General features: G+C 46.6%; 2 protein-coding genes across 2 annotated transcripts; one reads left to right on the top strand and one right to left on the bottom strand.

The window, feature by feature from the left end:
• Positions 1–4,956: 4,956 nt before the first annotated feature.
• On the top strand, positions 4,957–19,867 carry fkbp5 (FKBP prolyl isomerase 5). Its single transcript, XM_084464842.1, has 11 exons — positions 4,957–5,223; positions 10,400–10,530; positions 11,913–12,057; positions 12,144–12,286; positions 13,603–13,717; positions 13,815–13,971; positions 15,200–15,290; positions 15,485–15,568; positions 15,650–15,835; positions 17,186–17,425; positions 18,027–19,867. The coding sequence occupies exons 1-11, from the start codon at positions 5,211–5,213 to the stop codon at positions 18,117–18,119; spliced, it is 1,398 nt and encodes a 465-aa protein (XP_084320968.1). The 5' UTR covers positions 4,957–5,210; the 3' UTR covers positions 18,120–19,867.
• A 1,184-nt stretch (positions 19,868–21,051) lies between these two features.
• Positions 21,052–53,077, bottom strand: LOC311338437 (sodium- and chloride-dependent GABA transporter 2-like). Its single transcript, XM_084463710.1, has 15 exons — positions 52,955–53,077; positions 48,149–48,336; positions 47,133–47,267; positions 46,572–46,712; positions 41,313–41,400; positions 40,600–40,732; positions 38,127–38,261; positions 35,789–35,892; positions 34,513–34,637; positions 33,731–33,843; positions 33,477–33,614; positions 33,209–33,311; positions 31,876–31,976; positions 31,558–31,728; positions 21,052–23,288 (listed from the first exon to the last, which is right to left on the bottom strand). Exons 2-15 carry the CDS (start codon positions 48,333–48,335, stop codon positions 23,121–23,123), a joined length of 1,842 nt encoding a protein of 613 aa, XP_084319836.1. The 5' UTR covers position 48,336; positions 52,955–53,077; the 3' UTR covers positions 21,052–23,120.
• Between the last annotated feature and the right edge of the window lie 12,515 nt (positions 53,078–65,592).

Raw genomic sequence — 65,592 nt, 5'->3', positions numbered from 1 at the left:
TAAAAAAAGGCTTGAGGTGGCGTTTTAAAAATAATAATAAAACTTTCATTTTATTACTACACAGTCTAAAGATAATTACGAGCCTTTGATTGATTGTATTGGAGTGAACCGAGACATCCACTTCTGGGGCCCCACGAGGGTCGCGTCCACAGCCCGCTAAAATAACTGCAATACCAGGCGTGGCCACTGAGCACTGCTGGATTGCGGAAGAATGCTCTGCTCCTGGTGCCTGCTTAACACGGAGGGGCCAGCAGCGCCGCCTGCCGGACAAGTGGTGCCACTGCAGTCCTAAAGGATAGTACTGCTTGGGGCGGTTAGTGAATGGATTCGGATGGATGGATTCGGCCGACCGCAGGGTAATTGTTGACATTGTCTGTTTCGGGATGTAAATCACACAACAGCAATCCTCTCTTGTGTAACGTTTTGTCACGCATTGAGTGTGATGAAAACGCATCCTTCAGCCATACCGGATACAGTAGATTTAGAAATGCCGAATGCTGAAATTACCACTCGAATGTAGTAATGTGAAGATTAATTACGGAGTAGCTGTGCCGCTCACAGCTTCGGGTAGGTCTCTGGGCGGTTGCTAACTAGTGTCTTGGGAAATGTTTCATTTAGTTGAGTCACTAGGGGGCATTGTTGCGCTGTGTCACGTGACCCCTCCCCTTGCTCTCTCGCCAAAGCGGGAGATGACGCGTATCGGTCAGCAGACCGTCCGGGGCTGTCTGCACACCTGCGGTGTCCGGACAAAATATAAGTACTTTATTTTTAGGTCTGCATATGCATAGTGATGCGAATCAGAATGTGGAAAATTACTGAAAAAAATCCAATATGATACCAACAGCAAACCGCAATACATTTACTCAAAGACATGCCTCAGGGAAATGAACGGCGTATTTAGCCTCATGAACAAACTGATAGGAGCGGGGGAGTTTATAGAGAAAGAAGACTATAAGGTAGATGTGTATAATAATGAGGAGCAGTATAATAACGAGGAGCCGTGTGATAATGAGGAGCAGAATGAGGAGCAGTATAATAACTACAAAATGTAATCCCACGCATAAGGGATAACTGTGCATAGAAATGCTATCTTTATGATCTTTTTGCATGTCGTTTTGGATAAAGGCATCTACTAAGAACATAACCATATTTCAGTTCAATTCAGCTGAGGGTTGTATGCAGAGATTGATAGTGGAGTGTGGATGAGTTGAGTTATGGATGGACAGAAATCAGACACTGAACATAGAAACCATCAACTTCAGTCTCTTGTGTTCTCTTAATTGCACAACCTTTGAACAATTATCTGTTTTCTGTGGGTCAGATGAGGTAGTTAGATATGCTTCTTAAAATGTAAATCATATCATCAGTCAATACTAATCATCAGTCAATACTAGAATATGCATTTCCTGCAGAAAATACAGTGAGTGCTGTAGTGCAAAGTGAGGTTGAAAACATGTTTTAATAAAGACACATAGATTAAGACTTAAAGAAACGTTAAATGGCTTAAATCAAGTGAAGGGATTTGAACAAAAGTTCAAAAGTCTAAATGGATTAAACAATGTAAACATGCAGACCATTTAAAAATAATTAAATGGTTGAAAACAAATAAAGTGACAGCTGAAGGAAAAGCGCAAAGCATTGCTAAAAATGTAGAAATGTAAAATTAATTAAACTGAAGAATCTGAAAGGTCAAATGTATTGCAGTGCACAGTGCACCTGTAAGCTGAAATCAAAAACTGACTGACGCTGAATTACATTACCTGAAGAAGCAAAGTGCTGAAATACATTGTTACAAAAGCTGTTAGCTACTAGCTGTAGTAGTAGGCCTAGTAGAAGTAGCAGTAGCCGAATTAGTAAAGTAATTAGTAGCTGTAATGGTGGTAGCCTACTAGCTGCACAAACGATATACCATAAACCTCTGAAGAATAAGTCCCGCCTCCGAGGCTCCGGTTCCCTCTGTCAAATGTCTACGGGGAACAACACGGGGTTTATGAACGATCGTACATAACAAACTCTGTAGGTGGCGGAGAAGTAAAAGCTGCGTCACGTTTTGAACTACACACTTTTACCATCTAGTTTCCACTGGCTTTTTGGATTGTCGGGGCCGTTAAAGTAGTAAACGATTATAAATGCTATTTTAACGGCACAGACAATCCAAAAAGCCAGTCGAAACTATATGGTAATCGAAATTCTGTTTTCAGAGTATTGAAGATACAAGTGTCTTGATTTGTTAAACCTTTGAAAGAAGGCTAACGATAAAAAATTGACCAAGTTGCCCTGTAGATCGTTCCAAGTAGATGGAGCAGCAAACATGAAAGCTCTTTTAAACAACTCTGTCCTGGCTTGCGGGACGTTCAACAAAACAACATTCTGAGACCTCAAGGCCGTATGAACTAACCTGCCCATGATGGCTTTGTAGATGAAGATATAAAGGTGACTAAGCCGGCGTGTTGATAGAGATGGCAAGTTCACCTTTGAGTAGAATGCACAGTGATGAGTGAGGGGCTTGCAGTTTAAGATGAATCTTAAGGCACCATGATTTACATAATCCAGCATTTGAAGACTCTGAGATGGGCCATTCATGTACAAAATATCACCATAGTCCATTATGGGGAGAAATGTGGCATCAACAACTTTTCTTCTAGAAGAAAGAGAGACTTGTTCCTAAAATAAAACCCTAGCTTCAGTTTCTTTACCAGGTTATGTATGTGAGGCTTAGAGAGAGAGCTGGTCATCCATTAAAAAAACAAGATATTTGCTTCAGTTGGTGAAGCTGAGCTTGCACTTTGTTAAAAGCAGTTTGCAAATATTCAACGTGGATGCGCAGCAATAAATAACTATCATCTGCATAAAAATGAAACGATGCATCCTGTACATTCACTCCCACACCATTGCCTTTAGATGATGATAACCTTCACACATTTGGTTATAAACAAGATTATTACCAATGGTTCAACATTGTTCATGGTCGACCCTCATATGACCCTACATTGTTTTATTACCTTAAGGCATCTAAAATCCTACTTCAAAGTTGTAATAGCGCAGCCTATACTAGAACTATTTGAAAAGAGCCATCCCTTTATGTTATCACTGAACAAAACATATCACTAACTATTTGTATGAATGGATTTCAAAAGATCAAGATCTTACCTTAATTCCTTGAAAATATTTATATATATTAAGAATTATATATACATGGTGCAAAATATATACCATGCCCCATACTATAAAACAAACAAGGGACAATCGTCAATAATGTCTCAGAATGTTGCACTGAACTATCAGATGAATGTCACATTTCATGAATGCAAGCCATGATATCTCTTACTGCGATTACAAGTTTAGAGGCCCTACAATCTGTAAATACTGAATTTGTCGTCTTATTGTTATCAAAGAGGCTACTCAAATGTGCACGGTGCCCACATGAAACAGAACTCTGAAACACGGCCAAAGGTCCAAAGTGTCTGAATAAACGTGATCGAGGAGGAGATTACTCTAATGTACCTAAAAGCAACCGCGTTCTGCTGCCCAGCTTTAGTTCACTGGTTTACTTTCTGTTTTGTCCAGATGATGTTGTTGTATATGTGTACATTCAACATGTCTTCCTTGGCACAGCACAATGGGCTGCGTTGTCCAATCAGATTACAGGCCCACAGCACACTGTGTTCTGCTTTACTTCCTGATGAATGTGCTGACTGTATCCCTGAATGAACTCTCCTCGTGGTCGCTGCTCAGCGAGTCCTACTGCTGGATATTCAGAGAACTTACATGATGTGGTAGTAGGAACAGCAAGCTGCTGATTGGTGGATGTGATAGAGGATATGTGTGTGTGTGTGTGTGTGTGTGTGCGTGCGTGCGTGCGTGTGTGCGTGTGTGTGTTGGACAACTTTTTTTTTTTTTTAAAGATAAGAAAATATAAGAAAAACCAACCAGCCATAATTTTCACATAATGTAAAGTAAAGGGTAGCTCTGGACCAGTTGTTGTAGGCCTACCTTTATGGAAGGAACACGTTTTGTAGTCCTGTAAACAACATAGGTTGCAGTATGGATAGTGTGTGTACTCCATAAACACAAGCTTAATGTAAATGTGTATCACTTTGTATCATATGTAAACAGCTCGTCACCCACGGTGAACATGATCTCAATCATGTTTACATTAGAAGACACATGCAAATAAAAAGGTGCTTAGCAACTAATCCAAGCACACACACAAACACAAGGTCTAAATATTTGATCACATTAAACCATGGCTGTTCTTTGACGTAATGTTGAATGGTCAATGAATACAGGAGTCTCATAAGTTGATCATATTGTTACTAATGATTTACAATACATAGGCCTGCTGCTTCAGAGGATATAACTTACCGTTTTAGTACATATTACGCCATCAATGATGAAACACATGTATATGAGTGTTCTTGCCACTGCTGGCAGCCTCGGTTGGTTAGAGAGAGAGTACAGTGAGTTCCATATTTAGATGGTTTCCCAACCTGTTTTCAAGAAGAAGTGGGAGAGAACATTTAGCCACGACGGTTTAACGGTTGAAGTGTACATAGTGTTCAGAACAAACACTAGAAGTGCACATGTAAATCACAAGAAACCTTTGTGAATTTGAAATATGATAGAACATCGTAGTAGCAGGCCACTCACAGTCGACACAATTCCGGTTACACCGCACTTACTCCAGATGGCGCACTTTACACGTAGCACACACCCACACGCGTGCACACACACACACACACACACACACACACACACACACACACACACACACACACACACGCACGCGCGCACACGCACACACGCACACGCACACACAGACACACACAACAATGTTGAGGAAGTGTTCATCCGGGCTCGTACGGCAGCCCGCCCCCTCTGCTGCAGTACAGTCTGTTCTCCGTGGCAGCGTGTCGGCACACAACGGGTTACAGGTCAGTCTGCTGGAACACTGTGTTCTCATCAGCTACAGTACAGCCGGAACATTGTGTTACTTAGTGGCTACTTTCCAAGACCTGCCCTTAATATCACACCGAACGCCCTCCAGCCCCGCTCTCCCCGCCTCTTCCTCGGCGTCATTTCCATTCTCCGCTCTTCGTGTGGCGAGATGTGGAAGCGAGGTTTACTGAAGTAAAGAGGAGCGCGTTAGTGGACATGAGAGGGGATACAAGTTGATCATCAGGCATCAGACGGAGGACCAGGCGTGTTTTATGGAGCTCAACAGTAAGTCGGGTTCATACATTTTGTACAGCCTATGTGTGTTTACTTCATCTTTTTAAATATGGGCTAATCGGTTGTACACGAAACTAAGATTTGTCCATTTGTGCTGAACTCTCGGTGGAGAGGGACCGCGATGACACCAGACACCGGGCGGGAGGTCTCCGTCTCCCGGTGCCTTAAGAGGTGGACCTCGTGGCTTTGGGGGATTTTTTTGGATGTTTATTTTGCGTTACGGGAAGGCTGTTAGTATGGCTCCAACCCGGCATCTCTCTCTCTCTCTCTCTCTCTCTCTCTCTCTCTCTCTCTCTCTCTCTCTCTCTCTCTCTCTCTCTCTCTCTCTCTCTCTCTCTCTCTCTCTCTCTCTCTCTCTCTCTCTCTCTCTCTCTCTCTCTCTCTCTCTCTCTCTCTCTCTCTCTCTCTCTCTCTCTCACACACACGGAAATGTAAAAAATGTATAAATATAACGGCAGGCAGAGTCAGGGAGGTTTCTGAAATGAGTGAGAACAGGGAGTGTGGGACACGTTAAAGAAAACATGTTGTGGTGTATTTTATTTATTATATATAGGCCTACTTACAATGTAATTATATATATACTTATAATATACAATGTAATTATTTACAATATACAATGTAATCATATATATATACTTACAATATACAATGTAATTATACATGTATACTTACAATGTAATTATACATATATATATATATATATATATATATATATATATATATATATATATACTTACAATATACAATGTAATTATACATGTATACTTACAATGTAATTATACATACATATATATATATATATATACTTACAATATACAATGTAATTATACATGTATACTTACAATGTAATTATACATTATACATACATATCATGTATGTATAATACATATATATATATATATATATATATATACTTACAATATACAATGTAATTATATAGTAAGTATGACTTGAAGCTTTCGGTCGATCTCTCTGTTAGTTTCGTTTCCAAGCTGGTAATGGCAGGTTGCATTTGGCCTAACCGTAAGATATCTTCTACGATGGAGGCGACTCACTAATGCTCTGTCGTGTGCCGGGAGCTGCTGGGCAGACAGTGGTTAGATGATACAGCTCAAGGAAATAAGTCCCATTAACTCTATTACCTGCTTTATGAGTCCCTCTCAAAGTCTGCTGTCTCGCCGAAAGTGCAACAGTGGCTTTTTGGGTTTAGAATTGACATTTTGAAAAAGGAAATGTCTGTTTAAAAAGTAGATCTACATCACAATAGTGTTATGATGTATTATGATTTATACACTTCAGAGCAGATTGAAACGCTTTTGTTACTTTCACGATGATGTCATTGATTGTAAAAATAAATGCCGTGTTGAGACTGACTTGACTTCAGATTGGTTAACACCATCTGACCATCTGATTGGTTAACACCATCTGACCATCTGATTGGTTAACAACATCCGACTGTGCAGGGACGCTCTGAATAGAAGGGACACAGTGTTCTGACAGGCACACGCACACACACACACACACACACACACACACACACACACACACGCACGCACAGGCACATGAGCTGAACTGTACCTTTGATACTGTAATATTATTCCTTCCTAATTTCCTCCTGTAGAGGATATCAGTCATTGAACAGACATTTCAATGAGTAAAATACAAAAAAACAACTCTCTCTTAATGATCTTGTATTAATCTGTAGGCATATCAATCTCAGGTTTATTACCAATTCAATTAAAAAAAAAAGGATAGCCAGTTCCTAAAGTGCCCCCTTATCTGCGTCCTTAAAGATTAAGTTATTGATCTGTAAACAGGCTGAGTCTAGATCTCCCCATTTGATAAACAGTTCATATCCAGATTGTAACATCTCTCCATGTGATTGATAATGTATTTATTTGTTCAGCTCCCTAACAGGAGATTAAAAACTAAATATTTGTATGTAAATGTATTCCTTAAATCGTTTTGTCTCTAAAACACAGGAATATGTCCCCAGTGGCCAAGAAACCAGTAAATTGTCCTGAAAAACAATTGAAAATGTTTTTGTGTGTTTTTTGTTGAAATTTGTGGAGCCAAAGTGTTAAAATGAACCAAGTCATCTCTGTCCACAAAGTGAAACAACAGCTCTGCCAAACGCACAATCTCTCATCTGATCAACGGCCTTTCAACAACGCCGTCTCTCTGTCTGTCCATGCTGCTTTTAACTTAGAGCTAAGCGTTTCCGCCAGCAACAAACATTTTCTATCGCGTTTTTTCTCATTATTTGTCAGTTAAAACTTTCCAAAACATGAACTTTAAACTCTGAACTACTATGAACTATGTTCATTAAAATAGATAGATGGTTGAATTTTGTTGCATGAATAATAATTGATGTGAACTGAAGCCCTAAATAAGTGAATGTAGAAAAGAAGGGGCTGTTGGACCGTGGAGCCCGCTAGGCTAACACCTGAAGAATCCCAACGCTTTGAACTTGCATCACATCGATTTTATTTTTGAAGAAACTTAACAGCTTCTTGTTAAATAGAAAGTGTGTCCTATTTTATGTATCCAGTAGAGTCTGATATGGGAGTATATATAATTGTGAATTTAATAAAAACTAAAACAATATCCAATAGAAACGGCTTACAACGTATGCGATGAGTGGACAGTGTGCTGGGGCTGTTTTGAGGTCAGCAGGTGACTGCAGCCCGGCCCCTGGACGCATCAGGAGATTTATCTCAGAACTGAACCGGAGGATAAACCGCTTGAGATGCAGCATCTTGTTTTCAAGTTATCAGACATTTACACAACATGAAACAATCAACGTACTAACGGCAACAAGAACACGCACACTAGGGCTCCCCACCGCCGCCCGCAGCAGACCTACTGCTCCTGTCACACGTGACGTCTGTAACCAGACGAAGAAGCAACACAATAAATGAACAGACCAACTAGAATGTAGAAGTACTGAGTCTACCCTTGAACTAAAAGTAAAAGTATGTACAATGAAAATCAAGAACAAGTAGATTTAAGGACAGAAGACTTAAAGGCACGAAACAAAGTAATCGATCTGAATGAAATACTGCAAATCATTCCAGTCTGAGGTTGCTTTAGACTTGAAAGCACGTCTCCCAATTTCTTTAAAGATTCTAGGGACCATAAAGAAGGTTGTTGAGTGTGTCTAAGTGAATATGATGATTGTGTAAGGGAGTGTAATGGATAGTGAAAGTAAATGTGTTTGAAAACAAAGTGCAACCTTTGAAACTGTCACCTCGACTGAAGTGATGATGCGTGGAAAATGATGTGTGCACACAGAGCACCGCAGGACAAACCTGTTATTGTTTATTGTTATTGTCAACTATAGTTAAAGGATAACAAACTTACACATGTTATTGTCAACTATAGTTAAAGGATAACAAACTTACACATGTTATTGTCAACTATAGTTAAAGGATGAACATGTGTTTCAGAGGTGCTCTGCTACACATCACCATAATCTATCATTTGAAATAAAAGTTGTTGGCAAAACTATAAAACAATGAAATGGCCGATATAGTATTCTGAGACTGACTGTTGTTGTTTCTAGAGAGTATGGTTTGATTGACAGGTTTAGACTTGTTTTCAGTATTAATTTGTGTTGTGGTGTCGGGTTGTGTTCAGGAAGCTAGGGGACTCAGGATGGATAAATACGTGCAAATAGTTAACTTCGGATTTCAGGATCTGTGACCATTTATGTTTGTTAAAAAATATGTTTTAAAAATATGTGTTATGTTATAACATTTCTTTATTTTTGACATTTTGTTAACAATTTGTTATGTTTCTGCGTACAATGGTTGTATTTCTGCATCATATTTGGACTAATTAAGTCTGTACTTAATTGTTATTTTACCGTAATAATATGTATTTAGTATTATAAATATTTGTATTGTAGTTCTATCTGTGTCATGTTTGATTAGGGTACAGTACAGGGCGGGGTGACACATTGTTCTCAGAAGAGGACATTGTTTTAATAATCCTTCTGGTTTGTTTTTGGAGGGCACTTTGTGTGGAACATTTCTAATGGATTATCAACACAATCCAACGCAATTAATATCGTACTACAATTAATTAAGTTCAGAAGAAGTCGTGCTATGATCAATCCAAATCAACCTCATCATTAATCAACACTTTTATTTGTGTGTAATTGATGTGACTCAGTAAGTGTTCTTGGTTGATGTCTGGTTGAAGCAGCCTCGGGCTCTGGGCTGCTCCAGGCCTTCACTCATCAGGGAACGCCACAGCCTTTTCTCAATCCCTGTTGAAAACTCACAAAAGTTACTTAAAATACTGAGAAATGTCCACGCTTTATTGTCTGATTTTCTAATGTCTGATGCAGGATTTTGTCATTCATTCACCCACGTCCACAACATTTACATTTGGCAGACACTTTTATCAAAAGCAACAGAAACAATATAAGGCTGTCGGTACAGTAAGGATGTTCATAGAACGGAGGTAGCTCGGATAAGATGCTATACAACGTTAAGTACTATTTTTAAGTGCAAGGACAACATCAAACGCTAAGTGTGTAAGAGGGATGTGTGTGGGGGAGGGGGGGGCAGAGTCAGAGGGAACTCTGAACAACAACAACCTTCGACAACCGCTGTCCCACCATTTTTAATATAAATATTTCCATATTTCCAAACAATCAACATGGTTTGGCAGATGAGTGTTAAGGTCACCGCCGTGTCAGCGGGGCACAACGGCTCTGCTGACAAACTTTACAATTTTGTGTTGACTCAAGAGTTGTAGTAATGTGCTAAATAAACGTAAATATACCGTAGCGTAGGCTAATCAAAATGTAACGACCAATCATTTCAACATTAATTACTGAAGAATAATCAAAAATACATAGTTACCAACAACAGTCTTCTGCCTCTATACTCCCGAAACGGAGACGCGTATTGCCATGTGTCATCATGTTGGAAGTGCTCCATAACGCCAGAGGGGGCATGGGCTGTATATACATTTATCTTTGCTACTAACAGCGTGATTTATCTTTGTGATGATCCCTAACCACCATTTGTATTTGGGTTACTCAATGGTAACCTTGTGATTTGTATTGGGTGTATTTGGGTTGCTCAACTGTAACGGTCTAATGTGACTTTGTGTTGGTCATTCACTGAGGCCCCTCTTGTGTTACTCTTGCCAGTATGCGTGGGACGTCCAGAGAACAAGATGACCACTGATCAGGACTTGAATGTTGACGGCCAATCATCCGTGGCCTTGTTTGCTGTAAAGGGTGTTGACGTGACGTCTAGCCAGGATAAAGGAGTTCTGAAGGTACGTTCACTTTAGAACACACTGGTGTGCTAACTGACTAAACTATAAATAACTATATGGCTCTTATATTTGATCTGGGGCCGTATTCACAAAGAATCTTAGGGCTAAAAGTAGCTCTGAAGTGGCGAATTTAGGAGAAACTCATTAAAATAATGGGCGTGTCAGTCTTACATTTAGGACTCCTAATTTTATTTTATTTTTTTTGTATTTTAGGCCTCAAAGTAGCACCTAAGTCTAGGAGAGCTTAAAAGTCCTGGAGAGGACTCCTAACTCACTAAGACCTATTCACAGAGAATCAGGAAATGGCTGCAGCGAGTCGAAATGTTTGAGACAATGGAGGACTGCGAATTAATAAAGAGATTAATAAAGAGATAGGTTAAATTGTGAGGGTATCAAACTTGTGGTTGAATTAGTGAATAACAATTTGATATTTAGCAACAGGGAAAATGCAACTTTGCAATGTCGACAATTTAGGAATATCATAACCATCAGTGATGGTTAAAACACACGGGGGAAATGTTACAAATGTACCTTTCATCATCCTTAATTATTTAATTTATAAATATAAATCACTTAAACCATCAATATTTGTCATTTTGTCTCATGTATTAATAGTAATACAACACTTTAATCATTATTTATTTCAAATAGTAATAGTAATAAATGGTTTGAAGTAAAACATAATAGAACTAGGCCTACTCTTACTTATGATTGCTATCTAATCATTTATTGTAAGATGATTTATTGTATTGAGTTTATAATCAGATCAGTAGCTACTGGTCCTGGGACCAGTTGGGCTTAGGACTGAACATGGACTGATATTTAAAGTGTGTAAGTGATAGAAATAATAATATGCTCATTAGATAATAGTTAGCAGGGTGCTTTTAATGACCTCCTTGATATAATGCAATTCATGTATTTTTATTGTTTTCTCTCTTTTTAACGTGCATACAACGTCATTATGGTGGTCTGACCAAACGTCTCGTGATGCGTGTATTCTGCTGACTGCACTGTCCAGAACTGTTTGATAGGACTTCATTTGTAGCCTGTGTTGTGGGGACGTTGGGGATGAGTTTCACGGAGACCGCCGGCACTCAACAGCCAATCACCGTACTGACCGCTTCTGAACTCGTGCACGAGAATCGACGTCAGGGGGGCGTGACTCTCAGTTCACTCTGATCTATTCTTAGTATGAGTAGGTCTCAGCGGCGTTGTGAATTACTTTTAAGAAAAAACTCCTACGCAAAAACCTAGCGGTAAGATGAAAAGCTTTGTGAATACGGCCCCAGATTCTATATAGTAAACACACACACACACACACACACACACACACACACACACTTGTGTCCGTGGGGAAGGGAATGAATGTTTTCCTCCTGCAGATAGTGAAGGTGCGGGGCGTGGCCGGGGACCGCCCCATGCTGGGGGACAGGGTGACGCTGCGCTACACCGGGCGACTGCTCAGCGGCCAGAAGGTGGACTCCAGTCTGGACCACAAGGAGCCCTTCTCCTTCAGCTTAGGAAAGAGTAAGTGACCCATGATGATGATGATAATAGTAGTGTCTCTGCAGTAGCTCAGGCTCTAGACGTCCTCCTCACTGAGCGTCCCACAGGCCAGGGGATCAAGGTGTGGGACAGCAGTGTGATGAGCATGCTGAGAGGAGAGGTCTGCTCCCTGCTCTGTCGTCAGGACTACGCCTACGGAGCCCAAGGGAACCCCCCAAAGGTTCCCCCCAACGCAACCCTACTGTTTGAGGTTAGTAGAGTAACCTTACTGTAGTATTATTACAGTAACCTTACTGTAGTATTATTACAGTAACCTTACTGTAGTATTATTACAGTAACCTTACTGTAGTATTAGTAGAGTAACCTTACTGTAGTATTAGTAGAGTAACCTTACTGTAGTATTATTATAGTAACCTTACTGTAGTATTATTATAGTAACCTTACCGTAGTATTATTATAGTAACCTTACTGTAGTATTAGTATAGTAAACTTACTATAGTATTATTATAGTAACCTTACTATAGTATTATTATAGTAACCTTACTGTAGTATTAGTAGAGTAACCTTACTGTAGTATTATTATAGTAACCTTACTGTAGTATTAGTATAGTAACCTTACTGTAGTATTATTATAGTAACCTTACTGTAGTATTATTATAGTAACCTTACTGTAGTATTATTATAGTAACCTTACCGTAGTATTATTATAGTAACCTTACTGTAGTATTAGTATAGTAAACTTACTATAGTATTATTATAGTAACCTTACTATAGTATTATTATAGTAACCTTACTGTAGTATTAGTAGAGTAACCTTACTGTAGTATTATTATAGTAACCTTACTGTAGTATTAGTATAGTAACCTTACTGTAGTATTATTATAGTAACCTTACTATAGTATTAGTATAGTAACCTTACTATAGTATTATTATAGTAACCTTACCGTAGTATTATTATAGTAACCTTACTGTAGTATTAGTATAGTAAACTTACTATAGTATTATTATAGTAACCTTACTATAGTATTATTATAGTAACCTTACTGTAGTATTATTAGAGTAACCTTACTGTAGTATTATTATAGTAACCTTACTGTAGTATTATTACAGTAACCTTACTGTAGTATTATTATAGTAACCTTACTGTAGTATTAGTATAGTAACCTTACTGTAGTATTAGTATAGTAACCTTACTGTAGTATTAGTATAGTAACCTTACTGTAGTATTAGTATAGTAACCTTACTGTAGTATTATTATAGTAACCTTACTGTAGTATTATTATAGTAACCTTACTATAGTATTATTATAGTAACCTTACTGTAGTATTATTATAGTAACCTTACTATAGTATTATTATAGTAACCTTAGTATAGTATTAGTATAGTAACCTTACTGTAGTATTAGTATAGTAACCTTAGTATAGTATTATTATAGTAACATTAGTATAGTATGGCTGCCTTGACGTCACTCCAACCATACCTGACTCTCAGAGGGTGTGTGGCGGTGTGTATGGTAGAGGGAGGGATCCCCTGACCGTGGAGCTCTTCTTGATGGTGTGTCGGCAGGTGGAGCTGCTGGACTTCCAGGGGGAGAAGCTCACTGAAGACGGAGGAGTAACGCGGAGGATCAAGACCAAGGGAGAAGGCTTCACCAACCCCAACGACGGGGCCACCGTCGACGGTAAACCTCTCCCGGCGTTTAAGCCACTGTCAGAAATACACGCATGCACGCTTCAGTGACTGAGCAGGAGGAGGGCTGAACGGCGGTGCCTTCACAGTGCACCTGGAGGGACGCTGCGACGGCCAGCTGTTCGACTCCCGGGACGTCCGCTTCATCGTGGGCGAGGCGCAGGACCAGCAGGTGCCTCTGGGAGTGGACCGGGCCATGGAGAAGATGCAGAAAGGAGAGTGCTGTCTACTCCAGCTTCAATCCAAGTAACGACGTGGCCCTCCTCCAGCTCTGCTGCAGTGTTCACTTCACGTTAACTAACGGCCTCCTGGCCGTGTCCCAGAGAGAAGGACGCTCAGCAGTCGCCCTTTAAAGCCGCGTTCTCACCCAAAGCGACGGGGCGCCGCGACTCCACACAGAGTCAGCGTATAGACGCCTTCCAGGCGCCGCGCGCCGTCGCTACGTCGTCGTAGAACGCCGACGAGCACCGTTCCAACGACGGCGCTTCAGAGCGTCTGCATTTGAGCGCACGCAGCGCGAGACTTGAGGAGATCCCCCGGAACGAGTCAGAAACACGTCGCGTTCCGCCGCGTCCGGTCGGACACGGCGCACGGCCGTAGTTTGAACGAGCATCGCTTGGCCACGCCCCTTTGAAAGGACTCGTGTCATTTCCCTCGTGGTGATTCCAACCCAGGTTAGATATGCTGAGGGGCGGGTCTTATGAGGCCGTGTGCACAGATAAGCAGACGGAGGGCGTCGCCCCGGTGCTCCCGAGTTTTTAAAGTCATGTGACATATGGCGCATATGGAAGTTGTCACCAGCACTGCTGATGTTTTTATCCCAGAATGCATTATGTTATGCGAGGCAACGCAACGCATGCTTGATTCGAAACACGTCTAATGTTGAGAACACTCGAACATTCGCGCCCTTCACGCGTCCTTTGATTTTGAGAATTCCGGGATTTTTCAAGGATGCATCGCTGGATCCTCAATAAGCCAAAATACCCACAATCCTTTGCGTTCACACGCTGCGCAGGGTATTTAAAAATTGCGGATGGAAAGCGATACACATGGCTTTAAGTTATTTGAACGTTTTCAGAAATATTTTGTGCCGTATTGCTTTTTATAGATTAATCCTGTAAATGTGAAAAATGATGCTTAAAGACCTGTGTGATTTTTTTTAATCCTTTTTGCAGCGTAATGATATAGGGTTAGGCTGTATTTTGCATGGATTGATTTGTTTTAATATGTACGGAGCTGGTATTTAAACAAACTACGGTCGCCAATAACAATTTCAACAATTAAAACATTTACCACTGGAGCAGTACTAAAAAGTGGACGCGCTCCAAAACTAAAATAGGCGGCGACTCGCAAGGAAGCGTTCTAGCAAGACTGCAGCCTTCACTTTGGGACACTGCCCTTGACTCCATGCCATAAGAAACACTTGAAGTGTGAAAGCAAAGCTTGTCAGATTGAGTGATTGTTGTGCTGCTAGGTACGGCTTTGGGAGAGAAGGAAAGCCGGAGTTCAAGGTTGGACCAAACAAAGACGTGCTCTATGAAGTCACCCTCAGAGACTTCAAAAAGGTGAACCCGCTCTAGAGACGCACAGAGATGTTTTCAACAGCCATTAGAAATATTTTCAATTTCGATGTTAATAAGTAAATGAAGTGAATAAATGCATACCAGTGAACATATTGCATCATGCTGTGGTACATTTTGCGGCAACAATCCGTTTCCATCAGAGTGTAACGTGATGCTAACCTGTGTGTCTCCTCAAGGCCAAAGAATCGTGGGAAATGGACTTGAAAGAGAAACTTGAACTGTCTCCTAAAGTGAAGCACAAAGGGAACCAGTACTTCAAGGTAAAGTCCTCGACGTTTCTCATACCTGTCGTACGTAACGACGAGGCGCTGACGAGCTGACGGTCCTCTGTGCGTGGCCAGGCGGGCTTCCTCCAGCAGGCCGTCCTCCAGTACCAGCGCATCGTGGCCTGGCTGGAGATGGAGTGCGGCGCGGGGGAGGAGCAGCAGAAGACCATCCAGGAGTTCCTGCTGCAGTCCCAGCTCAACCTGGCGCTGTGCTACCTGCGCCTGCGCGAGTTCTCCCACGTGGTGGACAACTGCAACAAGGTGGGCACCGGCCGTCTGCCGCCGGCCGTCTGCCACCGGCCGTCTGCCACCGGCCGTCTGCCGCTGGTGGTCTCACTGCACAGCGGGGGTCTCACTGCACATGGAACAGTTCATCTACCGAACATCTGCAGTGTCCTAACGGAGGAGGCCCCTCGTCAGACACAAGTTCCAGCTGAGCAAACGAACAAAAGCACATAATCCATCATTTATTCAGAAAGGCGACCGATTGCTGTGGTAGGATCACAGGGTCGCTAGGACCCGTTCTTCTTCTGAACACCAGCTTTAACTACTCTATGCCGTGCACATCAACAGACGGCAGTAGGCCAACGGCCAAAGCAAACAAAGAAAAGGAAACGTTCTCTCTGTGCTCTGAGGATTCCCTCTGATGCTGCTTTACGTTTGGTATGCATGTAACGGTCTCCCCTCCGCCGTCTTCCTACTGGTTGCTCCAGTTTCCCCGCTGCCCTTAGGCGTGTGTGTGTGTGTCTGGGTGAGTGTGTGTGTGTGTGTGTGTGTGTCTGGGTGAGTGTGTGTCTGGGTGAGTGTGTGTGTGTGTGTGTGTGTGTCTGGGTGAGTGTGTGTGTGTGTCTGGGTGAGTGTGTGTGTGTGTGTGTCTGGGTGAGTGTGTGTGTGTGTCTGGGTGAGTGTGTGTCTGGGTGAGTGTGTGTGTGTGTGTGTCTGGGTGAGTGTGTGTGTGTGTGTCTGGGTGAGTGTGTGTGTGTGTGTCTGGGTGAGTGTGTGTGTGTGTCTGGGTGAGTGTGTGTGTGTGTGTGTGTGTGTGTGTCTGGGTGAGTGTGTGTGTGTGTGTGTGTGTGTGTGTGTGTGTCTGTGTGTCTGGGTGAGTGTGTGTGTGTGTGTGTGTGTGTGTGTGTGTGTCTGGGTGAGTGGGTGTGTGTGTGTCTGGGTGAGTGTGTGTGTGTGTGTGTGTCTGGGTGAGTGTGTGTGTGTGTTTGTCTGGGTGTGTGTGTGTGTGTGTGTGTGTGTGTGTGTGTGTGTGTGTGTGTGTGTGTGTCTGGGTGAGTGTGTGTGTGTGTGTGTGTGTGTGTGTGTGTGTGTGTGTCAGCTGGGAACCCCCCCCTAGCAGAGACATAATTAAGATGGACGACCTCTGGGAATTCAACCTAACGGATCGGGCCCTCACAGCACATTTCTAGACATCTGAACGTTCCACGTAGTCTTCCTCCACGGAAGATTCCGTAGAACGTTCCAGCCTCCAGGTCCAGAGATGTGCTGCGGGCTCCGTGAGGGCCCGAGCGGCGCCCGGGGGTCGTGTGCACTGAACGAGAACGTGAGTGAGAAGTTGTTGACGTGGTCCTTCCTGTGCGGCGGCGGCGGCTGCGGCTGCTGCAGGTGATTGAGCTCGACGCGAGGAACGAGAAGGCGCTGTACCGCCGCGGCGAGGCGCGCCTCTGCCGGAACGAGTTCGGCCTGGCCATGGCCGACTTTCGCCAGGTGCTGCAGGTCAACGCGCTGAACCGGGCGGCGCGGGCTCAGATTACCACCTGCCAGCGCAAGGTGAGGGAGCACAAAGAGCGGGACAGGAAGATCTACGCCAACATGTTCCAGAAATTCGCGGAACACGATAAAAAGGTCAGTGAATGCCACGGGATGAATGGGCAGCGTGAAGAATCGTTTTACACCGTCTTCTCTTTTCATAGCAAATGTTAATGTTAAAACAACAGCTGTTAAGGAACGCGTCGCCTTCCTACTAAGATTGATACCAATGTAATGTCCAACAAGATTAAATGACCACATCTCTGTCCGTTCAAAACTGAGTAAATCGAAGGAAAGACGGACATGCACAGACTCCACTAATTGTAGTTAATGACTTTGTGATTTTACGTAAAATAAAAAGGGCGATGCAATTTCAGATTTATATTCAACGTTGGCATTATAATTGTATGTATATTTGGGGCTTATTAATTTAGAGAAATTAAACTTGAATTGCATCTGCAAAAAGATTAGTCTAATTCACTTTTACAAGTTTCTGTGGTAGTATACTGCCACCTAGAGTCCATTCAGTGGGAATTCACAGTTGGGACAGTGATTTATGTAAGAACCCACAATCATATTCAGCATGTCACCTCATAATTTACATTTCATACAAATGTTGTATTTCAGCAACTCTCCTTAAACAGCGACTGAAGCGAGGTGCGTTGAGGTTAAAGTGCTGTTCCATGTTCCTGCGCAGGTTGGGAAGCAGAAGCGAAGGAAGGATGAAAGTGTAAGAAGCAGCGGGGAGGTGGGCAGTAAACGCAGACGCAGGAGTCAGGAGAACTCCTGATGACGGAGACCGAGAGGGAAGGCCGGCCTTCCCTCTCCCATCAGAACACTCGTCTCTCCGGAGGTTTATATATACGGGATCTCTGGAACGTTTTGGTTCAGAAGATCTGATGGAATCAGGAGAGCAGAGCGAGGACATTGTTTTTGACCTTCTCGTCGTCATATCTCCCATATGCCTTTGGCATTCAATCTTTTTTGGCCATCTGTCTGTCGGTATTTGCAATGTCTGTCTTTGGGAACAGAATTGTTTGTGTCATTTTGTTCAAAACAGAATAGTAACTTTTTTTTGTGCCGTACCGATTGTTAATAAATGGTAGGCCTACCCTGGAAACCCAGAGTTCTGGCGAGAGCACAATTTGAATTTGCTCGGCGAGTCACTCTGGGAACGAGCAACATACTCACTCCCTGATGCCCCTGACCCAGAACATTAACCAATCACATCGGTGTATCTGATATAGGCGGGCCAAAAGCGTTGCTGTTTTACCGACCGGATACGGCGAGAGTCTTATCTATTGGTTAGCTCCGCTGGTCTGGATACGTCACACGCAGCCCCTGGAGTCGGGCCGTTTTCATCACTCGTTGCCAGACCCTAAAGCTTTCTAGATGTTGCGCTGGATTTCCAGGCTAAATAAAAGGCCCGATAATTTTATACTCCTTAGAAAACATGATATAGTCAATAAAACATATTCACAACATGCACATAAAAAAATCTATCAGAATCATGGCATTTAAAGTTAACCGTTTTCATTCTAGAAAACTGCAAAACGAAACATTCGGTGGTATAGTTGAACATGGTTATCAATGAATGCTGCCTTTGTACCTTTCTAATACGAAAGTTCAGTACACAACTACTGGTACATACTGTTGCATGCTATTGCCATCTTTGTAAGCTTTAAATATGAATTGTTGAAACCACAAAGCTTTCCCAATGCATCTTAACTTTCTTTTGTTATGCCCTCTTCGTCAGTCTCCAGACTTTGTTTATGAATTCTGAATTCTGCTCTTAAATGTGCGACGCTTTGGACGTTGATTGTAATTCCACCGCTGTTCTCTCGCCAAAAACGGGCATCGGATATTGGCGCCCTGAATTTGCTTTATATATATATTAATCTGACGCAAAACAATCTAAATTGGTGTCTTAAGTAGTGACAATGTGTACAAGGAAAGGAACTATGTGTTATTACTTTTTTTTTTTTTTTTAATTTGCAAGGGAAGTGCTGCTGGTAAACAAACCGTTTTGTTAGCAATGTCACTTTAAGATATGATGGTGTTGGTGTGTCTGATGCGCTCAAGAGCACAGCAGGCATTTTGAAATGATGTGGGATGCGAGCTGCGACCACATGCAGGCAGTGGGTGTTGGGGATACGAACCCGGCTCTCGCACCATGGGGCCTTGATTACATAGGATATTGGATTCTGATGAATATTTGTGATATACTTTTGTTTTCTTTGCCTGTCTATCAAATTTTACTTGCAAGCCTTTTTATTTTGTGTGCTCATTTTGACCTGGCCGTTTATTTAAGTATTTGTAGTTTAGTATGGTCTATACTGTTGTGTAACAAACTTTATTAAGGGCTTTTTTTTTTTTTTTAACCATTTTGATAATTGAATCGCATTTGAGTGAAATTATTTTCTTCTTTTAATCAGTGTCAAGCTGATGCACTTTCCAGATATTAAAACATTTCCCCGCAAATGAATGACATGAAACAATAAATCAGACATAAGTTTCAAATTACTCCATTATAAGAAATTGACAACACGTCTGATCTCCCTGCTCTTAATATAACACGTGAGTGTCGTGGCAATTTCCTTTAACAGATATTGCGTCTAGGACAGATGAGACTTCTAAATGCAAAAAGCACACAATACTTGTAGACAATTAACCTAGCTTTAATGCGTGCATACATGAGACTCCTCTCTAGCAGAGTGAGTCCAGAATACAGTTTGACAAGAGTTATTTATACCGTTTCAGATCCTCCCCACATTGCAGATGTCAATAATCAACTCAAGTAATGTTTACCCAAGACACAGAGCTGCCTGTGTTCTCATCCAGCAGAAGAGTGCCTGAGAGGATGTCTTCTCCCTCATGACCGGTTAACCCAAGTACGAAGGTTAACACTATTGGTTGACTCTAAGGAAGGTGGGCCGGGTACCCATAGAGAAGGGTTTACATTTATTATTATTAATCCTTAGTTTGACATTGGGTATTCACATTGAGACAGTAGTCTCTATTACAAATGAGCCCTGGCCAAGAAAGACAGCACCTAGTTAAAAGACACATGAAAACAGAGAAACAGATTTAGACGAGGAAGGTGGGGCAGCTGACCAGAGCACAAGGGTCATCATACTGATGGACTCTGAGGAGGAAGATGGGCAGCTGACCAGAGCACAAGGGTCATCATACTGATGGACTCTGAGGAGGAAGGTGGGGCAGCTGACCAGAGCACAAGGGTCATCATACTGATGGACTATGAGGAGGAAGGTGGGGCAGCTGACCAGAGCACAAGGGTCATCATATGATGGACTCTGAGGAGGAAGATGGGCAGCTGACCAGAGCACAAGGGTCATCATACTGATGGACTCTGAGGAGGAAGGTGGGCAGCTGACCACAGCTGTGATGTGAGGTGGCTGAACCAGAGCTCAAAGGTCAGTATGTAGACAGCAGGGTGGCCAGACCATACACAGAACGGAAAACAAAGCCTATATGACTCAAATGTCGCAACATATGAATTTTTCCATCACATGAGTCAGCGTTACTTAAAAAACCCCACTAATTTTAAGGTACCATGTAACAAAGCTATAGAAGTGCTTCAATATTAAATGCATTGATACGATTTCAGTCCAATTTCAAAGCGGTTATAGATGTTTAAACGTCCAAAAAGGACAATAACTATTTCAAAAATCATTAGTGCCTTTATTGCTGTGAAAAAAGAATTTGACATTGTTTTTTAAATGATTACAATAAAGTACAACCACCATAAACACCAAAATACTGACACAAAATAAGACCATCATTAAGACAAACACTTCAGTATTTTTGTACCAACTATTCAACTCTTGTGGAATATTTCTACTTTCATATACCCATGACTTAATATGAGAACTTAATATTAGAGGGACCAGTGCTATGCAACACGTTTGCATTGTCCTGGAGACTTAAGGTGCCTACTTAGCTAGTATTTAGTAAGTACTAAATAAGTACTTAGTAAGTATTTAAGTACTTACTAAGTACTTAATAAGATGAGATCCGTTTATCTACTGATCGCCCTGTAGTCCATCAAGGAGTGTTATTATCACAATATTTTTTTATAATTATGCACATTCACATTTTCACACACATCTTCTGTAGGTAATATTGAAAGGTCGAAAAGAGTTTAAATTAAACAGCACAAATAAGCACCATCGCCCTCAGCCGAGGTTGAAGAGCAAGACGGATTCCCTGAATCGATCAGGGAACCAATGCCCTGATTGGCTGAGCCAGAAGCTTGTTGAAGAGGGCGTGTTCTGGAAAGGGCTCTTCCACTTGTTACACATGTCGATCATGACCTCAGTAGAGGGAAATCTTGAAAGCTCCCCTGTTTTTTGAGTCTCATTCTGAAGTTTTGTTGTAATAATTAGTTTATAAATGTAATTTACCACTAAGGATGCAATAAGAGTACTTAGTGTTGAGAATCTTCAATAGGCTGTTACCTCCGCCGTGCGCTGCCATACATTACCATGCATTACCATACATTACCAAACATTGGCAATGGGACTATATCAAAGCTCCTGAGTAGCGTTGGTTCAACTCATTTATTTTTTAGCTATATCTTTAGCTAGCTATAAATTTGACCACGATGGGAATAAAAATGAATGTCACTTTTTCGCCAAATGAATAATGGCGATGCACGCGATGGCCCCTCACTGTGGGTTCTGCAGCGGTGGTCATGTTTATATAGTTATAGTTAACTATACAGTTAACTACGGCGTCAAGCTTGTTTACGCTGTGCTCCGCCTCCACCTCGTTAAATCTTGAACTGAGGCGTCCAATCAGAGCAGTGCTCATTAGCATAATCCCACGCCCTTCAAAAACGTCCGGTTTTTAGAATGTAGGAAACGAGAGACAAACAAAAGCTGGATTTTCAACATTTCATGTGCAGACTTCACTTCATGTGAAGAGTCTAGACCACAGGGCACCATTTAAAATTCACCATTAGAGTGAAATGCGCTCTGAAAACACGCTTATCTCATTCATACACCATAAGGCACGCTAGGGCAAGGGTCAGGGCAAGGTAACGACACAAGGTCGGTTTACTCCTAGTATTATGGGGTGGCTTCCGGTCAGCCTTGGTCCCTCTTACCACCAAAGTACGATTGCTGATCTCTCTTCCGGTCTCTGAGCTGTGGGGCAGTGAACAGTCCTCGGTGAAACACCAAGGAAGAAGTGCATGGGGAGACATCACCCTCTCCCCCTCTCTATGGCAGAGCGGGAGAGGGCCAGGAGATATATATATATATATATATATATATCAAGATAAAAATACTTTACTATATCAAATAGACCTGTTTATCCAAACATAATGTTTAGCATTTTATCTTGTAACTCTTTGGCCCCGGTATGTTTGACTTTCAGAGGGTTCACATGTCCTCACATGTGTACACTACTGTACGTATACTACTATACTGTACGTATACTACTATACTGTATGTATACTACTATACTGTATGTATACTACTATACTGTATGTATACTGCTATACTATATGTTGGCACTTGACTTGGTTTAAAACCCCCCCGTGGCCCTGGAGCCGAGACAGTTCTTTGGTCACGACAAAACGCCCTCACCCGTCGCTGTGACGTCTGTAAACTGGACAATCGATTCCTTCCTTTTGCGCATTATTCCCAGCAGCGCGGTTACTGGTTAATATGATCGTTAAGGCACATTGTGATGACAACGACGCTAGTGCTAACCGCGTGTTAAAACAGTAGCTGTGTTTGGTTAGTGAATCACCAAACGCCTGCTCCTAAAACGGCTGCAGTGCAGAGACCCCGGGCTGGTGGCAGTCCGCCTGAAGCCTCGCCGCCTCGTCCGACAGTTCTGTCGACTGGTACTTTGACTCCACGCTCGCCGTAGCTTTAGCTCGTCGCGCCAGCGGCAGGTCATCTGAGGGGGCGCACAGCGCAGAGATCCGCTGCAAAGGAACAGAAGAGGAGAAGAACCCGCAGGTCCCGGTGAATGAGTGACGCTCTTCCCTGTCGACACACGCAGCGCTGACGGACGGCTGGGCTGAGGGCGGTGGACAGGGCGCTAGTCAGGGCGCTAGTCAGGGGGCGCTAGTCAGGGGGCGCTAGTCACAGGGCGCTAGTCAGGGGGCGCTAGAGACGCTAGTCAGGGGGCGCTAGTCACAGGGCGCTAGTCACAGGGCGCTAGAGGCGCTAGTCAGGGGGCGCTAGTCACAGGGCGCTAGTCACAGGGCGCTAGAGGCGCTAGTCACAGGACGCTAGTCAGGGGGCACTAGAGACGCTAGTCAGGGGGCGCTAGTCAGGGGGCGCTAGAGACGCTAGTCAGGGGGCGCTAGTCAGGGGGCGCTAGTCAGGGGGCGCTAGAGACGCTAGTCAGGGGGCGCTAGAGGCGCTAGTCAGGGGGCGCTAGAGACGCTAGTCAGGGGGCGCTAGTCAGGGGGCACTAGAGACGCTAGTCAGGGGGCGCTAGTCAGGGGGCGCTAGTCAGGGGGCGCTAGAGACGCTAGTCAGGGGGCGCTAGAGGCGCTAGTCAGGGGGCGCTAGAGGCGCTAGTCAGGGGGCGCTAGTCAGGGGGCGCTAGAGACGCTAGTCAGGGGGCGCTAGAGACGCTAGTCAGGGGGCGCTAGTCAGGGGGCGCTAGAGACGCTAGTCAGGGGGCGCTAGTCACAGGGCGCTAGAGACGCTAGTCAGGGGGCGCTAGAGGCGCTAGTCAGGGGGCGCTAGAGGCGCTAGTCAGGGGGCGCTAGAAACGCTAGTCACAGGGCGCTAGTCAGGGGGCGCTAGTCAGGGGGCGCTAGTCACAGGGCGCTAGTCAGGGGGCGCTAGAGACGCTAGTCACAGGGCGCTAGTCAGGGGGCGCTAGAGACGCTAGTCACAGGGCGCTAGTCACAGGGCGCTAGAGGCGCTAGTCACAGGACGCTAGTCAGGGGGCGCTAGAGACGCTAGTCACAGGGCGCTAGTCAGGGGGCGCTAGTCAGGGGGTGCTAGTCAGGGGGCGCTAGAGACGCTAGTCAGGGGGCGCTAGAGACGCTAGTCAGGGGGTGCTAGTCAGGGGGCGCTAGAGACGCTAGTCAGGGGGCGCTAGTCACAGGGCGCTAGAGACGCTAGTCAGGGGGCGCTAGAGGCGCTAGTCAGGGGGCGCTAGAGGCGCTAGTCAGGGCGCTAGTCAGGGGGCGCTAGTCAGGGGGCGCTAGAGGCGCTAGTCAGGGGGCGCTAGAGACGCTAGTCACAGGGCGCTAGTCAGGGGGCGCTAGAGACGCTAGTCAGGGGGTGCTAGTCAGGGGGCGCTAGAGACGCTAGTCAGGGGGCGCTAGTCAGGGGGCGCTAGAGGCGCTAGTCAGGGGGCGCTAGAGACGCTAGTCACAGGGCGCTAGTCAGGGGGCGCTAGAGACGCTAGTCAGGGGGTGCTAGTCAGGGGGCGCTAGAGACGCTAGTCAGGGGGCGCTAGAGACGCTAGTCAGGGGGCGCTAGAGGCGCTAGTCAGGGGGCGCTAGAGGCGCTAGTCAGGGCGCTAGTCAGGGGGCGCTAGTCAGGGGGCGCTAGAGACGCTAGTCACAGGGCGCTAGTCAGGGGGCGCTAGAGACGCTAGTCAGGGGGCGCTAGAGGCGCTAGTCAGGGGGCGCTAGAAACGCTAGTCACAGGGCGCTAGTCAGGGGGCGCTAGTCACAGGGCGCTAGTCAGGGGGCGCTAGAGACGCTAGTCACAGGGCGCTAGTCAGGGGGCGCTAGAGACGCTAGTCAGGGGGCGCTAGTCACAGGGCGCTAGTCACAGGGCGCTAGAGGCACTAGTCACAGGACGCTAGTCAGGGGGCGCTAGAGACGCTAGTCAGGGGGCGCTAGTCAGGGGGCGCTAGTCAGGGGGCGCTAGAGACGCTAGTCAGGGGGCGCTAGTCATGGGGCGCTAGTCACAGGGCGCTAGAGACGCTAGTCACAGGGCGCTAGTCAGGGGGCGCTAGAGACGCTAGTCAGGGGGCGCTAGTCATGGGGCGCTAGTCAGGGGGCGCTAGTCAGGGGGCGCTAGTCAGGGGGCGCTAGTCACAGGGCGCTAGTCAGGGGGCGCTAGAGACGCTAGTCAGGGGGCGCTAGTCACAGGGCGCTAGTCACAGGGCGCTAGTCAGGGGGCGCTAGAGACGCTAGTCAGGGGGCGCTAGTCAGGGGGCGCTAGAGACGCTAGTCAGGGGGCGCTAGTCATGGGGCGCTAGTCAGGGGGCGCTAGAGACGCTAGTCACAGGGCGCTAGTCAGGGGGCGCTAGAGACGCTAGTCACAGGACGCTAGTCAGGGGGCGCTAGAGACGCTAGTCAGGGGGCGCTAGTCAGGGGGCGCTAGAGACGCTAGTCAGGGGGCGCTAGTCATGGGGCGCTAGTCAGGGGGCGCTAGAGACGCTAGTCACAGGGCGCTAGTCAGGGGGCGCTAGTCACAGGGCGCTAGTCAGGGGGCGCTAGTCACAGGGCACTAGAGACGCTAGTCAGGGGGCGCTAGTCACAGGGCACTAGAGACGCTAGTCAGGGGGCGCTAGTCAGGGGGCGCTAGAGACGCTAGTCAGGGGGCGCTAGAGACGCTAGTCAGGGGGCGCTAGTCAGGGGGCGCTAGTCATGGGGCGCTAGTCAGGGGGCGCTAGAGACGCTAGTCACAGGGCGCTAGTCAGGGGGCGCTAGAGACGCTAGTCAGGGGGCGCTAGAGGCGCTAGTCAGGGGGCGCTAGAGGCGCTAGTCAGGGGGCGCTAGAGGCGCTAGTCAGGGGGCGCTAGTCAGGGGGCGCTAGAGGCGCTAGTCAGGGGGCGCTAGTCACAGGGCACTAGAGACGCTAGTCAGGGGGCGCTAGTCATGGGGCGCTAGTCAGGGGGCGCTAGAGACGCTAGTCACAGGGCGCTAGTCAGGGGGCGCTAGAGACGCTAGTCAGGGGGCGCTAGAGGCGCTAGTCAGGGGGCGCTAGAGGCGCTAGTCAGGGCGCTAGTCAGGGGGCGCTAGTCAGGGGGCGCTAGAAACGCTAGTCACAGGGCGCTAGTCAGGGGGCGCTAGAAACGCTAGTCAGGGGGCGCTAGAGGCGCTAGTCAGGGGGCGCTAGAGGCGCTAGTCAGGGGGCGCTAGAGACGCTAGTCAGGGGGCGCTAGTCAGGGGGCGCTAGAGGCGCTAGTCAGGGGGCGCTAGAGGCGCTAGTCAGGGGGCGCTAGTCAGGGGGCGCTAGAGACGCTAGTCAGGGGGCGCTAGAGACGCTAGTCAGGGGGCGCTAGTCAGGGGGCGCTAGAGACGCTAGTCAGGGGGCGCTAGTCACAGGGCGCTAGAGACGCTAGTCAGGGGGCGCTAGAGGCGCTAGTCAGGGGGCGCTAGAAACGCTAGTCACAGGGCGCTAGTCAGGGGGCGCTAGTCAGGGGGCGCTAGTCACAGGGCGCTAGTCAGGGGGCGCTAGAGACGCTAGTCACAGGGCGCTAGTCAGGGGGCGCTAGAGACGCTAGTCACAGGGCGCTAGTCACAGGGCGCTAGAGGCGCTAGTCACAGGACGCTAGTCAGGGGGCGCTAGAGACGCTAGTCACAGGGCGCTAGTCAGGGGGCGCTAGTCAGGGGGTGCTAGTCAGGGGGCGCTAGAGACGCTAGTCAGGGGGCGCTAGAGACGCTAGTCAGGGGGTGCTAGTCAGGGGGCGCTAGAGACGCTAGTCAGGGGGCGCTAGTCACAGGGCGCTAGAGACGCTAGTCAGGGGGCGCTAGAGGCGCTAGTCAGGGGGCGCTAGAGGCGCTAGTCAGGGCGCTAGTCAGGGGGCGCTAGAGGCGCTAGTCAGGGGGCGCTAGAGACGCTAGTCACAGGGCGCTAGTCAGGGGGCGCTAGAGACGCTAGTCAGGGGGTGCTAGTCAGGGGGCGCTAGAGACGCTAGTCAGGGGGCGCTAGTCAGGGGGCGCTAGAGGCGCTAGTCAGGGGGCGCTAGAGACGCTAGTCACAGGGCGCTAGTCAGGGGGCGCTAGAGACGCTAGTCAGGGGGTGCTAGTCAGGGGGCGCTAGAGACGCTAGTCAGGGGGCGCTAGAGACGCTAGTCAGGGGGCGCTAGAGGCGCTAGTCAGGGGGCGCTAGAGGCGCTAGTCAGGGCGCTAGTCAGGGGGCGCTAGTCAGGGGGCGCTAGAGACGCTAGTCACAGGGCGCTAGTCAGGGGGCGCTAGAGACGCTAGTCAGGGGGCGCTAGAGGCGCTAGTCAGGGGGCGCTAGAAACGCTAGTCACAGGGCGCTAGTCAGGGGGCGCTAGTCACAGGGCGCTAGTCAGGGGGCGCTAGAGACGCTAGTCACAGGGCGCTAGTCAGGGGGCGCTAGAGACGCTAGTCAGGGGGCGCTAGTCACAGGGCGCTAGTCACAGGGCGCTAGAGGCACTAGTCACAGGACGCTAGTCAGGGGGCGCTAGAGACGCTAGTCAGGGGGCGCTAGTCAGGGGGCGCTAGTCAGGGGGCGCTAGAGACGCTAGTCAGGGGGCGCTAGTCATGGGGCGCTAGTCACAGGGCGCTAGAGACGCTAGTCACAGGGCGCTAGTCAGGGGGCGCTAGAGACGCTAGTCAGGGGGCGCTAGTCATGGGGCGCTAGTCAGGGGGCGCTAGTCAGGGGGCGCTAGTCAGGGGGCGCTAGTCACAGGGCGCTAGTCAGGGGGCGCTAGAGACGCTAGTCAGGGGGCGCTAGTCACAGGGCGCTAGTCACAGGGCGCTAGTCAGGGGGCGCTAGAGACGCTAGTCAGGGGGCGCTAGTCAGGGGGCGCTAGAGACGCTAGTCAGGGGGCGCTAGTCATGGGGCGCTAGTCAGGGGGCGCTAGAGACGCTAGTCACAGGGCGCTAGTCAGGGGGCGCTAGAGACGCTAGTCACAGGACGCTAGTCAGGGGGCGCTAGAGACGCTAGTCAGGGGGCGCTAGTCAGGGGGCGCTAGAGACGCTAGTCAGGGGGCGCTAGTCATGGGGCGCTAGTCAGGGGGCGCTAGAGACGCTAGTCACAGGGCGCTAGTCAGGGGGCGCTAGTCACAGGGCGCTAGTCAGGGGGCGCTAGTCACAGGGCACTAGAGACGCTAGTCAGGGGGCGCTAGTCACAGGGCACTAGAGACGCTAGTCAGGGGGCGCTAGTCAGGGGGCGCTAGAGACGCTAGTCAGGGGGCGCTAGAGACGCTAGTCAGGGGGCGCTAGTCAGGGGGCGCTAGTCATGGGGCGCTAGTCAGGGGGCGCTAGAGACGCTAGTCACAGGGCGCTAGTCAGGGGGCGCTAGAGACGCTAGTCAGGGGGCGCTAGAGGCGCTAGTCAGGGGGCGCTAGAGGCGCTAGTCAGGGGGCGCTAGAGGCGCTAGTCAGGGGGCGCTAGTCAGGGGGCGCTAGAGGCGCTAGTCAGGGGGCGCTAGTCACAGGGCACTAGAGACGCTAGTCAGGGGGCGCTAGTCATGGGGCGCTAGTCAGGGGGCGCTAGAGACGCTAGTCACAGGGCGCTAGTCAGGGGGCGCTAGAGACGCTAGTCAGGGGGCGCTAGAGGCGCTAGTCAGGGGGCGCTAGAGGCGCTAGTCAGGGCGCTAGTCAGGGGGCGCTAGTCAGGGGGCGCTAGAAACGCTAGTCACAGGGCGCTAGTCAGGGGGCGCTAGAAACGCTAGTCAGGGGGCGCTAGAGGCGCTAGTCAGGGGGCGCTAGAGGCGCTAGTCAGGGGGCGCTAGAGACGCTAGTCAGGGGGCGCTAGTCAGGGGGCGCTAGAGGCGCTAGTCAGGGGGCGCTAGTCACAGGGCACTAGAGACGCTAGTCAGGGGGCGCTAGTCAGGGGGCGCTAGAGACGCTAGTCAGGGGGCGCTAGAGACGCTAGTCAGGGGGCGCTAGTCATGGGGCGCTAGTCAGGGGGCGCTAGAGACGCTAGTCACAGGGCGCTAGTCAGGGGGCGCTAGAGACGCTAGTCAGGGGGCGCTAGAGGCGCTAGTCAGGGGGCGCTAGAGGCGCTAGTCAGGGCGCTAGTCAGGGGGCGCTAGTCAGGGGGCGCTAGAAACGCTAGTCACAGGGCGCTAGTCAGGGGGCGCTAGAAACGCTAGTCAGGGGGCGCTAGTCAGGGGGCGCTAGAGGCGCTAGTCAGGGGGCGCTAGAGACGCTAGTCACAGGGCGCTAGTCACAGGGCGCTAGTCAGGGGGCGCTAGTCACAGGGCGCTAGAGACGCTAGTCAGGGGGCGCTAGTCAGGGGGCGCTAGTCAGGGGGCGCTAGTCACAGGGCGCTAGTCAGGGGGTGCTAGTCAGGGGGCGCTAGTCACAGGGCGCTAGTCAGGGGGCGCTAGTCAGGGGGCGCTAGTCAGGGGGCGCTAGTCAGGGGGCGCTAGTCAGGGGGCGCTAGTCAGGGGGCGCTAGTCAGGGGGCGCTAGTCAGGGGGCGCTAGTCACAGGGCGCTAGTCAGGGGGTGCTAGTCAGGGGGCGCTAGTCAGGGGGCGCTAGTCACAGGGTGCTAGTCAGGGGGCGCTAGTCACAGGGCGCTAGTCAGGGGGCGCTAGTCAGGGGGCGCTAGTCAGGGGGCGCTAGTCACAGGGCGCTAGTCACAGGGCGCTAGTCAGGGGGCGCTAGAAACGCTAGTCACAGGGCGCTAGTCAGGGGGCGCTAGTCAGGGGGCGCTAGTCACAGGGCGCTAGTCAGGGGGCGCTAGAGGCACTAGTCACAGGGCGCTAGTCAGGGGGCGCTAGAGACGCTAGTCACAGGGCGCTAGTCAGGGGGCGCTAGAGACGCTAGTCAGGGGTTGTAGTCAGGGGGCGCTAGTCAGGGGGCGCTAGTCACAGGGCGCTAGTCAGGGGGTGCTAGTCAGGGGGTGCTAGTCAGGGGGCGCTAGTCAGGGGGCGCTAGTCAGGGGGCGCTAGTCACAGGGCGCTATTCAGGGGGTGCTAGTCAGGGGGCGCTAGAGGCGCTAGTCAGGGGGCACTAGTCAGGGGGCGCTAGTCAGGGGGCGCTAGTCACAGGACGCTAGTCAGGGGGCGCTAGAGGCGCTAGTCAGGGGGCGCTAGTCAGGGGGCGTAGTGCAACACCTGTGGATTCATACACCAAAATACCTGCCGACTTATTGTGGAATCTGTCCAGTTTTCAGCCATTCTTGAATAAAGGAGATAGTTTGCAAACAAAATAAGCTGTATTGATATTATTATGAAATCCCCCGAGAAGCATAGACCTCTGAAGAATAAGTCCCGCCTCCGAGGCTCCGGTTCCCTCGGTCAAACGTCTACGGGGAACAACACGGGGTTTATGAACGATCGTACATAACAAACTCTGTGGGGGGCGGAGAAGTAAAAGCTGCGTCACGTTTTGAACTACACACTTTTCCCTCTAGTTTCCACTGGGGTTTGGATTGTCGGTGCAGTCAAAGTAGTAAACTATTATGATGAAGAATTATGCTAACCCGGATCTGCACAGACTTAGAACACATGACTCTCCCAGTCAAGGTTGCATAGCAACGGCAACGGCAATGTTTCATAGTTTGTCTTCACCGAAATGGAGTTCAGTGGCACCAGAGCCCGCCTACGGAGGTGGCGCCAACGCTGCTCGTTCATGTGTGAAACCGATCAAATCGATCTAAATCTCAATAACAGCCAACAAACTCTTATCACGGGAAAAGAGGCTGAACCTCGCCAGTGAATAAGTTTTATACACCACTGAAATCACGCGTGAAGTGACCATCACGGTAGGTTGTGACTGGTGGCAGCCCTCCCTCCTCCCCAACAAGCAGGACGTATGAAGTCTGCGCAGATTGGAACTAGCTCCCGGTTAGCATTAACAATCGTTTACTACTTTAACGGCACCAACAATCCAAACCCCAGTGGAAACTAGATGGAAAAAGTGTTTAGTTCAAAACGTGACGCAGCTTTTACTTCTCCGCCCCCTACAGAGTTTGTTATGTACGATCATTCATAAACCCCGTGTTGTTCCCCGTAGACGTTTGACCGAGGGAACCGGAGCCTCGGAGGCGGGACTTATTCTTCAGAGGTCTATTGGCCCGTGAAAACACACGAGCCAAGTGTTGTGATTGGTTCGCTCGCCCCACGTGAAAGCGCCTTATGTCCGACGGACCAACCACTCAGGGGCCTCTCGTTCGGTCACAGCCTCGACGCTGGGGACCGGGACGCTACCCGGTCCTGAGCGGGCGTTCCCAGCCACGCACGACCCCCTGCAGGTTATGCGGGGGAACACTGCAGTGTGTGAAAGGGGCTCATGCAGCTGACAATGAAGATAAAAAAACCATCCGACCAGATAAAGAAACTGCTTACCGTTCTCAGTGTGCCGGGTGTGATTGCGACCTTGAAGATCATCCACAGGGGCACCAAGAGGGTGGAGGACAGCGTGAACCACCAGCCCAGGAGCATGCCCCACCACGGATAGTCCAGCGTGTTGTTAAACTTCAGGGGTGTGTACTTCGCCAAGGAGAACACAAACGTCGCCTTAACACGTGGGAAGAGAGAAAGACACAAAAACGCTTCATGGGTTTTTGGAAATTGTATGGCGCCAAAGTCTAAATAGACAGACCTTGTGTCGTGGCACAAAAGAAGGACGTAAACTAATTTGGGAGAATTGACCACACAACTTACAAAGCAGATAACTGGAGTGACATATTTCAAACAGTACTTGATGAGGGGAAATGGTCTGTATCCAATCATGTCCTCTATGACGTCATAAAAACGGTCTGCGCCTGTGGGACGAAAGAAAACATTGAGCCAAATGAACGAATGAATCCTACAGCCTGGAGACGATCCTTATCACCTGACCTAAGTTTAGTTTGGCTACAGATCAGTGTGGACCGCTGGCCGCCCACATACGACATAACCGGCCAATCAGGGACTGTGTTGTGGTTGCTGGATACAAATGGCGCGTTTCAACTGGCGGGTTCGGTTCGGTATGAATCGGTGAGGAACGGTTTGCGTTTCTGGACAACGGTGAAAGCTTTGTTTATTGAAGAAAATGTTGCGCAAAAGTTTGCCGTCCTTCTTGGACGTCCTACATTGTTGCTCTTTGTTCATTGTGCGCGTTCTTCTTTTTCCTTTTTCCATAAGGGTACTGTCTTAAACCCCACCCACCATAAGGGTACTGTCTTAAACCCCGCCCACCATAAGGGTACTGTCTTAAACCCCGCCCACCATAAGGGTACTGTCTTAAACCCCGCCCACCATAAGGGTACTGTCTTAAACCCCGCCCACCATAAGGGTACTGTCTTAAACCCCGCCCACCATAAGGGTACTGTCTTAAACCCCGCCCACCATAAGGGTACTGTCTTAAACCCCGCCCACCATAAGGGTACTGTCTTAAACCCCGCCCACCATAAGGGTACTGTCTTAAACCCCGCCCACCATAAGGGTACTGTCTTAAACCCCGCCCACCATAAGGGTACTGTCTTAAACCCCACCCACCATAAGGGTACTGTCTTAAACCCCGCCCACCATAAGGGTACTGTCTTAAACCCCGCCCACCATAAGGGTACTGAGGCACTGAAGCATCAGTGTAGGGGTCCAATCATTTCAGAACATTTTATACAAATAAGAATCGTCAAAGGTTAGGTAAAGCTATTATCTTAAAATATAAATCTACTTTGTCTGTGACACCAAACTGTTCCGTTACGGTCTTGTTCTGTTGGGATACGTCTTGTTCTAGAAGGCAGCAGCCAATAGGGAGGGCAGGGGCCCGGCCATGACCAGGGGCCCGGCCATGACCAGGGGCCCGGCCATGACCAAGGGCCCGGCCATGACCAGGGGCCTGGCCATGACCAGGGGCCCACCATTTCTTAACATAAAAGACAAAGCTACTCTGACTTGGTTCTTACCGTCTATCTCTATCTCTCTCTGTCGTCTCTCTTGCATCATTAACTAAAGCCCGCCTCCTATCACAACGCCCTCCTCCGATTGGTCTTGCCAAGCTAAGGCCTCTCACCAAACACCCAGCCAATGCACGTCGACTGCAGGATGGCCAACAGAAGCAGAGTCATCCCACTGCAGGCGTAGTAGTCAAACAACTGGAAGATGTACAGTCCGCCCTGTGTGAGAGAGGGACGAGGTGTTAGAAACATCATCACCACGGCTGATCACACTCATTATCAACACCATGGGTCACACGCATTATCAACACCATGGATCACACTCATTATCAACACCATGGATCACACGCATTATCAACGCGTCTGACGACGGGAGAGTCTCACTTCTGTCACCATCAGCAGGCCCACGAAGAAGCATCCCACGCAAATGATGAGAAGGAGGATTTTGCGGCGATGGCCGGTGTGGAAGAACTCGGGGTACATGTCGGAGATGGAGGTGGTCAGAGCCTCCAGGCCTACGAACTGCAGACACACAAGAGCAGATCCGTTCACGTGCTGCGACGCCTCAGCTGGGTCTGACTGTGAGCTGCTCAGCCAGGAAAACAACAGAAGGTTCTGACGGCTCCACGCCAGCTGACCTGACTGTCCAGTCCCAGTAAGATGATCATGAGGAAGAAGAGGACGGCCCACAGCTGAGGGAAGGGCATCATGGCCACCGCACGGGGGTACGCGATGAAGGCCAGGCCGGGACCTGGGCCAACGGCAAAACGGGAAATGGAGTGCATTCATACCTCGCTTTTCTAACCAGTATGTTGCCACACAACACTGCCTCACATTCACCCATTCATGCACACATTCACCCACCGACGGCGGAGTCAGCCACGCAGGGCGACAGCCAGCTCGTCGGTAGCAGTCAGGGTGAGGCGTCTCGCTCAGGGACACCTCCACACGCAGCCAGGAGGAGCCGGGGATCGAACCAGCAACCTTCAGGTTACCAGCCGACCCTCTCTACCTCCTGAGCCACGTGGCCAAGAGGCAAGAAGGTCTGAGACCGAAAGAACATGACCAGAGATATAAAGAACATGACCAGAGATATAAAGAACATGACCAGAGATATAAAGAACATGACCAGAGATATAAAGAACATGACCAGAGATATAAAGAACATGACCAGAGATATAAAGAACATGACCAGAGATATAAAGAACATGACCAGAGATATAAAGAACATGACCAGAGATATAAAGAACATGACCAGAGATATAAAGAACATGACCAGAGATACATACTTGGATACATATTTCTATATAAACGTGTGTTTATATAGTTTATATAGTGTGTGCCTGTGTATAAACATAGTTCAGTGAAGATAACTCAATGTCTGTGGCTCAATGCTACCTTCTCTGACCCCCGGGCTCACCTGACTCCGCTACTTTGGATATGTCTACGTTCTGCTCATAGGCCATGAAACCAAGAGCAGAGAAGATGGCGAAGCCCGCGACGAAGCTGGTGGCACTGTTCAGAAGGCAGAGATAAACACAGTCCCTGGGGAGACAGAAGACAGTGTTGGTGTGGTGACATGAATGCATGCGTTTGCATATGTAAATATGGATGCCAATTCTACACATCGTTTATGGCCCCCGTCAACACGCATGCAAAAACGCATCTAGCTGTAGAAACTCTGTAGTACATATTCAAGGCCACTGTGTGGCGCTGGTTCTCCACCAATAAAAGAACACATCAAGCCTGAGCGCTGTACACTAGCATGCAGTCCAGGAGGAGAAAGCAGTTGTTAAACCTTGAACCTAGATTGAGCAGAAATACTTTTTAATGTACAGTTAGTAATTCCATTCACCAAGGGGCTGTATTTAAAGCTACAAAAATAATACAAATCAAATCAAACAAAACTAATTAGACGGAGATCTAACGTTGCCACCTGGTGGGGGGCGATTACGTTATAGTTTGTGGATCTGGCGTCCACACGAATCCCAACACCAAAACGCATAGGGCCGTTTTTCTCTTTTCCACCCTGGGACCTGGTTTCAAAAAAGTGTGCTTTCGGACACTGAAAACGCCGGATCCGTCTGGACGGTCGGCCCAAACGCAAAAGACTTCTGCGTTTTCACCAAAAAATAGTTTCCGTGTGGACGGGGCCTAACATTCCTCTAGAGCAGTGGTTCTCAAATGGGGGTATGTGTACCACTGGGGGTACGTGACATTTTAAAATATACATATTTTTGAAAAAGTAGCATCCATGCAAAACTCCTTTAAAAAAATATTATTTAATAAATATTTCAGGAAAATATATAAGTAATAATATAAGTATAAGTATTAATTTTATATTCAGTAGGCTATTAAATTTCATTATCCTTAAAACCCAGAGTCTCCCCCATAGCAGGATGGTTCGACCCGACCTGTCACATGCCACCTGGCGTCACCTGTCAATCACTTGGATCAACGATGGAGTCGTGGTTGAAGCGTAGCAGCAATTCTTTTGAAAACACGGAGGGACGAGTGGCAAAGGAGCCCAAAACAAAAAAGCTTTGCGCTGGTTAGGGGGTACTTGGCTGAAAAAATATTTGACAGGGGGTACATCACTGAAAAAAGGTTGAGAACCACTGCTCTAGAGCAGATAGTGTGAGATCTCTGTCACTGAGAATGCCCTGGCATGTTGGTTTGATGCTGCTAGTACTTACTTGTAACAGTTGTTGTTGTACTTATTGTAGCTTCCCAGTGCAGTGAGACATCCGATACAGATGGCGTATGAATAGAAGATCTGAGTGCCTGCGTCCATCCACACCTACAAACACAAACAGGCTGTCACTGAAGGTGGTTAAACAGAGGTGTATATATCCAATCAGTATCGACACACAATAATAACAATAATCAAATATCACAAGACAGCCGGAGAGCAAAGATAACGCACTAATCTAGATGGAGGCTGTGACGCGTCACGTCACTTTGAGGCACTAAGGCATCAACGTAGGGGTCCCATCGTTCCAGAAAATGTAATACAAATCAGAAAGGTCAAAGGTTAGGTAAAGCTATTATCTTAATGTATCACATCTCATCAATACCCCGAACGCAAATCATATCTACTTTGTCTGTGACACCAAACTATTCCGTTGAGGTCTTGCTCTGTTGGGAAACGTCTTGTTTGAACTTCTGCCACCGCGGTGGGGTGCTTCCAAACGTCACTTGTCGTCAGGTGTTCATTTGTCTTTTGAGTTTAAAGCGGAGAAATCAACAACCAACATGTGCCAGAAGGCAGCAGCTAACAGGGAGGGCAGGGGCCCGGGCGTGACCAAGGGCCCGCCATTCTTGAAAAATAATCCAGGGCCCCTGAATGCATGGGCCCCTGGGGCCCCAGCCCATGGCCTCTTTTTTAGCCGGTGTAAATGATGGAATAGTAGTGAACTTGTAGAGCTGATGAAGGATCGGGTCGGCTGGTAACCAGAAGGTTGCTGGTTCGACCCCCGGCTCCTCTAGTGGAGTGTGGAGGTGTCCCTGAGCGAGACGCCTCCCCCTGACTGCTCCTGACCCGCTGTTGCCCTGCGTGGTCGACTCCGCCGTCGGCAGCGTTGGGGGTAACGAGTTACAAAGTAACGCATTACACAAAAAATATCGGTAACTACACTAATTTACTAGACTATAGGAACGCGCGTTCCTGTGTTACCCAAGCCGTGTTTGCCTGTGTGCAACGTTCTGATCTGTTTAAGTGGTGCATGCTGCCTGTGTGTGTGTTGCCTGTGTGTGTGTGTGTGTGTGTGTGTGTTGCCTGTGTGTGTGTGTGTGTGTTGCCTGTGTGTGTGTGTGTGTGTGTGTGTGTGTGTGTGTGTGTGTGTGTGTGTGTGTGTGTGTGTGTGCTGCCTGTGTGTGTGTGTGTGTGTGCTGCCTGTGTGTGTGCAGCTTGCCTCGGCACGTTGCCATAGCGATCGATTTGAGTGACGTAGCTGCAGGTGCGAAGGAGAGAGGGAAATGGAGACGGAGACGGAGACGGAGCCAGGGGGTTTCGGCCAGTGGCGATATTCTCACTACTTCCAGTTTATAGCTCGACAGGACAAAAATATTAGAGTGAAATGCACTCTATGCCCAGGAGACAGGCGTCCTTCAACTGTCGCAACCCAGATTTAGAAAAATACTAGATCAAATACCCGCGACGCGCAAGCCAACATCCGACTACATCCGATTACCTGGACAAGTGTTATTCAGACATGGAATCGAAGCTCAAAATAACTTTTGAGTCCCTGGATCATGTGTCCACCACCGCGGACATTTGGTCCGCCAACAACAAAAGTCACTTAGGAATGACGGTGCCCTGGATAGACAGCATTCGTTTTAAACGTGAGAAGGCTGCTCTGACGGAGCCCTGGATAGACAGCATTAGTTTTAAACGTGAGAAGGCTGCTCTGACGGAGCCCTGGATAGACAGCATTAGTTTTAAACGTGAGAAGGCTGCTCTGACGGAGCCCTGGATAGACAGCATTAGTTTTAAACGTGAGAAGGCTGCTCTTGCCTGCAAGAGGGAGAGAGGAAGACACTTACGATGTCATAGCTTGCGAAATAGGTTCATTTAGCCTTTGGACCATCGCATAAAGTAACAGCATGTGTCACCGCCACCGAAGTGCATTTCTGTTTTAATTGTAGGGGATAAAGTGACCTTTATTTTTATATTATTCATTGACCACTTAATTTTTGTTTGCCATTAATCTAATAACAAGCTGGTTTTGTTCTCAGGAGAAGATTTCTGTTCTCATCTTTCCAGAAGCCTGTGTTTTGAGACTTGCGTGTTGCTACTGATTGACCTCACCACAGCCTCCTTCATCCTGCAGACAGGGACATTGTTCTTTCATATGGTGCTATGTGCCATTTTGTATACATTTATACAATAAACACATAAGACAATTTACAGAAGTAACTAGTAATAAGTAACTAATTACTTAACTAACTACTAGTAACTACCCCAACACTGGCCGTCGGTGGGTGAATGTGTGAATGTGTGCATGAAGGGGTGAGGCAGCGCTGTAGTGTCACCATGGGGTCGGAGAGCCGGGCGGGGTCCGGGTACAGGTAGAAGCGGATCCCGTCGCCGGCCCCGGGCAGCGTCAGCCCCCGGACCAGCAGCACCAGCAGCATCAGGTAGGGGAAGGTGGCGGTGAAGTACACCACCTGACAGGGGGGGTAGAACCATAAACCATAGAGCCATCAGGTAGGGGAAGGTGGCGGTGAAGTACACCACCTGACAGGGGGGGGGGGGGGGTAGAACCATAAACCATAGAGCCATCAGGTAGGGGAAGGTGGCGGTGAAGTACACCACCTGACAGGGGGGGTAGAACCATAAACCATAGAGCCATCAGGTAGGGGAAGGTGGCGGTGAAGTACACCACCTGACAGGGGGGGGGGGGGGGGGGGGTAGAACCATAAACCATAGAGCCATCAGGTAGGGGAAGGTGGCGGTGAAGTACACCACCTGACAGGGGGGGTAGAACCATAAACCATAGAGCCATCAGGTAGGGGAAGGTGGCGGTGAAGTACACCACCTGAACCATAAACCATAATGAACCACCATGAATAAAAAGTACTTCCATAAATGTCACATTTAAAAAAAATAATAAAAACAACAATTAATAATTATATTTAATCATATTTTCTCCTTTGACTTGGGAAATGTGATCTCTTCATTATCACAGCACTTCTTGATGTCCCCTCTACATTTCTTTAAGAGCTCCTGACTTTAGACTTTTAGAGGAGCTCAGCACTGGTCCTGAACAGACTCTGTACTGGTCCTGAACAGACTCTGTACTGGTCCTGAACAGACTCAGCACTGGTCCTGAACAGACTCTGTACTGGTCCTGAACAGACTCAGTACTGGTCCTGAACAGACTCAGTACTGGTCCTGAACAGACTCAGCACTGGTCCTGAACAGACTCAGTACTGGTCCTGAACAGACTCAGTACTGGTCCTGAACAGTACTGGTCCTGAACAGACTCAGTACTGGTCCTGAACAGACTCAGCACTGGTCCTGAACAGACTCAGTACTGGTCCTGAACAGACTCAGTACTGGTCCTGAACAGACTCAGTACTGGTCCTGACTCAGTACTGGTCCTGAACAGACTCAGCACTGGTCCTGAACAGACTCAGTACTGGTCCTGAACAGACTCAGTACTGGTCCTGAACAGTACTGGTCCTGAACAGACTCAGTACTGGTCCTGAACAGACTCAGCACTGGTCCTGAACAGACTCAGTACTGGTCCTGAACAGACTCAGCACTGGTCCTGAACAGACTCGGTACTGGTCCTGACTCAGTACTGGTCCTGAACAGACTCAGTACTGGTCCTGAACAGCCTCTGTACTGGTCCTGAACAGACTCAGTACTGGTCCTGAACAGACTCAGCACTGGTCCTGAACAGACTCTGTACTGGTCCTGAACAGACTCAGTACTGGTCCTGAACAGACTCAGCACTGGTCCTGAACAGACTCAGCACTGGTCCTGAACAGACTCTGTACTGGTCCTGAACAGACTCAGCACTGGTCCTGAACAGACTCTGTACTGGTCCTGAACAGCCTCTGTACTGGTCCTGAACAGACTCTGTACTGGTCCTGAACAGACTCTGTACTGGTCCTGAACAGACTCAGCACTGGTCCTGAACAGACTCTGTACTGGTCCTGAACAGCCTCTCCCAGTGGGTCATTGCCATCTGATATTTCCGGGCCTCTGATGTATTATAAATATATTATAAATGACAGAAACTCCTGTAATTCACCATGCCGGGTAATCCATTTACACGGGTTCAGTGGTACGTGGGAAATGAGTAAGAAAGAACACGAACACTAAGAAGGAAGACTAATGTGTGACTTTAAAGAGATTCAGCACGACTCGACAAACCGTGACGATGGCGGGAGGCGGCGACAGTGTGAAACATTGTCTACTCTTTAGTCTGAACCACGTTAGGTCTTAACCAATGCAGTGAGCTGTGGGTCAAGGGGTGTGAATAGGGCCGTCTGTAGGGCCGTCTGTAGGGCCGTCTGTAGGGCTGTCTGTAGGGCCGTCTGTAGGGCCGTCTGTAGGGCCGTCTGTAGGGCTGTAGACAACAGAGGGCCTAACCCTAACCCTTACCTGGAACAATAGAATAACTATGTAAAATAATAATTTATAACTATGTTATTTTTGTGAGAGAGAGAGAGAGAGAGAGAGAGAGAGAGAGAGAGAGAGAGAGAGAGAGAGAGAGAGAGAGAGAGAGAGAGAGAGAGAGAGAGAGAGAGAGAGAGAGAGAATAAATTATAACTGTAACTGTAATCCTTGGTCAAAACAATCATACTAAAAATAATTCATGAGGATGTTGCCGTTACCTCTAGTCTCTACTCTCTCTTAAGATTAAAAAGATATTGTATATTTATGGCTCATATTTATATTTATATATATTTATATTTATTTACTGCCAAGACCCCAGGTTAATTGTTGACATGGTCTGTGTGGAGGTGTAAACCGACCGTGGTTTAACCGTACCTTTCCTGTGGACTTGACGCCTTTCCAGATGCAGAAGTAGCACACGACCCAGGACAGGAGCAGACACAGGACCAGCTCCCAGCGCATGCTGCCCATCTCGTGGGGACTCCCGGTCACGTTCAGTACTCTCCTCCTACAGACCACACGGCAGGCGTACCTTAAAAACCACTTTGTGAGGAGTAGGGACGCCCATGCGTACCACACCAGAGCTAGTAATGCAGACTTGTACTTGCCTCAAGTTCAAAACAAACATTGGTAAGTGTACTCTCAGATATAGTGGTGTGGTGAACTGGAATAAATTACCTTTGGAAATTAAGAGCATAGACAACTATCATTGTTTCAGAAAAAAGGTAAAATCCTGGCTCATGGTGAATTTAAACCCCTGGTGACACCAACATGTCTTCCTCCATGTGGGTTGTGTCTGTTGGTGTTTGTCTGTGTATGCACCTTGCACTTTAATACAGAAGGTAAGGGTTAGGGAAGATTCTTTTATATTTTTAGCCTCTCATAGTAGTTTTATGATGTTTAATGTTTTGTTTCATGTGGATATATGTCCTGTCTTGTAACACCATGATGGAAATAAGTGCTTGCACTTTGTCATGTGTCATTTTTCTATCCCTTGGATATGTCTTTATTCCAAATAAAAATCAATCAATCAATCAAGTATCATGTTAAGTACCGTATGTTACACGCATGGCCTGGTTTATACTCACTCCCAGAATTCCTTGACTGGTGATGAGGCATTTTCTGGTGCACTCCAGTTCATGTGGCCATTCCCGTTATTAAATGGCACACAGGTATCTATGGGGACAAACACATACAAATACCACGTTATAATATACTGACTTTGGTTTAAAGTGAAACTCTAACACATCACTTTAAATTGCCATATAAGGACCGATGATGATATTAGTTCTTGCTTTTCTTATTTATTTTACACCTGCTGCCTTTACCATTGTTGTTCAGCACATTGGGGTTCAGAAATGGGATTGATAAATACAATAAATACTTGGTGTCTAGCACCCAAAGTGCAAGGCACCATTCTATTATTATTATTTTTACTAAAATGTACACATTGATCAACAGCCAAACATCCCAATCTATAACGTGGAACCAATCCAGTATCTAGCGCCATCAATGTGTCAAGTTTCTACAATTCAGAACTACTGAAGAACTAGTTGTCAAATGATGCAGCATCTCTTTGTCACTTTGCTACCGGCCCCATGGACCATGTTAGATCATCTGCAGAGCTGCTCTTCACATCTCCTCAAGACAAATGTCACATTCCAACCAATCCAACCCTAATTGATTCCAAATTTCTCAAGGAATCAAAGTGATCAAAAGAGTTCTTCAACAGAGGCTGTAACGTATTGTGCTTGAATGTCACACAGGAAATTTGCATTTGCCCAGTAAATCACGTAAAAACAGTAATCCTATTCCCACAAGACTGGGGCCCAAGCCTAGGACCCACCCAGAGGGTAAGGCCAGGAGGACAGCACTGGCCTCAAGGGGGCGCTATAGTACCGCTACTCCCTAGAATAGCAGAAGTTCCTTGCACAGTCCTATCTGCCCAGTGCACCCTGGACGTCGGTTCATCTGAAGGCGTTCACAGGAACAAGAAACAAGGTTTCTTGTTCCATTACGCGCCGTACCTTCCCCTGTATGTATCCTTCCTTGAACTTGTTTTTAAAACATCCTCCACATACTCTAGACATGTTTACCTGACTCCACATTGATCCGGGTCAGCCTGAAGCATTCACATCTGGAAATAGGCACCAATCAGACGGTCAAGGCTCCCGGTGCCTAAAGGTCGTATCTCAGGTTCCCTTTGACCCACACTCACACGCCTGGTGTCCGCTTCTATATTTATTATACTGTCCTTCTCAAGGCCCAAAGCTTTCCCTTTGGGACCGTTGACATGGCTAACGGGATGAGGCTATTGGGATTTGGATCTCCTCCCAGGCCAATTCACCAATTCCAACTAAACCAACTCAAGTTGATTCAACATTACGCAGATAATAAACGCTATCCAAATAGGACAGTTGCTCAAAAAACCAGAGAGCATGTCCAATGTCATGACACCTGATTTATTGGACTTGGCACCCTCTTTACAATTAGGTCCATATTAACCCAAGTTTCCATTACCTGCTGCTGTTTCATGGCTGTCAATATTTCTGAGAATAGGACACTCGACGGCAAGTGAAAAAGGTCCATGGGTCAATTCCCACCAGTTACCTCATATGTTCCAACAAACAGCTTGTCCATGTTTTCTGTTTCTTCTTACGTCATCGTCAGTGAATGTATTATGTGTGGATGTATTCTGCGACCGACAGTGAAGGTATTCTCTGATAGATAGCCTACTTCTACAACATAATTCCATCTCACCCGATTGGTACATGTTCTTGCCAAAAGTGACGGGAAAATTCTTGCCAAAAAGTGTAAAGTTCTTGCTAAAAGTTCAGTAGATCATGTGTCAAACCCAGCACTCTGCTAGTATTCCTTGATAGAGAGTTGGTTGCGTTTAGATAGTGTATATGGTGTCCTATGATCGATAGTGGATGTGGTATTCTACCATAGATAGACAACGTTTCTATGAAAGACAGTTGATGTCTCCTATGATATATTTAAGCAATAGATCACGACAGGCTGTGGAATGTTCTCATTATACCACAGTTAAGGGGCGTTGTCCGTCCCTCCTCTGACGGACTTCCTTAACTCCCTCCCTTAAACGGTTACGTAAGTATGGCGAAATGAAAGTCATAGACACCCTCAATTTTGAAAAAACAAGAAAATCGGAAAAGCATTTTTTTAACGAATACAAAAAAAGTGTACGGCGGTTGCTATGCAACACGCTGTAGCGTCCTTCAGAGAGAAGGCTAGAGACGGTAGCTCGGTTCGCCGGCAATTTAGCCTTCTATCGAGTTCACTCACCGTGTGCCTATTGCTTTACAACATTTCCACCCTCTCATCAATCAACATGTTTTTAGGCTTCAGTGAACTATGCTATTGCTTTTATATATAAATGAACAACATTTCAAGTTAGGCGTGGAGTGATACTGAACTCTTTAAACTGAACGGGCGTCATAGCTGTGTGTATACGCTCAATATACAACAGCTGGGAACCAATCAGATCGCTTGATTTAAGCCACCCGTTTTATAATGTGTAACTTATTTTCATCTCACCCTGTTGGTACGTGTCGGTCAATAGCTCAGTGAGAAGAGCACTGGCTCACATGGTCTGAGGAAACAGCTTGTCTATGGTCCACTACTACCAGCAGTGGAAACACTGTCCATTAGTCTATGGTCCACTACTTCCAGCAGTGGAAACACTTTCCTTGAACACACATGTTGTGTCTGGACCGGAGCTAACGTTGGGCAGTTGGCACTTGGCTGTAATGGGCAGGTCTACATTGAAGGGACTTCTAGCAGTCTGAGTTTGATAATTGTGTGAAGAAATCTCAGTGGATGGTTGATTCATTTCAGCAGTAGTGGGTCTGAACAGACTCAGGGCCCTCAGTGCCCACCGGAGCCTCTCCCTGGGGGGCCATCTGATATTCCCAGGCCTCGGACGTATTCAAATGTATAAATGACAGAAACTCCTGTAATTCACCATATCGGTAATCCATCTACACGGGTACAGTGGTACGTGGAAAACGAGTAAGAAAGAACAATAAGGTTACCTGGTAAAAACAAAAAATGACTTTGTTGAAAAATAATGAACAATAATAATTGAACAATCATTTTTCAAATGGTTCCCACTAGGGATGGGTCAGAATATTTGATTATTCGATTATTCGTTCCTGAGGGTCAAAGTCGATTTTTAACATTTGGACCGTTAACATTTTTTCCCATTCAAATAAACAAGAATTAACGGACGGAACTAACGTTGGTTCTGTAGCACTATCACAACACAAACACTGATCACTTTTAAAAGTTTTTTCTTTTTTGCGTTTAGGTTTTAAGTGATTTCTTGCCGATGATCCACGGCTGCCTTTGTGAATGTCGGCACACAATCGAATAATCGATTATTCGTTCATAACCACCCACTGATTATTCAACCATGAAAAATTGGAGTTATTCACATCCCTAGTTCCCACTTGGTGGGTGCTTGAACGGTTTTTGCTGCTTTGCAGCTTTGGTTACTATTATATTTGGTAGAAGCAGTAGCAGTAGCAGTCTTAGTATTATCTAGTTTAATTCACCATGTCTGAGAGTCCCTAACATGTGAACCCACTGTGTCCGATGGGAACACACTAACCTAACACACTAACCTAACACACTAACCTAACACACTAACCTAACACACTACCCTAACACACTAACCTAACACACTAACCTAACACACTACCCTAACACACTACCCTAACACACTAACCTAACACACTACCCTAACACACTACCCTAACACACTACCCTAACACACTAACCTAACACACTAACCTAACACACTACCCTAACACACTAACCTAACACACTAACCTAACACACTAACCTAACACACTAACCTAACACACTAACCTAACACACTACCCTAACACACTACCCTAACACACTAACCTAACACACTACCCTAACACACTAACCTAACACACTAACCTAACACACTACCCTAACACACTAACCTAACACACTAACCTAACACACTAACCTAACACACTAACCTAACACACTAACCTAACACACTACCCTAACACACTAACCTAACACACTACCCTAACACACTAACCTAACACACTACCCTAACACACTAACCTAACACACTAACCCAACACACTAACCTAACACACTAACCTAACCTAACACACTAACCTAACACACTAACCTAACCTAACACACTAACCTAACACACTACCCTAACACACTAACCTAACACACTAACCTAACACACTAACCTAACACACTACCCTAACACACTACCCTAACACACTAACCTAACACACTAACCTAACACACTACCCTAACACACTAACCTAACACACTAACCTAACACACTAACCTAACACACTACCCTAACACACTAACCTAACACACTAACCTAACACACTAACCTAACACACTAACCTAACCTAACACACTAACCTAACACACTACCCTAACACACTAACCTAACACACTACCCTAACACACTAACCTAACACACTAACCTAACACACTAACCTAACACACTAACCTAACACACTAACCTAACACACTAACCTAACACACTAACCTAACACACTACCCTAACACACTAACCTAACCTAACACACTAACCTAACACACTAACCTAACACACTAACCTAACACACTAACCTAACACACTAACCCAACACACTAACCTAACACACTACCCTAACACACTAACCTAACACACTAACCTAACACACTAACCTAACACACTACCCTAACACACTAACCTAACACACTACCCTAACACACTAACCTAACACACTACCCTAACACACTAACCCAACACACTAACCTAACACACTAACCTAACACACTACCCTAACACACTAACCTAACACACTACCCTAACACACTAACCTAACACACTAACCTAACACACTAACCTAACACACTAACCTAACACACTACCCTAACACACTACCCTAACACACTAACCTAACACACTACCCTAACACACTACCCTAACACACTAACCTAACACACTAACCTAACACACTAACCTAACACACTACCCTAACACACTAACCCAACACACTAACCTAACACACTACCCTAACACACTAACCTAACACACTACCCTAACACACTAACCTAACACACTACCCTAACACACTAACCTAACACACTAACCTAACACACTAACCTAACACACTAACCTAACACACTACCCTAACACACTACCCTAACACACTAACCTAACACACTACCCTAACACACTAACCTAACACACTACCCTAACACACTAACCTAACACACTAACCTAACACACTAACCTAACACACTAACCTAACACACTACCCTACCCGTGTTCCAGCTGTTACTGCAGGATGCCCAGGGGAGCTCCGCGCTGAAGGAGGAGAACAGGTAGAAGAAGGCCCAGGCCAGGATGATGATGTAGTACGTGCTGGAGTACAGGACCACCACCTGGCTGCCGTAGCCGATCCCTGTCCAGGAGAAACACCGGCGGGCATTAGGGGGGGGGGGGGGGCTGGGGTCAAAGGTCAGAGGGTCATGGCTTCTGGTTGACCCCGTCACTGCACGATAACACAAACACACTTTTGGGGGACGGTTGTGCACTTTGAACAGATCCATTGGGTTTGCCTGGTCCAGTGAGTGTAGCCCTGTGCACCTCACTCATCAATTCAACAATTGTGCATAGATGTTGCTCGTTTTACAGATATTGTTACAATAAAGTTAACTTTTACAACATTTGTTAGAATAAATTGTGGATAATGATTCATCATTAAAATATTAGACTGCATTAATTGATTTCTCTGCCTTTGATATGTTATTTTACATGACCTATTGTCTTACTGGTAGATATCACCGTGTGCCTGTATCCCTTATGGGTTCTGCGTGTTTACCTTCAAACAGAGGGCATATCTTCCTCCAGCAGGTGATGCTGCCCTGTGCGGTGTACTGGCCCAGGGTGGTCTCCAGCAGGAACAGAGGGATCCCGCACGCAAACAGAAAGACCACGTAGGGGATGAAGAAAACCCCTGAGGAGAGAGAGACCACGTAGGGGGTGAAGAACACCCCTGAGGAGAGAGAGACCACGTAGGGGGTGAAGAACACCCCCGAGGAGAGAGAGACCACGTAGGGGGTGAAGAACACCCCCGAGGAGAGAGAGACCACGTAGGGGGTGAAGAACACCCCCGAGGAGAGAGAGACCACGTAGGGGATGAAGAACACCCCAGAGGAGAGAGAGACCACGTAGGGGATGAAGAACACCCCAGAGGAGAGAGAGACCACGTAGGGGATGAAGAACACCCCCTACGTGGACGACCTCAGCGTTTCACCTCAAAGCTCTCACACCTCAAAATGTGACTGGAGGCAGCGGTCCTGAAGAATGTTCTACATTATTAATTGACTGTCACTGTCAATGGCAACACCTTTTTGACAGATTTATACGTTTTAATGATTGCTTTCCGCTGACATCACTTGTAAAGTGATGGAAATACACGAATGGCTGCTTTCATATTCTATGCTGAGTAAAATGGAATGAATAAAACATAGCACAAATAAGTTTTACCATACGTTGATATGTGAACATCAATGATTGTATAAATTACATTTTACATACATTTAGGGCATTTAGCAGACGCTTTTATCCAAAGCGACTTACAATAAGTACATTTGTCAGCAGAAAGAAAAACATATCACTGTGGGTACAGTAAGGGTGTTCATGTCACCTCATTTGACACAGTTCTAAATCACCTCATTTACTTTTGTATTATATATTTCCTCGGGCACCATTCTTCACCGTGAATGTTTTTACCTTTGATAGGTATTCTCTGCTTACTAACCACGTTACTGAAGCTCCTCATTTATTCATCGGGGCCCGGTCCAACTAAAACACACAGCTGTGTTCTCAGCTCACCTCCTCCGTTCTTGTAGCACAGGTAGGGGAACCGCCACACGTTCCCCAGGCCGATGATCTGCCCGGCCACGGCCAGCAGGAACTCCAGCTTGTTGGACCACTGGCCCCTGGGGGACGTTTGGACCACAGGGGCCAGCGTTTTCCCGGCCTGCTGGGCCTTCGTGTCGTAGTATGGGTCCATCAACATTCTGCACAACGGAGGGGAAAAGACAGCGGTTTAGTTTCAACACCCATGGCCGGTTTTACCACACATTCATCTCAATGCATAGATCTTCGGCGGATAACAGGACATTATTTATATGATTTAATACTCCCAGAAATAAATCATGGCCCATAAACAGCGCTGGTCATTTGAAGCGGATAATGCTTCCATTGGCCTAACCATAGGGCTGTTGGGCTGTTAATCCGATAAATGATCATCTGAAAAAACGATCCACCACAGAGATATAAAGACGCAAGCCCCCATACACAAGACAAAAAGGACACGAGAACAAATGCCCACCAAGGCTTGTGCCCACGATTAGCCAGAGAGAAGCACTTAGAGGCAGACAGAACGGATAAAGAAGGTAAAGAAGGATAAAACGGATGTGAAGTAAAGCTGAGTTGTGTCTCTAAGTATTATATAGTCTACAAAATATAAAGCAGGGATGCATTAAATGTATTAAATGTATCTCAAATGAATGTATCTTAAAATGGATATTTGAATGTGATTTATCTACGACGGCCGAGCAAAAGGGCTTCCTGCGCAACGATCACATCTGTGCAGAAAAACGATTATTGAAGTGCTTAGACGATTTCTTTGGTTGCATCAGGCAAGCTCACAAGAATCTGCTCAAGAGCTGATGTCTCAGGACAGTATGCACAGCGTCCAGGGCTTTAAAAACGAGATATGTAAATGACACATGCGTGAAAGTGTCTTGTTCTAAAGTTAGAGAATGTTCACACAAGGACGTGGTCAGATAGGTGATACAACAGGAGGTGGTGGGAGGGTGTAAGTATTGTGTGCTGCTGTGTTGTCTATCGTTCTATTTTGACCTTGGAATGAGGTATAATGACATTCTCTAGTCACTTGCTGTTCGGCATGGAGTTATTCTAAGTAAGAGGCACTTATTAGGCTGCGAAAAATGCACGGGTACAGACGAAGACAATATGATGACCTCGGTGACGTGACAGACTTCATCACGCAGCAGCTGAAGGGAAATGGAAACCTGCATGGCTACAGATGATGTACAGCAAACGCATGACACAAAAAGGAAGATGTGCGTTTGATTCTTGCAGCTCTTGGTCTGGACTCTTCAGTTGTGCGCTGCTCCAGGCCATTAAACCGCAGGATGTATTTTAGGACCTAATTATATCTGCCATGCATAGCATAGCAACCTAATTATGTGCCTCTTACTTAGAATAACTCCATGCCTAATAGCAAGTGACTAGAGAATGTCATTGTACCTCATTCCAAGGTTAAAATAGAACAATATTTCTCTACCTTGTCCATAGCCGTTAGACATGCGTCTAACCCCTGCTGCTACAATAGATAACACAGCACACAATACTTTTAGAATTGTTCATTCATGGCCACAACATAATTATCTCGTTCCCACAAATTATAGATTATTAAGTCGTGCAAACAGAAAAAAAAAAAAGTCCCCAGATGACACCAGAGGAGCTCCATAGTTCCCTGATCTCTTTTCCATTTTCGTTTATGTTTTGTAGTTTCTACAAATATGCAAGTTTAGATACCTCTCCTGATGCAATAAATGGCTTGAGATTTAGGTACCCTAACCCTAGTCTAAGTTAGCCATGTATTCTCGAAACAAATACAATTAGCCAGCTCTCTAAGAAATATATTTCAGAAAAAACATTTGCAAATAGGGTTTGTGGCGTCATGGCGTTAAGCCCTCCCTGTGACTCACCATCAAAGCTCTGGCAGTACTCTTGCATGATATTTTTCCCCATTGTGGTCAGATACTCTGTACAGCCTTTGCTGAAATGTCCAAAGATTAGACAAATTCTTTATATATCCATATATCTATAGCCTATGCCTTTAGGACTGTAAAAACTCATTTGTTTGGTTTGTCGGCGTGACAGAATCTCTTTCATCATCTCAATCATGTAAACAAGACGGAACTTGAGAAGTCACTGTTGACAATGAAGCTCTGCTCAGGATGGCTGCACCAACGGCTGTACAGCAACAGGTGTGAAATACAAGGAGTCATCATTTACCAGACCATAACCACACTCACACTCCATTATAACACACAGAGCGGCTTTGTTCTGCCTGGATTGTTCTATTGGGGTCGAACACATTGGTCCAATAAGCACGACCCGTGAAAATAACTTTTGAGAACTGGAGAAGCGCCAGGAGGGAGGCTGAGGTCGTGACCCCAACAGAGACCGGGGACACCAGATGGTAGCAGAGGACACGTCAGGGACGGAGAGCAACGGTCAGCCTTCAGATGTGCTGAACTGCAGGGTTAACATACGGTTATAAAACACATTTATACTGAAAGTCTGTCGCAATGCAAGGTGACGCTTCACGCAGGGCGCGTTCATGTCGATATCATAGCATAGGATGTCATAATGGCCAGCCCTACACATCGTCACTGAGCATTGAAACAGGTTCTGCAGTCACACCATTGGAGAGGACTCTGTGCCGGCTCCACCCGGCACCAGAGCTCACGCAGGTTGCCAGGTTGAGGATACTGAGCGAACAGGTGGAAGTCAAACCCAGCGCAACAATATATTTTGAGAAAACCCACAATTATCCTATTATGATAATGACAAGCTAGCAGTGCTAATGACTCACTTCTCTAGTCGTGGAGCTTTTTCTAACGACGTCAAGGCTCTGCAGGGCGAACAGAACCTAGTAGAGTTTCAGTTGATCGTTTCTTTGATTGCTTCCATGGCTACAGTACGCTGTGTTTCTGAGCAAATTAGTTTCATATGGCAAACCAAGGTACTAGGGGAATAGGGAATGTTAAAATACTGTCTGAAACAAAAACAAATTCAAAGAAGAACAGACTTTTTATAAAATGTTTTCTTAATGGCTGATGAAATATCATTCTATGATTAACTACAGTTAATTTGTTACATGTAGGGCTTGTACATTGCAAAGTCATATTGCAATGAACGCTGCCAGTTTGGAAGCAGGCGCGTTGGAATGTGAGTTATTGTGTTGGTAGTGTTGATAGTATTAGTTTTTTTGGTCATTCATTAAACTGCTGCAGCGTTTCTCATGCGAGACGTGGCTGAACGAAGCTGTCAACAGCCTCGGTTAAGGTATATTTAGTATATTACATCTTTGGGACTTCTCAAGATCCTTGAGTGTGTTATGTTGTTAAAAACACTCAATATAAAACCAGATGCAAGCATGGTGAGAATGTCACGTTGGTTATCCTCAAGTGTGCAATTCTGCATGTTTAGTACCACAAGGCACGAGCCACCCATCAACAGAGAGGACTCCCACAACAACAACTACAGCGGCTCCATGCTGCTGTTTTGCACTTTTATTTTGTAATTGTTGAATGGCAATGTTCTGTTTTGAGTCTGATTTGTTTGGATTCAGTGTTTTTTCTTCTACCTGGTCCCTCTACAGCTCCTTTAACCTGTACCTGGTCCCTCTACGGCTCCTTTAACCTGTACCTGGTCCCTCTACGGCTCCTTTAACCTGTACCTGGTCCCTCTACGGCTCCTTTAACCTGTACCTGGTCCCTCTACAGCTCCTTTAACCTGTACCTGGTCCCTCTACGGCTCCTTTAACCTGTACCTGGTCCCTCTACAGCTCCTTTAACCTGTACCTGGTCCCTCTACGGCTCCTTTAACCTGTACCTGGTCCCTCTACAGCTCCTTTAACCTGTACCTGGTCCCTCTACGGCTCCTTTAACCTGTACCTGGTCCCTCTACGGCTCCTTTAACCTGTACCTGGTCCCTCTACGGCTCCTTTAACCTGTACCTGGTCCCTCTACGGCTCCTTTAACCTGTACCTGGTCCCTCTACGGCTCCTTTAACCTGTACCTGGTCCCTCTACGGCTCCTTTAACCTGTACCTGGTCCCTCTACGGCTCCTTTAACCTGTACCTGGTCCCTCTACGGCTCCTTTAACCTGTACCTGGTCCCTCTACGGCTCCTTTAACCTGTACCTGGTCCCTCTACGGCTCCTTTAACCTGTACCTGGTCCCTCTACAGCTCCTTTAACCTGTACCTGGTCCCTCTACGGCTCCTTTAACCTGTACCTGGTCCCTCTACGGCTCCGTTAACCTGTACCTGGTCCCTCTACATCTCCGTTAACTTTTACCTGACCGTAGGCTCTGCTGTGCAGCCCGGATAACGCAGTGAGTGAAGGTGTTCACATTCACGTTCTGTTAACTCAAGGTATGCATTTTCCGTCTACGTTTGTCTATTATTTCAATAAATCTCCTGAATTTACACAGAGGAGCTGCATTTTCAGAATTCGCTAAAAAAAAATCCCCCCAAAAAATTAGGAGAATACATAATATTACCGAGGAGACGGCATTATTTTATGAATCACTTCACGTTATCGTTTCAATGAAATGCGTGTATTTAGTTCCGCCCATACAGCGACAAAGAATTGCCCGGACAAAGATCCCCACAGAGCGGTCCCTCGTTCCCGGGTGAGCCGGTAACCTTTAGCCTACTTTCCCCCAGCGGCGCTGCGGTGACCACAGACGCCTCGTCTCAACAGATAAACAACCGCCCGCCATCCGAACCGGAGCGCGAATAACAACCCTATCCGTATACACTGCCGACGAGCTGTATGGAGAGATGTCGAGGAAGTGGTAATGAAGAATACCTGACGGTCCTCGTCGCCGAACGAACTCTGGCGGGTCTCCCAGTGGACTCGTCCCCTTCAGAGGTCTTCTAGAGCAGGGCACTGTCCACGGACCGGCCCATGTGGAGACTGGATGGTAACAACTTGTTACAAGTGTAATGAGCGAACGGAGAGCACTCTGTGCGCGTGTGATGAGGGGCGCGGGGCGGAGCCTGTTAGCGGGGTGGGGGGGTGGGGGTGCTTTTTGTAGAGCATGTGCTCTAACTTTCCTTTTTATCATACCAAAAGTGAAGTGTTACTACTACCACTGCTACTACTACCACTACTACTGCTACCACTACTGCTACTACCGCTAATAATAACAATAATATTAAAGCAATAATAATAATAACATGTTTTGTGTTCAAATAATTTAATAGGCTAATTGCTGGGAATTTAACATTTGTATAAGAGCTACATGTGCTAAAATGACCATGATATGTCATCATTTTCCAAATGCTCCATGAGCAGAGCAGAGCCGAGCTGAGCTGAAGCGCAGACAGCTGAGAGCCAAGAAGGACTTAAGACACATTCAGCCACATGAGACCACGAATACATGGCAGACATTAGCTGTTCAACACAGGGTAGGACTGGTGGTTGCTTGGTAAACGCTGATGAGGAAGTCTGGCAGAGCTGAGGTTCAAGTTAAGGAAAAAATAAATCAGCTTGTCGAAAATTTCTCAACTTATAGGCCTAAGTTAAAATTTCTATTTACAATATAAAATATTCACACACCTGTTTTCTGTTTTCTCTCTGTGAAGTGACAGACAAATATATATATAAAAAAATGCAGATTGATATGTGCATAAATACAATAACAGGTTCAAAAGTGTAATTCAACATTTACTCACAACAACAATGCAAAATACGAATGAATGCACACTTTTGACACGTTTGCGATCTATCTATGAAGCATAAACTCTGATCAATATTCCGATGCGGTGGAGATTCCAAAGGCTTGCAGCTAAAGTGAGGTTCTACGTGTCGTTGTCAGACTGTAGTGGACAGCAGCCTGTCCACCATGGGGAACGCGTGTGCTCAGAGGTCGCTGCCTTTGTTGGTCTGTTGGTTTAGCCTCACATGACGGCGCCCGGCGTCACATACCATCCCTGTAGCGAGCTCTTAAGTTGTGGCACTCGGGCTGGTGCATTTGCCTCCAACATTATTTATCGATTATATCATATTTTCACATCACATCACATCACAGCGTGGCCTGCGTGGCATTTGAATTTGTGAAGAGGTACATTAATTGTTTTACAAGGAATGTGACAGCCGCACGCACTCTTGCTCAGACACATCGGGCCCCCTGACTAACGTCCCGTTAGAGCCAGCTGCTCTGATACTCAGTGACAGGAGCACCGGCTCTCATGGAGTTCGCTGCTAATGAAGCACCAGGGGCTGCGTCACACTGGATTAACTGAAGTGATGCTGCAGATGCTAACCGGTGCCAACCCTAACTACTGACACACTGATTTCCCATGTCTGAAGCTGTAGGCAGTCATGTAATTAAAGTTCAATATATGTAATATTAAAAAAATTCCCTCAGGCTTTGCTCAGGCTCCATACTTGTATATCAAGTTGGCTTATCGGGATTCTGCTTGATTTCTTAGAATTGCCAGTTCACCAATTATTGGTGAAGTAGGCATGACGCTGTAGTTACTTTTAATTTTGTAGATACCTGCCACCAGTTATTGGTGAATCGAAGTGTTGTGTTTGTTCCTATCTACGACAAACCGGGCGCAGCAGTGCGCTCATTACTTAGAACTCTTTATTCTTTTCGCAGCCAAACTCCGGTACACGCTCACAGCTCCTATGACGTCCTGCCTCCCCGGGCCCATGCGTCGCGCTAAGCCCTCTCGGTAACGTAGTTCAAACCTTCATCAACACAATAAGTACACAAATGTTATTGAATTTTTCTTTTTGTGGATATCTATAATAATGCATAATATAATATGTTGGAGCAGACTCATACAGAACGAGAGATACGGAAGCCTAGAGCTGTCATGTACAACAGTATCCCATCTGAAACCCTCGACCTGTACTTCATGAAATAGTGATTGACGGAGCGAACGCAAACGTCATCTCTGTCCCCTCTCTGACTCACACCAGTGTTATTCACTAACACTGACAAAATGTATTTTGAAGCATGTCTTACAAATAGCGCTCGTAAATGGTCAAAACAATTGTGATAACGTGAGTCACATTAAGGGAAAATACAATTGTGTTTTTGCGTTTGCAGATACATAGGCTAGGCTGATCAGAGATGGATGTCTGGGACAAGGAGCAAGCTGAGAAATAATAATTACATAAGAAAACATTTTCAGGATTTCTTAGAAATGTTTGTGTTGTTTTTTTGAACGACGTGTTCAGAAATAATCAACCAGAGGTCTAGTCTTACCATACTGGTTGGCCATTCAACCAGCCCTGATCTTACTCATTAACACTGTGGGTGTCCAACAGAAGAGGTCTGTGGGTGCCGGTCAGGCGGGGTCCTGGGCCGGCCCTCATACCCAGCAGCAGGAGGGGCGAGGGGGGCGATAGGGGGCGGGTCTGTCGTGATGCAGGACCCTCAGACGCCCGACCTGGCATGCACACCCTCCCAGGTGTTGTTGTGGATAAAAACCCACACAAAATACGAGAGGTCGAGAAGGACATGGTTTGAAAGATAAAGACTTTATTCACTTAAACATGAGTAATAACTTACTTAACATAACAACTTACATAAGTTGGTTGGCAAAGACCCTAACCCTAACCCTAGTTTAGTTTAGTTGAGTTGAGTATTTCAGCATTATGGCAGGTCAAGTCAAGTCAAATTTTATTTATATAGCACATTTACATACCAAAACCAAAGTGCTTCACAGAAAGTGCTTAAGTGCAAATACACATAGAAAATGACCTAAGGCAAAAAAGAAAGAAAAAAAAAAGGAAGGGTTAAAAGACAATGACTTTAGGAGTTAAAATAACGCAAAAAAAAAAAGGAAACACTAATCGTAGGCCAGTGAAAAATGGTCTTTAACTGGGATTTAAAAATATTAAGAGACTGGGCTGCCCGGATGTGTAGGGGGAGGCAGCTGCAAAGGCTCTGTCCCCCCTGGTCTTTTGCCTGGTCCTGGTCCTGGTCCTGGTCCTGGTCCTGGGCACTTCCAACAATAGTTGGTCAGCTGACCGTAGTGCTCTAGATGGGATGTGGTGGTGGAGAACACCAGAGAGGTGGGTGGGGGCCAGACCGTGGAGGGATTTGTAGACAGTCAGAAGAAGTTTGAAATCGACGCGGTGGCGGATGGGGAGCCAGTGGAGCGATGCCAGGACCGGGGTGATGTGACCGGAGTTGTGGCTGATCAACGCCGGTGTGTAGAGCATTGCAGTAGTCCAGTTGTGATGTTATGAAGGCGTGGATGACTCTCTCTAGGTCTCTCTGGGGCAGGTAGGCTTTGGGTAGCCTAGGGTTCTCAGGTGGAAAAAGCTTTTTCTAACTACAGCGCTGACCTGCTGCTGAAACTTGAAGGCACTGTCAAAAATCACGCCCAGATTTCTGACAGAAGGCCTGTTCTTAGAGGCGAGAGGGCCCAGGGCATCGGTGGAGAAGGCCGGAGAGGTTCTGCCAAAAACAATGGTCTCAGTCTTGCTCTCTCTCAGGTCCATGAAGACAGCATACAGAAAACCATCATCGCAAACACTGAATTACTTATGCTGTTACAATAAGAACATATTTAAAAAGTCACCTTAATATTTATCATTTAAAAATAGAAGCTAAAACATCATACGTCAAAACAAACAGGTAAAATCTACAGTCCATTGTCATTCAAGAGTCTGCACATATATGGGACTGGAGCTCTTCTGTCTCTCAGGTCTGTATCTTGGGAGGGACAGATTGCATTTTGCATTGCTCGATCTGTCAGTGTTTCTCTTAGGGGAGGAAGCCCGTTTCTGTAGATCTCCTGTTCAGGATTCAGGCCTCAGGTTATATCCCCACACGGTGAGCCTCCCGCTACATGCACTGACCAATCACAGCACTCCCGTGTCCCCCACCCCAGTTCCCCATTAACTAAACATGCACTCATCCATCCTCAGTACATTACAGTGTTAACAAGTAACATCTTAAACATTATTGTCTAAAGAATCTACATCTTAAACATTACAGTGTTAAGAATCTACATCTTAAACATTACAGTGTTAACAAGTAACATCTTAAACATTACAGTGTTAAGAATCTACATCTTAAACATTACAGTGTTAAGAATCTACATCTTAAACATTACAGTGTTAACAAGTAACATCTTAAACATTATAGTGTAAAGAATCTACATCTTTAACATTACAGTGTTAACAAGTAACATCTTAAACATTATAGTGTAAAGAATCTACATCTTAAACATTACAGTGTTAAGAATCTACATCTTAAACATTACAGTGTTAAGAATCTACATCTTAAACATTACAGTGTTAAGAATCTACATCTTAAACATTACAGTGTTAAGAATCTACATCTTAAACATTACAGTGTTAAGAATCTACATCTTAAACATTACAGTGTTAAAAATCTACATCTTAAACATTACAGTGTTAAGAATCTACATCTTAAACATTATAGTGTTAAAAATCTACATCTTAAACATTACAGTGTTAAGAATCTACATCTTAAACATTACAGTGTTAAGAATCTACATCTTAAACATTACAGTGTTAAAAATCTACATCTTAAACATTACAGTGTTAAGAATCTACATCTTAAACATTACAGTGTTAACCAGTGACGGACTGGGATTAAAAAACGGCCCTGGCATTTTCACCCACCAGCGGCCCACACGGGGGCGCGCGCACGCGCGTGCACGTGCCTTCTCCGCTCTTCTCCGCAACCCTGTCTATCACGTCATCAGCATCCAAGTTCATTAGGACCTCTTTCTGTCACCATCAGCATAAAGGCCTCCAAATTATCCTGTGACAATCGTGTCCTTAGGCGATTCTTGATTAATTTAAGAGTGGGAAAAACTGTTTGCATGCCACTTGAGTAGGCTACATGACAGTGTTAGTAGGATGTAAATATTGAGGGTAACCATGACTGTGTAGTAGAGACTCATATCTGGTATAAATACTGTATATATACTGTTTATATAAATATATATATATGGGATTTAGAGATAAATGGCTGACTTGAAGCCGTTGAACACTATTAATGCTTGATAGTGGGCCGAGAGATAATGTGGGGCCGCGCGAACCCGACAGGCATGCCGCTCCGTGATTGGCCGGCCCAAACGGCCCACGAGAGGCTGCGGCCCTTCTGGCATCTGCCTGAATGCCAGACCGTCCAGTCCGTCACTGGTGTTAACAAGTAACATCTTAAACATTACAGTGTTAACAAGTAACATCTTAAACATTACAGTGTTAAGAATCTACAGCTTAAACATTACAGTAATATCATATGTAGGGCAGTGAAATACTCAATCAACCCATCATCTTATTAATGAAACTGATTTAAAACAGACATAATAAACCACATGTACTTAGACTTAGATTTATTATCCCTTTGGGATGACTCCCGCGAGGAAATTGCATTTTGCATTGCATTGCATTGCAAATTGCATTCCATTTTATATATATATATATTTTATATATATATATATATGTTTTTCTACCAGAGAGCAAAGTCCCCCACCAGACTCCGATACCCCTCCTCTCCCCTGATACGTCCAACGACGGCCGTGTCACCGGCGTACTTCTGTATGTGACACAGCTCCGAGTTGTAACAGAAGTCCGAGGTGTACCGGCTGAAGAGAAGAGGGGCCAGCAGCGTGCCCTGGGGGGCTCCAGTGCTGCTGACCACAGTGTCAGACGTGGTGTCCTTCAGCCTGACGTACTGTGGCCCGTCAGGGAGGTCGTCTTTGATCCAGTGCACCAGATAGGGGTCCACTCCCATCCTGTTCAGTTTGTCCTGAAGTATGGGGGGCTACATAGTATTAAAGGCACTGGAGAAGTCCAAGAAGAGAATCCTCACTGCGCCGCTTCCCTTAGCCAGATGGGAGTGGACTCGGCGTGGCATGTAGAGGATGGCATCCGCCACACCAACGTCTGGCTGGTACCCAAACTGCAGCCGGGTCCTGGGCGTGTTGTACCTGGGGTCTGAGGAGGCTGAGGAAGAGCCACTCCAACGTCTTCATCAGATGTGAAGTGAGTGCCACCGGTCGGAGAAGTCACTCAGCTCGCTGGGCCCGTTCTTCTTGGGAACCGGAGCGATGCAGGATGTCTTCCAGAGGGTGGGCACTCTCCCTAGCTGCAGGCTAAGGTTGAAGATCCGTTGTGGCGGTTCCCCCGGTTCTGCAGCGCAGGTCTTCAGTGGTCTCGGACACACTTTGTCCGGGCCTGCTGCTTTCCTGGAGCCGGAGCTTCCTCAGCTGTCCTCTAACCTGGTCTGTGGTGATGTGAGGCGGGGATTGTGTTGAGGTGGAGGAGGAGGGGGAGGAGATGGGGGGGTGTTGTGGGGTCAGGGGGGAGGTGTGTAGAGGGAAGGAGGAGAGATGGCTGCAGTGAGGGTGGGGTTGGGGGGGACAAGGGCTGGTTATACCTGTTGAAAAAGTCATTCAGCTCGGTCCAGCCCGGTCTTTGTGTTGTGACCTGTGATGGTCCTCACACCTTCCCAGACCTCCCTCATGTTGTTCTCCCTCAGCTTCTGCTCCACCTTTCTCCTGTAGCTGTCCTTAGCTTCCCTCACACAGTGTTTCACCTCCTGCTGTGCTGCCTTCATGGCCTCCCTGTCCCTGAAGGCAGCCTTCTTCTTGTTGAGGACAGCATTGACGCGTTACTTATGAGATGAGCCATGGATAATCAAAGAAAACAAATCCCCATACACATTGGTTAAGTAAGGGATAATGTATAGAACGCCGTTATTGGGAAAATAGGGAAAATAAGCAAAATGAAGCAAGACCCCTCCGCTTCGCGTCGGTGTCCGGTTCGCCCTGAAGGGGATTATTTTCCGATAATGACCGGCGACGTTCTATACATTATCCCGCTTATTACACGGCTACTTGCCAAAACGAAAAAATAACTTGACATGGTGTGTCTTTTTACAAATTATTTGTTACCAGCATTCGTGAATCAGAGGCAAAAAAAATCCACTTTCCTTGACAGCGGTCATTATGTGCTTAGCAACGGTCAATTATTAAAAAATAATTCACCGGCGGAAGTCGGGAAGGCCCATGCAAGTGACCGGAGCGTTCCACAGCGCTGAGAAGAGCCGGGTAATAACATAAAGATATGACACACAAGCACAATGACAATCTACTGTCAATGACAATAAGCATGCATTCAAATAATTGTTTACAATGTTGTGATTGTGGAATACATTAATAATGGGAGCGTACCTATGTTCCCCAGGTCCTATGTTCCCCGGTCACGACAAAGTTGCACGCTGACTCCTAACCCTAACCATAACCGTGACCCTAATATTCATGATTCTTCTGGATTCCTCCTACGAAAAACACATTCGCTCCCCGGTCACATACAAAGCGGGGAACATAGGACCCGGGGAACATAGGGATGACCCCATTGGCACGTCAGGGGAATAAGAGTTGTCTTTACTGGTACAAAAAGGTCGGTACACAGGTTATCCGTTTGACGATCAGGTGCAACAAATTGGGCAGGGAGAAGGCAGAAGGCGTAATCTGGGAGAACAAGCAGGAATCAAAACACAGGAACAGTAAATATCGCCAGTAGGGATGCTGGAACGTTTGACACAGAGGAGGCAGAGGAGGTGGAAAACACACTGACTAAATACCCTTGGAGGGAAGAGACAGTGACAGACAGCTCAAATTGATTAACGCTACGGGGAACAATTACAGGCGTGAAACACAGGGAGCGACGTAGCTGGGAGCAGGGCGAGACGTGACAGGAAGAAAGGAGCCCTGTAATCCATCTCTCTTGTCACTAACACTGACTTATACAACCCCAGCTCCAGTGACGTGGGGACGTTGTGTAAAACGTAAATAAAAACTGAATACAATGATTTGCAAATATCTTTTCAATCTATATTCAATTGAATACACAACAAATACAAATATTTAATGTTCAAACTGTTTTTTTTTTGCAAATATTCACTCACATGGAATTTGTTTCCTGCAACACATTCCAAAAATAAATAAATAAATAATAAATATATATATAGTTCAAACCAAGTTAACATCAGTGCTGAACATAACATAAGAACTGAAGGCAGATCAGTTTCTTCTCATACAACGATGGATTTTATGCTAACAATTCCCCTAAAAATATTGTGAGTGATGAGTTTCATTAAACTAATTATTGGACTCCACAACAATCCTTTCTTGCGGCTACCGTTTCCAATCATTAAAAAATAGATATACTATATGACATTCATGCGGTCTAAGCTACATATAACCCTCTCATACTGCAACTCCAAAGATACAGATTTTCTCAACCATTGAATACCAACCATTAATAACCATTGATGGATTGGCATGTTTACATGTGTATATATATATATATATATATATATATATATATATATATATATATATATATATATATATATATATACACACACACACACACACACACTGGTTAATATATATATATACACTGGGACATGTTTACCAGTATATATACACACACACACACACACACACACACTGGGACAAGGGCATGTTTACCAATGTGTTTGGGAACTGAGGACACTAATTGTTGAAGCTTTGTATGGGAAATTCTTTCCCATTCTTGCTTGATGTACAGCTTCAGTTGCTCAACAGTCCGGGGTCTCCGTTGTCGTATTCTTCATAACGCGCCACACATTTCCAGTGGGAGACAGGTCTGGACTGCAGCCAAGCCAGTCCAGTGCCTGCACTCTCTTACTGCGCAGTCACACTGTTGTAACACGTGCAGAATGTGGCTTGGCATTGTCTTGCTGCAATAAGCAGGGACCTCCCTGAAAAAGACGTTGCTTGGATGGCAGCATATGTTGCTCCAAAACCTGTTTGTACCTTTCAGCATTAATGATGCCTTCACAGAGGTGCAAGTTACCCACGCCATGGCATTAACACCCCCCCGTACCATCACAGATGCTGACTTTTGAACTTTGAGCTGATAACAATCCGGACGGTCCTGTTCCTCTTTGGCCCGGAGAACATGACGTCCATCATGTGGACTCGTCAGACCACAGCACTTTTCCACTTCCACTCAGTCCATCTCAGATGAGCTCAGGCCCAGAGAAGCCGGCGGCGTTTCTGGGTGTTGTTCATGTATGGCTTTCACTTTGCATGGTAGAGTTTTAACTTGCACTTGTAGATGTAGCGACGAACTGTGTTAACTGACGATGGTTTTCTGAAGTGTTCCTGAGCCCGTGTGGTACTATCCTTTACACATTGAACTGTGTTAACTGACGATGGTTTTCTGAAGTGTTCCTGAGCCCGTGTGGTACTATCCTTTACACATTGAACTGTGTTAACTGACGATGGTTTTCTGAAGTGTTCCTGAGCCCATGTGGTACTATCCTTTACACATTGACGGTTTTTAATGCCGAGCCGCCTGAGGGATCGAAGGTCACGGGCATTCAATGTTGGTTTTCGGCCTTGCCGCTTACGTGCAGAGATTTCTCCAGATTCTCTGAATCTTTTGATGACATTATGGGCCGTAGATGATAAAATCCCCAAATTCCTTGCACTTGTACAGTGAGAAGCGTTGTTCTTAAACTGTTGGACTACTTGCTCATGCAGTTGTGCACAAAGTGGTGAACCTCGCCCCATCCTTGCTTGTGAATGACCGGGCCTTTTGGGGATGCTTCTTTTATACCCAATCATGACACTGACCTGTTTACAATTAGCCTGTTCACCTGTGGAATGTTCCAATTGGTGTTTTTTGAGCATTCCTCAACTGTCTTTTGTTGCCCCTGTCCCAGCTTTTTTGGAACATGTTGTAGGCATCAAATTCCATGTGAGTCAATATTTGCAATATTTGTTGATCAGTTTGAACATTAAATATCTTGTCTTTGTTGTTTGTTCAATTGAATAGAGGTTGTATCATTGTATTCAGTTTTTATTTACGTTTTACACAACGTCCCCACGTCACTGGAGCTGGGGTTGTATAAGTCAGTGTTAGTAACAAGAGAGATGGATTACAGGGCTCCTTTCTTCCTGTCACGTCTCGCCCTGCTCCCAGCTACGTCGCTCCCTGTGTTTCACGCCTGTGATTGTTCCCCGTAGCGTTAATCAATTTGATCTGTCCCTCACAGTCTCTTCCCTCCAAGGGTATTTAGTCTGTGTGTTTCCCACGCTATCCAAGCCCAGTGTAAGAGAATCCACAAACAAGATGAGCAGAGGAACCCATGCAGTTGGGCAGATGGGCGCTGCGTCACATGCGGGTGTCGGTGCTACTACTGTGCTCAGAGGGGTCACTACGCTCACCGGCTGACCTCTTTACGTCACCAGCAACAGCAAACTCAGGCGGCATTTGAGAAAGATGTTTTCATTAGACAGCTTTCAGTTCGGCAGCGGCGCAATGAATGAATAAAGATCGTAAACACGTCCGCCGAAGTTACTACTTTATAACCTCGTTGATGACCAACATTTAGAATTGTACGCATGCACGTACATACCTTCTGAACGTAACACCACTGTATTCACAGTGGTGGACAGATTCTCCTGGGTCTTGGGTTGCAACATCTTCGACTCTGGCTTTGTGCATAATTTCCACCGCTGTTGTCCTGAGCAGCCTGGGACTTCAGGCGCTGTCTCTGAGTGGGACGGCTTCAAGAGAGGTTTACAACTTTTTAGGGGTCAATATAGAGTCAGTGAAGTAAACATGGTTCATCTCAGTGGTGGCAAGTGGTGTAAATGAGGCACGTGAATGTCTCTCAGGCATTCGTTGACCTTTCCTTCACGTGGGCCAGATAATGGCTTTCTTTAACCATATGATAAATTCACTCATACGGCCGGCAACGTTTAATTTTAATTGTGACATTAATAAGTTATCTTTAACACAAGCTGCTTTCACACATACACGTACAGCCAGCTATTAGCCCACTATTCCCCCGACGGGCCGTATATGTGAACGACAAATCCTGACATTTCTGACATGACTCCTGAAAAAAGACTACCCCTCAGGTAGTATTTTAGCTGGAGGAAATGTTAATTACCTTATATGTGAGTGAGCAGTAGAATGTCGGCATTTCACACCATTTGAGTGTATGTCATTGAGTGGCTCCCGCAACCTACACGATAATCAGCCTGTTGCCTTTTGTTCGCTGAATGGTTTAAAAATATTTAAATGTGGCACTGCTTTTAAGTCATTCGTGGTGAACGCTAAATGATAGGTCTTATTGTAACCCTAAAAGTACACATCATACAATAAATTACAATACATGAGTTCACAGCTGCACGAGTATATCGATTTTTTTGTCCACTCACTCACACACACATTGCCAGTTTTGCGCACACACATACACTAACTCTTGTAACACTTATTATTGACAACAGTTAGCTGAACATTATAGGGCCCCGTCCTTCCAATCCCTGTTTTCTCAGTTAAACACAGACTGCAACTACATTTGTCCCAGTGTTTGTTAGATGTGAAATGAAGCAAAAAAGACGCTCTCTTTCTCCGGTAACGCAGTTGTTTGCGATGCCTTTCTTCTTCGTCATTTCTTATATTTGTCTCTAACTCATGCTCCAATCTTTCATCAATTGTTGCGGATGTTGTGGATGCAACCGAATATATGATGCATCGCTGCAGCAACATTTAAGATGATCGCGATGAGTTCTGTCCGTTCTGCCTCCGTGCTGTCTGCACAAAGCAAAGCAAACCAGAGTGACAGCGGCCGTCCTTATCCCGCCTCTTGCGAACCTCGACCCAACGTCATAGCCCGCCCCCCTAAACCATCCGGAGATTCTACTGATGACTGAGCGACACCGATGTCCGCATATTGGGCATCACGAGTCGTGGACACTGCGAGTGCCTCGCCCTCTACGGGCATGTATCTGGATTCAGCTGTATGTGTGAACCTGCTGCCACCAGGGTCACCTTCCATCCATCAGCAGAAGGGCCTGACGGGCGTGCATCGACAGTGCTTCTGGAACAGCCAGAAACAGCCAGTTGGCTTGGACTTTGCGCTCGAAATCGCCAATCTGGACAATCGCCTCCTTCGACTCACGGAAAACGTCCTCCAACTCCGGAGACCACTGAAAGCGCACCCCACTCCGCAGGAGTTTCCAGAACGGCAGCATGCGTTCAGCCATACTGAAGGCGTAGGCCACCTGGTTTACCAGTCCGAACCAGGACCTGAGGTCAGTGACGTTGCGCGGTCGCGGGAAGTCTCCAGGTAACGTCTGCATGGCCGTACGTCAGTCATGGTGATCGTGAAAGTCCACCGTGGGTGCGCCGAAGACGAACTTCTCAGGGTTGAGGATGATGCCGTTCCGGCTACAAATGTCCCGCCATCATATCGCCTGGAAGTAGCTCTCCTCGATTGTATCGGTCCACAGTAGTGTGTCATCCCCACTCTTGGTCTTGTTGCCGATGTCCGCGACCGTCATACCGTCGTGAGTAACCGTCCCCCGACGCCATGTACCCTTGTGGGGCTGAAAGCTACCGGTAGCGCCCCCATGGGGTGATGAAGGTGG

The sequence above is a fragment of the Micromesistius poutassou genome, assembly GCF_964030765.1.
Source record: "Micromesistius poutassou genome assembly, chromosome: 2".
NCBI lineage: Eukaryota > Metazoa > Chordata > Actinopteri > Gadiformes > Gadidae > Micromesistius > Micromesistius poutassou.
Note: the sequence above shows the minus strand (reverse complement) of the source record. Positions and strands in the feature narration are given on the sequence as shown.

What these genes read in the sequence shown, in the direction of transcription:
- fkbp5 (XM_084464842.1), top strand. An exon ending in CTCCTTCAGCTTAGGAAAGA is followed by an intron (nt 12,058 to 12,143) that starts GTAAGTGACCCA and finishes AGCGTCCCACAG; the next exon opens with GCCAGGGGATCAAGGTGTGG. An exon ending in AAGGGAACCAGTACTTCAAG is followed by an intron (nt 15,569 to 15,649) that starts GTAAAGTCCTCG and finishes GTGCGTGGCCAG; the next exon opens with GCGGGCTTCCTCCAGCAGGC.
- LOC311338437 (XM_084463710.1), bottom strand. Translation starts at nt 48,335, where the DNA reads ATGTTGATGGACCCATACTACGACACGAAGGCCCAGCAGGCCGGGAAA. An exon ending in ATCCAAAGTAGCGGAGTCAG is followed by an intron (nt 33,844 to 34,512) that starts GTGAGCCCGGGG and finishes CCGTTGGCCCAG; the next exon opens with GTCCCGGCCTGGCCTTCATC. An exon ending in GCCTGCTGATGGTGACAGAA is followed by an intron (nt 33,312 to 33,476) that starts GTGAGACTCTCC and finishes TCTCTCACACAG; the next exon opens with GGCGGACTGTACATCTTCCA.